Source organism: Mixophyes fleayi, chromosome 2, assembly GCF_038048845.1.
Source record: "Mixophyes fleayi isolate aMixFle1 chromosome 2, aMixFle1.hap1, whole genome shotgun sequence".
NCBI classification, from domain to species: domain Eukaryota; kingdom Metazoa; phylum Chordata; class Amphibia; order Anura; family Limnodynastidae; genus Mixophyes; species Mixophyes fleayi.
This window is the reverse complement of record NC_134403.1, coordinates 209,132,534-209,204,622: the sequence shown is the minus strand read 5'-3', so window position 1 is coordinate 209,204,622 and position 72,089 is coordinate 209,132,534.

Here is a 72,089-nt window from a genome sequence, read left to right as displayed (position 1 = left end):
TCTCTGGTAGGGATTCTTAATTCATGGCGTCAGGTATCACATAGCAATCATTTTTAATTGCTGCCATTTACCACCCATTGAAAAACTCACATATACACATGTTAAATATGATTTTTTTGTTAAGGCCTCATAAAGCCTTTGTTAAGCCATTTATTGTAACTTGCATAGAAATATTATTTGCTAAAAGAGATTATTAATTTTTCTGCTGATATGCAGTTCTACAAGATGTAAGCCCATGGCCTTGAGGTTAAGCTGACATAGAGAACATAGAGAACTCCTGAAGTTATGTATCAAGATATGAGAACAATAAGTAGCTTCATTTTTAGTTTGTAGTGTGGGAGCTGTGCCCATGATGTTTGGACATGGCACAGGCACAGGAGATAAACCTCCAACTCCCCTAGAGATAAGAACAATAGACTCATCTGTCCTTAGAAGGGGGAGAACGTAAACACCGCAAGAATACGTGAGAAAGTTAATCAGCAGCGCATCCCATAGACTAATGTATATGTAGGATTTATTTATTTAGTAGGCTATAAAACTTGTATCTTTGTATCAATAAATCAGAGAATATTCCTTGAATACAGAACTTGGTCTGTGTCAATTCTCTCCAGCTGATTGAAACGCTTCCAGATATACTTGACACCACCGGCATACTTGGATCAGAATTTTATATCTTACACACAGGAGATTTGAAAGTGAAGGTAGCTCCCTCAGCTGTGGTCCGCCTCTGCATGGTGTCATGAGTCATCAAAAGATCTAAGGTGGGCCAACATGATCCTAACAAACATTCTTTTTGGTCATTGAACAATAGTAGTTTTAAACCACTCATGCTTTGCAATGGTAAACAGAGGAGAGATGAGGGCTGACACCAGATATAATGGATGTGTATGAGAAAAACACCACTGTGCATAAGAATGATTTGATTATCTGGGAGTATTTTATTATTTTATAACAGATTGCACTACAAACACAAGATGTCATGGGATCGGTATAATGATTTCTCTGCAGTGCTTGCTCTATTGGGAAAATGTTATTCAGTTTAATAGGTATTCATTATTTGTTGCTAGCAGATGCAAATAATGAAATACTATACATAAATTGATAGCATTATGTACACATAAACATATTTGGATAAAGCAGGATAAATGTGGATGCAGAAGAAAAGTTCTTCTTTGTATCCTCTTCAGCCCTGAATTATGCAATAATGCTTGTGTGCATAGAGGTACATTTTCTTCTAGGGATTAATGCACCATTATCTTTTGTAAATTAAAAGAAAAATGTGGCATTACAAGGATCTATTAAGACAACAGTAGTGCACATAGCCTTAATGTTATTATTTTGTCCATAGTCCCTAGTTTCCTGTTCATCACATGTAAAAATAAATTTAGGCAAACTGTTGATTATAACCAAGTCACAAAAGTATTTCTGTGGCATGGCTCTGTGCTATACATGTTAAATACAAGCATCATTTTGTTTTCTCCATTTCTCAGGCAAATTTATGCAGGTTTATGTTTATTTTTGTATTATTTACTTTTTCATGATAAACATTATGGAGGAGGAGGGGTGTTGGATATTGAGGTATAATCATGTGGGTTCACGTTTGAGTGAATTCCATTGCAGTGTGGCAGCAATCCCTGTAAATACAGTCTTGTTTCTATTTATAAAAAAATGGTTATGCACCCAAAACATATATTTAAAAAAGCCTATTTTAAAGTGCATTTGTTTTCCTTTCACACTTACACAACAGAAGTATACATTTCATGTTTGCTTTCTTACAAAAATGAAAACTGTAAGTATGAAAGCAAAAAGTAAAGGCAATATTATTAAACTAGAGTTATTGATGAAGATATATAGCTCCATATCTCAATTTAATGAAATTCCAGATATAGATCTTGCAATATTGCATAGAGACTAACAGTTTAGCCAGGGAGTTTATACCATCAATAAAACAGAAAAAATAAACTTTATTCAACAACTGTATACATTGAAATGTTGTAGCTTTGTCTCTTAAGAAATATTGATAATTGTGCGGAATAGTCATTTATAGAAAGTCAGGTTTATTTATAAACCAAAGAATATTTATTTATTCACAAATGAGCATATTTGTCCAACAAACTTATACTTCAATTGCACTTTTTGGAACTGTCCTACGTAATCATTTTTTGTGCAACCTTGGCAGGATTACTGGTCCACATGGAGATACGCATGGTGAAAAGAGTAATAACTTCACTTAAAAGTTCTGCCTAAAATAACTTTAGTACTGTACCTTCATTTTGCTCCAAAAATAGATTCATAATGGCTAACCAGAACTGTCTATTGCATGCATCTCTTTAGTATATATGAATGCTTTTGTCATTTTGGTAAGAATGCACCTACAAATGTGCTTTCCTGTATAAAGTGCAAAAGGCTTCCTATTAAAATAAACTGAAACACAATCTCCCTGCAATGTCAACATGTTAGTGAGGAAGGGGCTCTCCTAAAACGCCCTTGTAAATGTGCTCCAACCCATGAGGATCATTTTTATCTCTAGTACTACAAAATTAAATTACAGTTTTGTATGTTGGAGCATCATGAAGTGCACAAATGCATTTAGTCCATCCAAATCATCCCAGTTTTAACCATCTAGTCTCACCAGAATTTGGAAAGTTTTGCAACCCGCAAAATCCACTATTTTGACATGCTAATCCAAGCACCTGCCATACAAATTGATGCATTTACACAGAGGAAAGTGCATGATGTCACCAAACATTATTATTTGTGCTGTGGTCCACATTTCTGCAAATTTCTAAATAAGCTTAGTATTATACTTCACCATTCGTGAGCAGATGAAACACATAGGTAAGTGGATAGAATGAGCCAAGATGAGGGTATAAAATCGAGAACGATAAGTGATTTTTCATCTTCTGTTTACTTTAATGTATTGGTTATAAGTGGCTTCTTGCAACTTTTACTAAGCACATGACATCGCTTTATCTATCTGGCTTCCTACTGTTTTTTATTTTTACCAAGGTCTTTATATCAATGAAGCAGACTCTTGGAAATGTCATATACAGACCCCTGCTGACTGTTGGGTAGTATGGTTTCATGTCTCATTGGCATTAACTTTTACATTACCCTTGGAATTGCTAGTCACTGCTACCTCAGTCTCCTTTCCTGCACATGGAGATTTCGTAACAATACAGTTCAAGTGTGACAGATATAAGAAATGTAGCACGGACTAATAATGGGCGCCAGACCAACTCTCTCTTTGATTAAATAAACACAGTGCGCCTGATTCATTAAGAAACATAAATCCTGTCGCATGCCGTAATTGAAATTGCTCTGCACATGCTCAGATACAGACTTTACGCCAATGAATGCAAATGCATGCAATTCAAGTTCAAACGCAAATGACGCTTCCAACAGCTTACAATTTCAAGGGCTGAATAGGGGAGGGAAGGAGCATATGCAGGTAGGCAATGTACAGTAAGGGCGTGCCAAGATCGAACACATGCACATTCATCCGATTCATACTCTCAGGAATGTGATTTTTAACAACTGAAAAAATGCATTTATATACAGTAGGCATTAAGAACATCCTGACATGTATTTCATGCTAAAAAAAAAAAATACAAAAATAAGCACAATTTTTAAATGTATTTTTATTAAGCATTACACTATTAAAAGGTGTTATTGTGGGGGCGTGGCCTAGCAGCCAACATGGCCGGACGTGGATTTCACCAGCTCCTGTTAACGTGAACGGAGATAGAGGTTTAAACATCCCTTACCTAGGTAATAATGCTTGGGCAGTGCACATCTAGACGGTGGAACCCACCCGCGATTGGACCAAGGCATAGCTTGAAGTTTTAAAGCGAGCTCTGGCAGCGCTGGAGGATCCTGAAGGTATTGGCGCGAAAGCAGCAGCAGTGACTGACCAGCCACATGTGGGACACAGCCTGATTATAGAGCCCAGTACCCCGCGGAGGAGAAGTGCGGGCGACAGAGCACTATTTATCTGAAAACACGCAGCCCGGCACCCAGAGTGATGCTAATGTGGGACAGAACTGTTATTTCTACAAATTCTAAAGGCGACGGAGATATCGGAGAGCCTGCTACCTACAATGTAAATTTGCAATAATAGTCTGCAATTTCAATATACACCAGACGCAAATAGAGATTCAAATTGGTGACTCAGTTGCTGCCTCCACGGCACTGGAGACTTGCAGAACTGTGAGTACTATACAGTAAATGTCGGGTTGTAGGTTCTACACCTATAAGGAAATCATCATAGAAAGCAGCAGTTGTGCCTTTATCTTTGAATAAACCACTGGGGCTCCAATTTGTGGGCTTGACCACAAGAATATATTGAAAGGAAAACATGTAACCTGTATATTGGGGTGAAGATATCCTGTTTGACATAAGCCTTGCTGCCTTATCTTACTGATTGTGCTGTGTTTCAGTGAGTGGAGGGTTAATACCATTTATTTTACACACAATAAGCTGACCATCCATCAAGACTCTAGCAAATAATACCGTCTAATCAGCGACTTTGCCTCAAACTCCTCAATGGATGATAAGACCTTATAAGTGAAAAGCTTTTTCAATTATGTAGGAGACTGAGGGGAATGGTCTCTGTTCACTCACCACAACTATATTCAACAGTGCAGCATTGCGTACCTTAATGGTACTAAAGATGGAAAAATATGTAAATACCCCTTCTTCTTCGGCTAAGCCGCAGCGATCTAAGCCTGAAAAGAAAAAGGGTTTAAACACTACCACTATGTCAGGACGAAGGAAAAATACAACCAATACTGAGACTAATTCTGAAAATGACATGCCGATAGCCAGTTTGCAGCAAACGTAGGTAACAATCCCGGGCACAGAGGGGTCACCTCTATGGTACGCTGAAGTGGTGAGGGATATACGTGAAACAATGGAACCCTTGCTACAATCACAAGCAAATAAATTTGCAGATGCCATCAAAGAATTATCGGATCAACTAGCGACCACTAAAAAGCAAGTGGTAGTCAATGAACAATGCATAGGAGAGCATATACAAGCCATCTCCACCTGACAACAAGAGGTCACCATGCTACGCAAGACACAAAGGCAAATGCTTAATAAGATCGATGATATGGAAAATAGATCACGCCTTGACTCAATTTCTAATGTCCGACTTACCATCTTTACTAAACATTTCAGAGGGCCTGAACGGTCTAGAAATTGAAAGGGCACATCGACTAGGTCCACTCAGAGAGAACCTAGATAAAAGACCTCGTGCAGTCATCTTCAAGTGTTTGAATTTTATTCACAAAGTCAAAATTTGGTCGGCAGCAAAACAAAAGGGAAAAATTCTGTGGCAAGGCAGACAATTATTGCTGTTTCAAAATTACTCTATGGAGGTGTCCAGAGCAAGGAAAGAAATGGCATCGGTTTGCACGTGCCTTATTAAAGAAGGACAGAAATTTGCGCTCTGGTCCTCAGCGAAATTACGTCTGTTTCAAGGAACAGATATACGAGACTGCTGAAGATGCACAGGCTTATCTGGACGAAGAGAACTCTGAAAGACTAGTCCAGACTGCGTAAAAGTAAAATGGACGCAGGTTCGTATATCACAGTCTTGGGGAGATGAATATATTGATTGTTTGGTACTTGTCTGAGTAATGTGATAGATATATAGGAGTGATCTGACCAAGAGTTACTGAAACTAGAGATAATAAAGACTCTAGTTGTTAGAAACTATAATCCTTAATAGCTAGAGCATAAGTTCTGACTAGCTTATTTTAGACCTAGTACTGAGTCTCTCTCATTATTTAGTATCTGTTAACTAACCTGAAGTTTAGATAAACGGTCTAAAACGAGATTTTCTAAGTGGGATTTCCAGGGGGTCTTGGTGTTCATAATCTAAGAAATATTTTGATTTCACCATTATGGGCCTGATTCATTAAGGTTCTTAAATGAAGAGGTATCTTATTTCAGTCTCCTGGACAAAACCATGTTACAATGCAAGGGGTGCAAACTAGTTTTCTGTTTTGCACATAAGTTAAATACCGACTGTTTTTTCATGTAGCCCACAAATATCAACTTTAAATTTCAGTGTACAAATAAGCTATCAAGTATTTGTGTTCATGCCCCTTAATGAATCATTCCCCATGCTCTTATTAAGGCTGTTGAGTTATAATTTGTTATGCAGTGTTGAATTGTATAAGTTAAGCGTACACCATATATGGTGTTATCATTTATAAGTTGTGGAGTAGCGGAGGCCATCGCTTGTTCTCATATTAGATGAGGATGAGGAGTTTCATAGTTCATGATGGAGTACGGTTGTGTAGATTACACTCCTTTCCCTATGTATCTGAATAATCCGAATAATGTTTCTTTTCTTATGTCTTTCTTTCCCCCACCTTTATACCATCTTTTTTCCTTTAACTTCTGAAGTTGGAAAGTTAACAATGAAGGACCAAAGGGTGAATAGTATTGGTGTGCTCATACTTATTTCTTATGTAATCTTGCAATTTATATATATATATATATATATATATATATATATATATATATATATATAGTAACAAAAGGAGGCATTTAGCTGGCAATATGCAGAGAAAGCAGGGAAATAGAGTAAAACATTTGTGCAGTAACGCACCTAGATTCAATGTAAAGACTTATGTATGAAAAGCAATAGTTTAAGTTTGGTTAACTTACATGATTTGAAATCCTTCCTCTCTGCAAACAGACAGGATGTGTCTGTCTGTTAGTGCAAACAGAGCCAGTGATGGGCGTTGCCTTTTAAAGAGAAGGTGGGTGTGTCACCTGTCCATCAAGCTAAGGCTGGGGGAGGAGTATCAGGTATAAAAGCTTGTTTGTATCACTTGTTCAGAGAGACCAACGCTGGGGTAGCTGGTTGGTCCTGAGAGAGAGCTGGTCTATGTATAGCTAGCGTTTAGGGTCTCCAAGTATTGCTGTGAAATCTGTACGGTGTCAAAACATTTACCATCCTGACAATAAAACTACATTAAAAGGAAGAAGTTGTTTGCGTGTGCTCCTGCAGTAGCGGGCTCTTGCCACAATATATATATATATATATATATATATATATATATATAAATATGCTATGAGATGCAGAGCATGTTAAAAATATGTTCAGGGAACTTTCATGGTATAAACTCTCCAAATAAGTGGAGAAGAATTTTGACATAAACCAACAAATTGAGTGCGGACATTACTTTTTTGCAGGAAGCACACCTTACAGATCTCGAACATGAAAAATTAAATATGTTAGGCCACAGGTTGTGGCATATGCTTCACACTCTTCCAAATCTTGAGGAGTAGTGATTCTGATGCGTAAGAATTTGCCCATCACGATTCACAGTAAACACATGGATGAGGATGTTCGCTTTTTATGTGTAGTGGCTTCTATAGTGGGCAATAAATGTTTTCTCTGTAACATATATGCACCAGCGATTTACCATAAACCATTTTATCTAAAAGTAATTAATAATCTTTACACCCATATAGATTCATGGGTAATATTAGGAGGAGATTTCAAAATAGTTTCTTCAGATACGCTAGATTGGCAGAGAGGATCTCAACATCAGACACGCAAATATAAAGTGAGGATAAAATACATAAAACAGCAATTACAGCTCACAGATATATGACGCTTGAGCCACTCGAGTACTCAGGATTATACTTTCCACTCAGCAGTGGATAGACATTCTCTAGGATAGATTATTTCTTGGTGTCAAAGGCCATTACCCAATGGGTTGTTGAGACAGATATAGAACCCATTTGTCTGTCAGACCATGCACCTATCTGGCTTAGCCTGGAGATTAACCCAAATGTGGGTTCACATAGGCAATGACGTTTCCCTTCAGGACTGGTCTCATCATAGCAATTCAGGAATATGTTGCATGCGGCATGGGCTATGTATGAGCAACACAATGTAGAACATATCTCTAACCCTTTACTGGCAAGCTGTGAAAGCGGTGATGAGAGGAGAGATAATGTCATATGTTAATAAAATCAAAAGAGATCACTCTGAATTGTACCTGCAATCTCATAAAGATCTCAAAATGGCTTTTAAGCGATGTAAATGTACGCCTAATCCAGCTAATAGAGCATATTATCAGGAGAAACAGATACATTTTAATAATGTAGTTACGCAAATAGGGAATAAGCATATTAAAAGTTGCCAATATCAATTTTATAGATATGGAAACAAAATGAACCATCTGCTCTCTAACTTATTGCTAGGAACCAAGCTCCCTACATATATTTCTTCTCTATGTGACATTTCTGGATCAGTAAGACATTCAGGAAAGATATTGTGTCTATATTACAAACATTTTACGAGTCACTTTATGCACAGGAAACACCTGATTTAGAGAATAAACATGGATTTTGGTTCCAGATTAATTTACCCAAGCTCACAGACTTACAGATTACCTCTCTAACTGCCCCAATCTCAGAAGAAGAAGTGATAGTAACAATTAAACACTTAAAATCTAATAAAGCACCAGGGCCGGATGGTCTCTCTGGCGAATTTTATAAACTACTCCTCCCTCGAATTTCTAAAATTTTGCAAACCTTTTACAATACTGTATTAACAGATAAACACCTCCCCACCTATTTCAACATGGCTATATTGAAAATATTACATAAACCATGTAGGGGATATGAATCTTCCCAGTTCATATAGGCCAATATTACTTCTGAATACTGATTATAAGATACTGACAAAGAATTTCGCAGAATGGGTTAAGGTAATTCTCCCTTCTATTATACACTCCGATCAAACTAGTTTTATATGGGGGCGATATTCAGTATCAAATCTCAGAAAGGTCATTGCGGTACTTCAGTCGGAATGGGAGGCCGAGGGAAAGGACCCCACATTATTGTTATCTTTAGACGCCGAAAAGGCCTTTGATATGGTGGGATGGGATCACCTGTACAAAACCCTAACCAGATTTGGATTTCAGAAGCAGTTTGTGGAAAACTTTAAGACAATTTATATGAACCCTCTAACGCAGATTGTGGTGAATGGTCATAATTCCTTCCCCATTTCTATATGTAGAGGGACACGCCAAGGTTGTCCGTTATCACCGCTTCTATTCGCGAAGGCATTGGAACCACTGTCTGTAGCTCATTCTCGGGAAACACAGTAAGAAAAATAGAACTGAAGCTGTCTTTAATTTCTGACGACATGCTTCTCTTCATTTCCAAGCCCGAGAATACTGATTCTTGATACCATAGAAAAGTTTAGTTGTTTCACAGGGTACAAAATTATCTTTCACAAATTGGAGATACTATACTTAGGTAACCCTCAGACGAATAAACGGGTCCAGCATGATTTTGGAGTGTTTCGGGTAGTGAAAACTACGCTTAAATATCTAGTAATACAGGTGACCCCCTCTCCCCTTCAACTGTATCAATATAATTAGACTCCCGTGATTAATAAGATCCAGACTCAGCTGGGTAATTGGAAACATCTATGAGTATCATTGATGGGGAGGGTAGTAATTACCAAAGTCATAATTTTTGCCAAACTTACTTAGCCTATGTTAATACTCCAAGCAGTGGTCAGCAAAAATGACATATAAAAATTTACTACACTTTTTAGCCAGTTTATATGGAAACACAAGAAGTCGAAAATAGCTAGGCGGAGATTGATATTGCCTAAGAGCAAAGGAGGATTGGGATTTCCCGATATACACTTTTAGTAGATCTGCCATGTTCAGGTATATTTCAGATTGGTTGTTAGGTATAGAACATTTCAGTAATAAATATTTGAAAGAGGATTGTTTTTATCCTTATGCACCAGCTGCATTACTTCATCTCCCCAGGGCGAAGACACCATCTACAAAATTATATAACATCTTGTTCAGGGACACATATACTGCCTGGTTAACAATAAACAAGAAGCTAAAGAGTGATTCAAAATATACAAAATACTTACCACTCTGGGTAACCCAGAATTTTCCATTTCACTCGAAAACCAGACATATAAATCTTGGAAAAAGAAGGATATTCTGGCAGTGAAGGATATTTTTGTTCTGGGAGGTATTATATATTCATTCCAACAGTTGCGGGAACTAAACGCATTCCCACACACTCACTTTTGTCTATATTTGCAAATCCGCCACTCTGTTTTAAACAAACAATGAATGTCGATGCAAAATAATGTGGAAAATGGGAATGATCTTGAGTCTATTCTGGGTTTTGTTAGACTACATAGATTTAGGATTATATATGTATATATATATATATATATATATATATATATATATATATATATATATATATATACACAAATTTGATAGATGCTGAGTTAGATATGTGTGGTCCAAGACTTAGGCATCTTGGAAACAGGATCTCCCTGATCTCCATCCTCCTGGAGGGATCTTACATTATATTGAGCGTACAATGAAGACCCTAAGCTCCGCAAGACTCCAAGAGGTACATGTTAGAGCGATTAATAAAGCATATGTCTCTCAGATGCAGAGAAGACACATAGTAGCAACTGATTCGGACATGTGTCCTAACTGTCCGAAATCTGAAGCTACATTGATACATAATTTGTGGTCATTCCCAAAAGTTTACAGATTTTGGAATAAACTTGTGACCTTTATAAGCTTTACGTTTGGGTTACAAATAAATCTTGGGTAAATGGACCTCAAATGTATCCATTGGTAGTAGAGTTAACATCGGAATTGATGGAGATTTTGTATTTTGAAAGGCGTGCTACTTTCTCTGATTTGGAGAAAGGGGTCATAAAATTCCACTCCAAATGGGGAACTTATATAGATACACTTGAAGAATCACCTCATCACTATATCATGCAAGATTTTGAAGGTACCAGGTGGTCTTTATTGAGACATTTATGAGGAGATGTGGTTTCTGTAAACCTGTGAATCATTGGATCTAGTGGCAATTAAACAACATCGATTTTTCATTAATTTAACTTGGTCTGAATCAAATTAGAGATTTGGAAGTTGAAATGTAGGCAATAGTGTGTTTTAGATAATGTTTTATTGTTGATCCTCTGACTTTGGTACCCACTCCCCCCTCCCCACTCCACCTTTTTCTCTACTTCCCCCCCTTATAAATTTATTTTGCTGTATAAAAATATTACATTTTTATTTGTACAGTTGATGGTCACGTCATAATTGTTTGTTATGCTGTAAAATCTTTTCTTTTGTACAATAAAACGTATTAAAAAAATAAAAGTGTTATTGTATTTCATATTTTTTTCTGCGTTCTGATGGGTCTTTATATTGTACATATGCATTGCATTGTGTGTATCCTGCAATGTGTTGTGTCTGTCTGCATACTATAAGTGCCGTATAGACAGTATGTACTTATACTCATATTCAACTGTAAAAGATTCATCAGATCCATTTGTGCTTTAATACAGGCATACATGCATGCAATTTCCATCCATTTAAATAAAGCAAACAAATTGTGCTAACTTTGCATTCCTTGATGAATCAGGCCCGTATTTTAATGCATCACAAATATTTTTCTCCACCACAGAATCTCAGCATTTAAAATGATGCTCCTCCCAAAGATGATGTATTTATTCTGCATGCTCCCATTCCAAATCCCAGTTTGCCTGATAAATAAACTTGTTAAGTTTATGAAGGCATATGTATGGGAGGTTAGGCCTCCACAGATGGCCCTACAACGTATGACAAAGGGAAAGCACAGGGGGGTCTGGCCCTCCCTGACCTAGGGAGGTACCATGAAGCATGTCTGCTTTTGCATATGTGTGATTGGTTCCTTCCAGTGGAAAGGAAGCCTTGGGTCGACCTTGAAAAGGCTTGTAATCCTGATTTTCCATTGGTTGATTTAGTGTGGGTTCCTCGTGACTGGAGACCTCAAGCCCATAACCTGCCTTCTCTTACTAGGAGTGCATTGATAGTGCAGGATCGACTGTGTGAGGGTCCTGAGAGTGGAGATATATTCAATGCTTTTTGGTCCTGTCCAATCCTGCAACCCCTGTGGTTAGATGTTTTTCATCTGTTGGAGATGGTCCTTGGATATATAACAAACCCTTTCCCAGAGCTTGCCCTACTACACCACTATCCCCCCTCAATTCCCTCCTGGGACAGATATGTGATAGATCAACTTTTATCGCAACGAGAGCTGCCATAGCACTGGCCTGAAAGCAACTGACTTCACCGACTTTGCCTAAGATTATAGCAAAAGTGAACTTCAGTTTCGTGATGGAGACTCAAGGAGTTCCGTATTCCTCGGCAGCCATCTCCTCACTAGTGAAATGGAGTTGGTGGCATATTTATGTTACGGAGGGAGAGGGAGTCTCACCTTGTTCCTCCAATTAGCTGGGCATGACTGGTCCTCCTGGGCCTTAACATTTTTCTTTTATCTTAGAAGTTCACAGTGCTTAGGTTGAAGTACATGGTTATAATGGTATGGTCTCCATACTGTATAAGAAGACGTAACTTATGTTTATGGTTTTGAAGTCTAACTCCATTAGCCAATTGGCTATACTAGTATTTGATTACTTCAGAGAAGTGACTGTGTAGATTGCCTGTGTTTTATGATATATTGTTGTGCTCCATACCCACTATGTACCCCTTTCCCTCTGATCTCTGTCTTCCCCTTCCCTTCCCCTGTTTTTTTTCTGTACCCCCAGCAAAATATTTTATAAAAGTCAACAAACTTATTTTCAGTTAAAAAAATAAAATAAAGAGAACAAAAAGAAAGAGGAAAAAGCAATAAGAAACTAACTCTGTCACCGTTACACCTATCATCTGTTTATCAGGAAATTTATGTTCTATTCATAGCTCTAGTTGCATCTGAAAATTTTATTACAACTATTCAGTCATCATTTTTATACTGTATTGAGTTTACTTTGCTATTATTGTTTTGTTGTCTTACTAGTGGCAACAATACATTTACAAATGAAATAGTAAACTGATAACATTGCATATATGTTTCCTGGAAAACTGAATAATGAACACAGCAGATATTGCAGAATATCCATATAAACAATGTGATAAGCTGAATTTCTTTTGGGACAACGATGGCTGTATCAGTGTGTTGCAAATGGTTCAACATAACAGAATAGTACAGAATGATGAGTTATTGCACTTCTATTTCAACTGTAATATTACATTTATTTCACTCGTGATATAGTTGAGGTAGGAATATTTTTTTATTTCAGCCATTACACAAGGTGGCAGAAAAACCTTCCCCAGTTTTCAAAGATGTGCCACTGAAGCATATAAAGATAAAATAACATCATAAGCCTGTGTTGTGTTTCTCATACATTTTTAGATAATAATAAATTGAACCTTTATATGAAAATTATTCATCTGGATTTTTTTTTATATAAATTTTCTTTTGCAGATACACAACTACTGTTTGTTAAAATGAAGGACATATATTGAGAAGCATTTTTCCAAAAAGAATCACCAATGGACAGTTGTATAGTAAATGTGTGATCTTTCCTTAGGACAGGAGAGTGTAATAGTGATTGCCTTTATATTACTCTCTCCATCACGCAGTGTACACTATTTGTGTGTCTGGTTTCTTCAATGTGACATACACAACTTAGAAAAATTTGTGAAAATGGAGGACACATCTGTCTCGTCATTTGACTACCCACACCTGATATCCAGCTGTGTTGTTCTAAACAACAACCGGCAGACTTTGGTGTAACATTGTCCAAAGTGTTTATATCACCAATACAGGTTTTTACCATCCGTATCCCACAGTGTATACAGTGTTTACTAGTGTATTCCTTTCACACTAGAAATATAAGGATCCATTAGCACCAGAATAACCATCCCCCTGCTCCAGATTTGGTACCCTGTAGAAGTGAAGTGTTAGTGTATGAAGGATAAACACAAGTCAGTTGGTACTTGCTATAGCGTGGCTTCTGGAATAGGATCTTGCTCCAGCACTCTGACTTTCTGGCTTCTTCACTTCCACCACATCACAGCAGAAAGGCAAGGATTCTCCCCACCAGAGAGATGTTATAATAAATAAGATGCACAAAGGTTAACTTGGTTATTTTGTAATCCTAGAAAAGTCCTTCTTCACTGAAAATTATCGAATGGGCTAAAATACTCAAGTCTCTTGTTAGAGATTGTAGACCTTTGGAGCTATGGAGTTGGTGCAAATTTTTAGAAGATCACAGAATCTGTTCATCTGTTTCTCAGGAACACATATGAGTCAAGTGGTATCCAAAATGTCTTTCTTCTTAAATTCAGCAGAGTTTGCTTATAGGGCTAAGAGGTATCACCCTCTAACAACACCAAATTATTGTTACAAGGTGATCCAATTTCACATTACACTATTCATTTTCATATTGTGCAATCACAGGCAGGCAGCTCAATACTTAAGATTTTCAATACGGCTGCATGAAGTTCTCCAAACACCTTAATTAATATAGTGAGGCCTAGTGAGATAGTACAATGTGTATATAGCACTGGCAACTAGTATCATCAGCATCATCAACAACAGTCACCTGTCCTTAACCTGTTGCATATTTCACCTCTGTGCATTGAATCACAATGACATTTAATAACGTAAATAACAAATGAGGAGAGGAATGACAGGTGAAAAAAACTGTACTCGGTATAGCCCTTCTGAGGATGATGTATGTGGGGTCTTTGTTGTACATTACTGTATTGATTGTTTCAATCTTCTGCTTTTTCAGAAAAATAAATTGCTTGCACTATTCCGACCACTTGGCAAAAAAATAGTAATGTTTCATAACAATAGATTAATAAAGAAGAAACACAGATGTACAGCAGTCATAGGTCATACTCTAGTGCAGGACCCATCTTCACAGCACTATCAAATAGAAATCCCTAGGTTCCATTAACAAATGAGATATATTACTACGAAAATGGCAAAAACTGACTTTCCAGGAATGGGAGTCAATAGAGACCCACAAAAAAATCTAAAAGGTGGTACCTTTTACTTTACAAATAAAACAACCATTTAATTACTATATTGAATTGTTTCAACAGTTGTGCCTGTTTCTAATGGACTGTACATGATTACCATGACAAGATGTTGATTTCATATATTTTCTCTAGATGATATGTATCACAGGCCAGACCTATATGGATCATTTCAAATGGAACTTAGGATATTTCACATAATACATAAGATTATGTGCAGATCAGGAGCCCCATTATTTAATTTTAAAGGATGACATTAAAACAGGCTGCAAGGGTTGCAGAGTATATTTTGAGGTATTTCGAATGTATGAGGACACCACAGAACTTTTTAGATATGCAACAGGGTCAAAGTAAAATGGCACTATTCGGTTACTGATACAGTAACTTTCAATGAGATGCATTTTCCTCGATCTGGGCATACACAAAGAGGAAAGATGTCCTTCCTGTGTGCTAAAACTTAATATAATACATCATTCTTAGTTCTGAGTCCCCCAACAACAACAAGGGGATCTCTGTTAGCGTGAGCCCTAATTCTAACCTGGACTCCAAGCTTGTTCAATGAGAAGTTATAATTAATTCAATGATAATTAGATCACATATTACATTTTTCTAAATATTCACTTTCTGTATTTTATAAAGGATACACAATTGAATTTGCAAATAATTAAAAAATTAACTATGTGAAATACTGATATATGAAATAATGGAAGCCTTACTTTCATGAGTTATACAGTGGATATATGAGGTTCAATTAAGCAGCAAATTGGTAGAAAGAATAAGGAAAAGTTAAAATTAATGAGGTTATGGAGTTCAAATGAAATGTGAAAGCTGGCAGCACTCAGAGGTGACTCTTTGTTTTGTAAATGATAGCACAAAGCACCTATATATATGAATATTATTTGTTAGAATGTGAAACGATACATTTGTAGTTTATTAAAACAGGTTCACTTGCACCATTACATTTATCTTGCATTGTAAATGATCTGCAACACGTATCAGTATTAGTCATAATCTACAATGCAATCTTCTTATGCATATAACCACCGCACTTAGTTGATTGTGTTGCTTATATAGTAAATTGGACGGAGCCAACAGCAGGAGAGTTTATTTTTTTGTCATTTATTAGATAAAGTTTACAACTTTATCATTGATCTTAGTTGAGACTAGGATTGTTCTACACTGGCAATATTAGTTAATGATGCACACTCTAGCAGCTCTGTATCCACTGTTTTGTGCCACTTCACTGAGAGAGGGAGAGCTTCTGACCTCAATGTAGAGACATGTAAGCCCCCAGACAGAGCACAGCCTAAGAAAGCAGGACAAGTTTACTTTCATTTTTCAAAATACTCAGTGTTAATTAAGTTAATATATAATTCTGCTGCAGCAGTATTCTCATTAATTCTGATACAATATTTCTATTATAACAAGGGAAATATATCTCTACAGTTCAGCTTTACAATGATAGGTTCAGTATTGAAGTTCTAATTGTAATTTATAAATCAGAAAAACTTTCTAAATAATGTGATGCAGCAATACATCAGTATTACTAATATGTAGTTTTCCTATCAAAAGTTAAGTGATTACTCTTACAATTCGACAGTGCAGAATAATTGAAGGTTCAATGGCTTAAATAGTTCTGCAGAAGACAGATATTAAGACATTTTAATATAGTCACTATGAAACTGCAGTACATCAATGAACATAACCATCAAACCCCAAGTTATTTAACCTTTTAGCAATATGTTCCACAGCTGCATGTGGATTTTAGTCAGTTTCCAGTTCCTGACCTTTGTAGGAAAGATGGTTTTGGTTGTCAGTGTATGAAGCACTTAGATGATACATGTTTTCATGCAGAAAGCAAATTACTTTCCACTTTTTATCCCTAGCACGCAACATTGTCTGATTCAAGCTTTGGGCATCTCAAAGGTACATGTTTTTCAGTCGTATGTCTTGCATCAGCTACAGGTCTGGTGTAAGTGCTGATTACTAGTGATGAAAGTCAAGCTAGAACATATGTTTGCTATCCAGAGCAACTGTAAAAATGCATTTTATGTACAGTATTCACTCATAACATCCTAATAAATGTAATGTATTATATTGAGAAAAAAATGTTTTTAAAATGTTTTACTATTAATGACTATATTAAGAGATGACATTAATTGATTTTTTTTCCTGTGCGTCCTTATATTTCACATATGTGTTGAATGTATCCTGTAGTGTATTATCTGTTAGAGCAGAGCAGACCTAGACCCATATTCTTCAACAAACAAATTTACATCTGCTCCTTTTTAAATACAGATGTGCGTATGCTTGATTTTCGTGCATTTTTAAAAAAATGCACAATACATTTGTTTTGCATGTCTTAATGAATCAGGCTCTAATGTCTAGGTAGACATAGCATTTTTCTGGGTTCAGTGTAGTCTCTAGATAGTTGGGTGCTGTTGACAGCATCCTTGATTTTTGTAGTCATCTGCAGCTGCTACTTAAATCAACTGCTCTGATGTCCCCTCTCACTTTCCCTTCTACTCTCTATTTCCTGCTGTGATTCTCTAACCTACTGCCTCTCTCTCTCCCCTTCCTTTCCTTCACTTCACTTCCCTTTAAACTCTATCGTTCTCCCTGCAGTACATGCCTCTGTATTTCTCTTCATGTCCTTCATTACCTCACTGTGTCACTGTCTGACTCTCTTCACTTACTGTGATCTTTCTCTACTGTTTTCACCTCCTGTCACTTAATTTTTACTGACGCTCCACTTTTGTTATAATCTCTCTCTCACATTTCTATCTCTCTTGTTACTTCTGGTTCACACACTCACCGCTGTTACTATGATTTTTCTTTCGTCACTCCTCTTTGACTGATTTTCCAATAATAAATGTATAAAACACAAACAAATTTCTCCATAAAACACTCTATTTTACTTCCTACCTAAAGGAACTGTAAACCCTATTTTTCTGGATGCCAGCTAGAGGTGACGGATTTATTCTATCTACCGTTAGCATTTTTGTCTGGAACTACAAGCAATCCACAAAAATCAACATAGAATTCATACACTTCATGCTAGAACTATTGTAATAGGATCCTGGGATCGGCCATAATAATGATACAATGCCTTTGATCTTATTAATATCCAATCAAATTAATTATTGGGATATAATGTAATTTGCGTCTTTTTCGCTATTTTAGTCACATCGAATAATACGCAACCGTGACATCTCAGATGTACTTTAGAGGCATTATTTCAGTCAACTTTTTGAGGTTTCGCCTAATACCATGCCAACCATAAACAAGGTACCCCAGTTGTTATGCTTGCGCATCCCAAACTAGAAATCCATAATAGCGACTTATGCGATCCCTGTGTTTGACAAGGCTATATATATACCACCCAAATATTACACACATTTATTGACCTCCATTATCAAAGAGCCCACCATTATGTGTTAATCATTAAATAAATACCAATCTATCATTTACCTCACTATACTGCATTATCTATATAAACATCCATTCATCCTATTCATTCCAGTTATCTAGACATACAAAGCAGGCATAAGGATACAAGTATTTTACTTTACAAAGATAATCAAACATACAGTACATAAATGCATACATACAATACAGATAATACATTATAGATTAAACAGACAATGCTAAAACTTCAGAAGTAAGTATATAATATCCTATTCTGTTGTGTGTGTGTGTATATATATTTACTAGTGTACATGCTGTAAGACAAAAAAGTATAGGAGTGAGTGTATGGTCAGTATTGCTCTTTCGTGTTCTGTGTGTATAGATGTAACAGGACAGAGAAAGAATGTGTTTTAAGAATGCATGTGTGTATGCCATGTGGTCTTGAAAGATGGGGTATGGGATTTAGAAGTTGCAGGCAGAATACATATAAGGTAAATAAACAGATATATGTTTAAGTGGTAGATAAAGAAAGATTAAATGAAAGAGAGAGAAAGATATAAGAAGATAAAAGGTACAGACAGATAATGTATAGCTTACTGTGGAGTGGTTATGTTCTCTGGGCTTCAGGTGTAAGTGAAGTCCCCAGCTTCCAAGTGTGTATGTGGTGTGATCAAAAGAGACCTATTACAGACTGAGTAGAAGCTTATAAACCTTTACCCATAATGCATTGCTTCAGGTGGGAGTGGTTGACCTCTGCCACACCCACGCAACTGGACACTGACTGCAATGATGACTCACTGCTCTGTGTTTCTTAGTAAGCACATGTTCTTTCCTTTGTTTGCACCTCTCTGCCAAATGCCACATGTAAGACAATATATTTGGTTGGAATGCTCTGGCTTTCAGCCAGTTCATATCTTAATCTGTGCATACGTTTGGCTCATGTAAACAGAGGTGGAATGTTAGCGGCCATTATGTGTGCTCAAGCTCCACCCACCGCAACTGCGTCATCAGTGGCGATATAGGAGCTCCTTCACAACTATACACTTAAGTGATGAATTAGTTTTTTTGACAGCTCCACTTATATTTATATTCTCCACAGACCAACAATCCTCTCAGCATCAACTGACATGATTGGCCAAATTAAGAAGAATCCACCAAGCCAAGAGAGGTACGGACACATAAAAAAAGCAAACTTGACAGATATCTCTGCTTCTCCAGTAGTATTCTAACAGTTGTCAGTGAATGAACACAGCATTTTCCAGCTAGAAATGTAAAATGTAAACATTGAATCTATGATTCCAGTAACAGGAAATTATTTGCAGATACAGCCATCTCTCATAAAAAAACAATGTGTAAAACCAGGCATTTCTCCAGATAAAACAATGTTCAGTTTTGCTCACGTACAGAGACACTGGTTCTAGAGAAGTACTGTTGCGTGATACTATACTTGACATCTCCAGTGCTTTCCCTAGTACTGTTGCAGTGAAAGAGCACCAACTAGTTTTTAGATGCAGTAGAGCTAAGTGTGGAAAAGAAGAGGGGAGAACATAAAAATTAATAGTATAAAAATGCATGCAAATGAAAATATAAATAAAATATAATAAAATATAAATACAAATGCTCCTTCCGTATCTTTAAGGCAATATACTTCAGCAATTTTGCATGAAATTGACAGTACACTTGCAGTATTATGATACTTTCTACAGAATGATTACCTAATGTATGCAGCCTGATATATATGTACATGCAAAAAAGATGCCTGGATAAATAAATATATACTTGATAAGAAAAGTATAGTGCTCTGGTTCAAATTTACGGTTGTGTGAATATTAGTGAATACAGGACAGACATTTTTCAGCACTCAAGGGGTTATAAATGTCATGAAAAGAAAATTAAAACCTATTAAAATTTACATATAAATCTGAAGATATAAGGCAGCATTTAAAGAGTTTGGATCTATTCCAGTGTTCTTCCTGCTAGAACCATTAACATGCAGATGCCTGAAGATTAATATGATTGGAACAAGATCTTTAGTTCATTGGCACTTACATTGATATATCGCAGCTGCATATGATGGATCACTAAAAATTATTTATGACACTTAAAAAATCCCTGTTCTCTTGGATATAACCTTTGTACCCTGTTTCCATTAAAATAAGCTATCAGTTCAGTGTTTTTTTAAGTTATAATAGAATTACACCTAGGACAGAAATCAGCATCAATATATAACTTACAATCATACAATTGATGGATGTTAAGTGGTATTGGACAGTCTAAGTAAATTACAGTGTTTTGGAAGACTCAATTGAATAAAAGTAAAGATGGGTGTACAACAAAAAGTATGAAAAGAGATTAAAAAAACTTTTTGCCACTGTGGTACTGTGGGAGGTGTCATGAGCCCACTGTGCTGCTAGCAATTTCTAGTAGAGCGTGCCTACTGAATGATATCCACAAGGAGGTAAAGTTCTTTACAGTGAGTCAACCACAGGATATAACCACCAGGTTTACCCCACTATGCAGCAGCTTTCTATGAACAGACCAGTCGGTATAATATAAGACATTACCATAAGCTGTATTAAGAATAAAAAAAAATATATTACAAACAATGACCTAGCACCAGAATGTTTTCTGAAAGGAAGATATATGGCAAAAACTTGAGGCCACTGGCACCCAACAAAGAGTCTCTGTACAAAGCAACACTTATTGTATAAACTACATAAGCAGCTCTATGCCACTGAACAGGAATAGAAGATACCAATGCCATTGTTTGTGACACAGCCATTTATGATTTGATGGTACAGTGTAAATATGGGCTCTTATTTGCTTTTTCGACAGTACAGAACATGTTTCCAATGCTCTACAGTCTAGTGTTGGTGTGCTTTACTCCACTCCATCCGATCCTTGGCATTGGTCTTGGTGATGTGAGGCTTGCATGCAGCTGCTCGTCCATGGAAACCCATTCCATTAAGCTCACGCCAGACAGTTTTTGTGCTTATATTAGAGATGAGCGCACTCGGATTTCGTGAATCCGAGCCCACCCGAACGTTTCCGATCCGAGCCGGATCCGAGACAGATCCGGGTATTGGCGCCAAATGAAAACCTGAAACCGAGGCTCGGAGTCATAATCCCACTGTCGGATCTCGCGATACTCGGATCCTATAAATTCCCCGCTAGTCGCCGCCATCTTCACTCGGGCATTGATCAGGGTAGAGGGAGGGTGTGTTAGGTGGTCCTCTGTCCTGGTAGATCTCGTGCTGTGCTGTTTAGTTCTGTGCTGTGCTGTGCTGTGCTGTGTTCTGCAGTATCAGTCCAGTGGTGCTGTGTGCTGTGCTCTGTCAATTTTGAGTTCAGTGGTGCTGCTGGGTCCTGTGCTGTGTCCTGTTCAGTCCAGTGGTGCTGTGTCCTGTGCTCTGTCCTTCTAAGGGCATAGTCATTTCCCCATTATTTCCCATTTTCAAAAAAATTTAAAAAAAGTTATAAAAAAAAATACAAAAAAATAATTTAAAAAAAAATTAATTACAACAAAATTTGCAAAACCAATCCTGCAGTATAAGTCCATTGGTACTGCAATATTACCAAGTTCACACATTCAGCAGTAAAATTCCAGTGGTACTGCAATATTACAAAGTTCACACATTCTGCAGTATCAGTCCAGTGGTGCTGTGTCCTGTGTTCTGTCCTTCTGAGCTCAGTGGTGCTGCTGGGTCCTGTGCTGTGTCCTGTTCAGTCCAGTGGTGCTGTGTCCTGTGCTCTGTGCTTCTAAGGGCATAGATATTTCCCCATTGTTCCCAAGTTTTTAAAAAATAAAAAAAAACTTATAAAAAAAAATACAAAAAAATAATAAAATTTTTTTTTAATTACAACAAAATTTGCAAAACCAATCCAGCAGTATAAGTCCATTGGTACTGCAATATTACCAAGTTCACACATTCTGCAGTATCTTGTGCTACTTATAATGGAGACCAAAAATTTGGAGGATAAAGTAGGGAAAGATCAAGACCCACTTCCTCCTAATGCTGAAGCTGCTGCCACTAGTCATGACATAGACGATGAAATGCCATCAACGTCGTCTTCCAAGCCCGATGCCCAATCTCCTAGTACAGGGCATATAAAATCCAAAAAGCCCAAGTTAAGTAAAAGTAGCAAAAAGAGAAACTTAAAATCATCTGCGGAGAAACGTAAAGTTGCCAATATGCCAATTAAGACATGCAGTGGCAAGGAACGGATTAGCCCCTGGCCCGTGTTCATGACTAGTGGTTCAGCTTCACCCAAGGAACTAAGCCCTCCTCCTCCCCCCCTACAAAAAATTTAAGAGAGTTATGCTGTCAGCAACAACACAGCAAACAACTCTGCCTTCTAAAGAGACATTATCACAAATCCCCAATGCGAGTCCAAGGGTGTTGGTGGTTGTCAAGCTTGACTTTCCCATCACTGTACGGGAAGAGGTGGCTCGGGAGGAGGCTATTGATGTAGCTGGCGGTGTGGAGGAACTTGATGATGATGATGCTGATGTGGTTATTGTAAATGAGGCAGCAGTGGGGGAAACAGCTGATGTCCATGGGATTAAAAAGCCCATTGTCATGCCGGGTCAGAAGACCAAAAAATGCAACTCTTCAGTCTGGAGTTATTTCTATCCCAATCCGGACAACAAATGTATGGCCATATGCAGCTTATGTAAAGCTCAAATAAGCAGGGGTAAGGATCTTGCCCACCTAGGGACATCCTCACTTATACGCCACCTGAATAACCTTCATAGTTCAGTGGTTAGTTCAGGAACTGGGGCTAGGACCGTCATCGGTACAGGGACACCTAAATCCCGTGGTCCAGTTGGATACACACCAGCAACACCCTCCTCGTCAACTTCCTCCACGATCTCCATCAGATTCAGTCCTGCAGCCCAAGTCAGCAGCCAGACTGAGTCCTCTTCAATACGGGATTCATCCAAGGAATCCTGCAGCGGTACGCCTACTACTGCCACTGCTGCTGTTGCTGCTGTTAGTCGGTCATCTTCCCAGAGGGGAAGTCATAAGACCGCTAAGTCTTTCACAAAACAATTGACCGTCCAACAGTCGTTTGCCATGACCACAAAATACGATAGTAGTCACCCTATTGCAAAGCGTATAACTGCGGATGTAACTGCTATGTTGGTGTTAGACGTGCGCCCGATGTCCGCCATCAGTGGAGTGGGATTTAGAGGGTTGATGGAGGTATTGTGTCCCTGGTACCAAATCCCATCGAGATTCCACTTCACTAGGCAGGTGATACCAAAAATGTACAGAGAAGTAGATGCATCCCCTTCCGCAGCAACAGCAACAGCTGCATCAGTAGCAGCAGCTACAAAACGGCTGCTCGTGCAAAGGCAGGCAACATTGTGTATTACAGGCTTTAATAAGAGGCACAATGCTGACAACATATTAGAGAAACTGAGGGAAATTATCTCCCAGTGGCTTACCCCACTTAGACTCTCATAGGGATTTGTCGTGTCAGACAATGCCAGTAACATTGTGCGGGCATTAAATATGGGCAATTTCCAGCACGTCCCATGTTTTTCCCACACCATTAATTTGGTGGTGCAGCATTACCTCAAGAGTGACAGGGGTGTGCAGGAGATGCTTGCGGTGGCGCGCAAAATTGCTGGACACTTTCGGCATTCAGCCAGAGCCTACCGCAGACTAGAGGCACATCAAAAAAGCATGAACCTGCCCTGCCATCACCTCAAACAAGAGGTTGTGACGCGCTGGAACTCCACCCTCTATATGCTGCAGAGGATGGAGAAGCAGCAAAAGGCCATTCAGGCCTACACAGCCACCTACGACATAGGCAAAGGAGTGGGGATGCGCCTGAGTCAAGTGCAGTGGAGACTGATTTCTGTGTTGTGCAAGGTTCTCCAGCCGTTTGAACTTGCCACACGAGAAGTCAGTTCCGACACTGCCAGCTTGAGTCAGGTCATTCGCTCTGATCAGGCTGTTGCAGAAGCAGCTGGAGAAAGTGAGGGAGGAGCTGGTAAACCATTGCGATTCCACCAAGCATGTAGCTCTTGTGGATGTAGCCCTTCATACGCTTTGCCAGGATCCGAGGGTGGTCACTCTTTTAAAGTCAGAGGAATACATTCTGGCCACCGTGCTCGATACTCGGTTTAAAGTATGTTGTGTCTCTGTTTCCGGTGGACACAAGTCTACAGCGGTGCAAAGACCTGCTGGTCGGGATATTGTCATCTGAAGAGGACCGTGACATGCCAACAGCTCCACCCTCATTTTCTTCCACATCTATGGCTGCGAGGAAAAAGCTCAGTTTTCCTAAAAGAGCCGCTGGCGGGGATGCTGATAACATCTGGTCCGGACTGAAGGACCTGCCAACCATTGCAGACATGTCTACTGTCGCTGCATTGGATGCTGTCACAATTGAAAAAATGGTGGAGGATTATTTTGCTGACACCATCCAAATAGACATGTCAGACAGTCCATATTGTTACTGGCAGGAAAAAAAGGCAGTTTGGAAGCCCCTGTACAAACTGGCTCTATTTTACCTGAGTTGTCCCCCCTCCAGTGTGTACTCGGAAAGAGTTTTTAGTGCAGCGGGGAACCTAGTCAGTAAGCGGCGAAGGAGGTTGCTTCCTCACAATGTTGAAAAAATGATGTTTATAAAATGAATAATCAATTCCTCAATGAAGTACAGCACTGCCCTCCAGATAGTACAGAGGGACCTGTGGTTGTGGAGTCCAGCGTGGAACGAATTGATAATGTGTGAGGAGGAGAAGTACACACTGTAGGGGGAGAGGAATCAGAGGTTGAGGATGAGGACAACATCTTGCCTCAGTAGAGCCTGTTTAGTTTGTACAGGGAGAGATGAATTGTTTTTTTGGTGTGGGGGCCCAAACAAACCAATCATTTCAGCCACAGTTGTTTGGTAGGCCCTGTCGCTGAAATGAGTGGTTTGTTAAAGTGTGCATGTCCTATTTCAACAACATAAGGGTGGGTGGGAGAGCCCAAGGACAATTCCATCTTGCAACTCTTTTTTTGGCATTATGTGACCATTCAACAGTCGTTTGCCATGTTCAAAAAGTAAAACAAAATGTCAACAAATTCAAAAAATTAAACCAAAAGTAAAATGCCCTGTCATAATTTAAAACAAGAGGTATTGACGTGCTAGAACTACTGTAGTGTTTATATGTTATAAACATTACACTTGGAAGTTGGAGGAGGTATTGTGGCCCCGATACCAAATTTAGTACCGGGGCCACTCCACTATGCAGTCCAGATAGAGGTGTATCAGATATTAAACAACGTTGACTGTTGCTGCAAACTTTTTAAATAATATTGTGGGGAACACTACACTATGCAGTCCATAAACCTTTTTGGTAGAATTCAGACCCGTGGAGGGTTTGTTAATTATATTGTGGCCCCGGTAAAAAATTGTGTACCGGGGCCACCCCACTACGCAGTCAAGAAACTTTTTTTTTGGAATTCAGACCCGTGGAGGGTTTTTAAATTATATTGTGGTGACCACTCCTCTACGCAGTCCAGGTACCGTTTTTGGTGTAATTAAGACCAGTTGATGGTTTTCTTATTATATTGTAGGGACCACTCCTCAACGCAGTCCAGATACAATTTTTGGTGTAATTAAGACCAGTTGATGCCAGTTTTCTTATTATATTGTGGGGACCGCTCCTCTACGCAGTCCAGGTACAATTTTTGGTGGGATTCAGACCATTTGAGGGGTTTTTTTATTTTATTGTGGGGACCACTCCTCTACGCAGTCCAGGTACAATTTTTGGTGGGATTCAGACCATTTGAGGGTTTTCAAATTATATTGTGGTGACCACTCCTCTACGCAGTCCAGATACAATTTTTGGTGTAATTAAGAGCAGTTGATGGTTTTCTTATTATATTGTGGTGACCACTCCTCTACGCAGTCCAGGTACAATTTTTGGTGTAATTAAGAGCAGTTGATGGTTTTCTTTTTATATTGTAGGGACCACTCCTCTACGCAGTCCAGATACAATTTTTGGTGTAATTAAGACCAGTTGATGCCGGTTTTCTTATTATATTGTGGGGACCACTCCTCTACGCAGTCCAGATACAATTTTTGGTGTAATTAAGACCAGTTGATGCCGGTTTTCTTATTATATTGTGGGGACCACTCCTCTACGCAGTCCAGATACAATTTTTGGTGTAATTAAGACCTGTTGATGCCGGTTTTCTTATTATATTGTGGGGACCACTCCTCTACGCAGTCCAGGTACAATTTTTGGTGTAATTAAGAGCAGTTGATGGTTTTCTTATTATATTGTTGGGACCACTCCACTACGCAGTCCAGAAAGATACCTCGTTGCAACGTTTTGGACTAATAACAATATTGTGAGGTGTTCAGAATACACTGTAAATTAGTGGAAATGATTGTTATTGAATGTTATTGAGGTTAATAATAGCGTAGGAGTGAAAATACGCCCAAAAACTTGATTTTTGAACTTTTTATGCTTTTTTCAAAAAAAATCCGAATCCAAAACCTTAAATCCGAACCAAAACCTTCCGGCAGGTGTTTTGCGAAACAAATCCAAACCCAAAACCTCAAGCAAATCCGAATCCAAAACAGAAAACACGAGACACCAAAAGTCGCCGGTGCACATCCCTAGCTTATATTAATGCCAGTGGGAGTTCAGAACTCTTCAGCTATGGAATCAGCAGTGCATTGGCGACTTTTACGCACCATGCGCCTTAGCAATAGTTGACCCCGCTGTCACGGGCACTAGGAGTTTTACCCAGAATTCACCAGGTGTAGCTACACTTACCAGAGGTGCGGACCTCTGGGTAGTGTGGTGAATCAGTGGAACCATACAATAGAATAGAGGAAAGGAATGTCAATAGTATAAATGCTGAGTCTTGGCACCGTGGAACTGTGATGGTACAGCAGATTAATAAGCAGGATACAATGAGTAAAGAGTCCAAGTGCCTTAGCACGCAGGTAGCATATAGCAGGCCAGTAATTGGTAACTGGATAACGTTAGGCAAAGACCAATCAACAATGCAGTAGAAGAGTCAGCGACTTGTAGCTATAATACAGAGGCACTTGTAGACTTTAGTCCAGCTCATAGGTACCATACTGAGTAGTAGCTATATCACAAGGAGACATGAGTGGTCTACAGCTGGTAGGTTTCACCACAGATGTGTAGAGAAGACTTGTCCAGCGCAGGTATGTAACGGAATAGCGTGAGTAGTCCGCAGTTGGCAGTTTACATCACTGATGAGAAGAGAAGACTTGTCCAGGTGCAGGCATATAACGGGGTAGCGTGAGTGGTCTGCGATTGGCAAGTTTTACCACTGATGTGTAGAGAAGCCTTGTCCTAGCGCAGGCATGTAACCGGATAACGTGAGTGGTCTGCAATTGGTAAGTTGTACCACTGATGTGAAGAGAGGACTTGTCCAGGTGCAGGCATGTAACGGAGTAACGTGAGTGGTCTGCAATTGGCAAGTTTTACCACTGAAGTATAGAGGAGACTTGTGCAGGTGCAGGCATATAACGGAGTAGTGAGAGTAGTCTGCAGCGGGTAAGTTCTACTACTGATGTGAAGAGGAGACTTGTCCAGGTGCAGGCAAGTAATGGAGGGAGCGAGAGTAGTCTGCAGCGGGTGAGTTCTACTACTGATGTGAAGAGGAGACTTGTCCACAGCAAACGGATATAATGAGCAGAAACAGGAAACACCTCAGAGTCTCAAGGGAATGAGAACCAAGAACAGGCAAAGGTAAAAGGGCAACAGGTGTCTTAAGTACTGAGAGGTGATTAATTAACCAATAAGACTAGAGGCAAGGTTTTAACAGTTCAGGGTTTCTGCACATGCGCAATCTTAGTCAAGATGGCGGACGGCCGCGGCTCAGGAGAGGCGCCGGCAGGAGCGAGAGAGACCCATGTCCCAAACTAGAGGCACTTACAGTCCGGTGAGTGACAGTACCCCTCCTTTTAAAGGTGGGCACAGAACACTTAGAACCAGGTTTGCCAGGATATTTTGAATAAAACCTTTTCAGAAGAGCTGGAGCATTAAGATCATCTTCACGGATCCAAGAGCGCTCCTCTGGACCAAAACCTTTACAATGCACTAAGAAGCGACGGACTCCCCTAGAGATTTTAGCATCAAGTATATAAGTAATCTCAAACTCCTCCTCTTGTTGAGCTTGAACTGGGCGAGATACTGAAGAAGGAACAGAAAATCGGTTGATGATGAGAGGTTTGAGTAATGAAACGTGGAAGGAATTGGAGATACGAAGGTTCTTAGGTAAAGACAACTTAAAACAAACAGGATTTATCACTTGAATGATTTTATAAGGACCAATAAAACGTGGAGCAAACTTCATGGAAGGAACCTTCAGTGGAATATTCTTGGTAGAAAGCCATACACGATCTCCAATTTTAAGTGCTGGAATTGCTCGCCTCTTTTAATCAGCAAAAAATTTATATCTTGAAGATGCCTTTTTCAAAGAGAATTTAACCTGAGCCCAAATGGATTTAAACTTTTGACATAAACCCTCCACAGCAGGAACTTGGGTGGAAGGGGGGGCAGGAAATTCTGGGAGAGACGGATGGTGACCGTATACAACAAAAAATGGTGTTTTAGAAGATGACTCGTGATACATATTATCATGGGCGAATTTGGCCCATGGAAGCAAGTCTACCCAATTGTCCTGGTTGGCTGAAGAAAAAATTCTTATGAAAGTCTCTAGATCTTGATTGACTCTCTCGGTCTGTCCATTTGATTGAGGATGGTATGACGATGATAGTGACAATTGGATACCCAAGGTTTTGCAAAGGGCTCGCCAAAATCTGGAGACAAACTGCACTCCTCTGTCCAAAACTATTTCAGATGGATATCCATGAATTCGAAATATTTCCTTGATGAAATGATCAGCCAACGTAGAAGAAGAAGGTAATCCTATCAAAGGGACGAAATGAGCCATCTTAGAGAACCTATCTACCACTACCCAAATGGTATTGCATTTCTTGCTGAGAGGAAGATCAGTAACAAAATCCATACTTATATGGGTCCATGGTTTGGAAGGAAAGGGTAGTGGTTGAAGTAGGCCCGCCGGTGTTCTACGGGAAACTTTAAATTGGGAACAAACATTACAAGCAGCCACAAACTCCTTGACATCTTTCCTAATAGAGGGCCACCAGTAACTTCGAGAGAAAATCTCTAATGTTTTTCGTTCTCCAGAATGCCCAGCAAAACGAGAGGAATGATACCATGACAAAATCTTTTTACGAAGAAGTGGTGGTACAAAGGTTTTCCCAAACGGTAGAACATTGGTGGAAGAAGCAGCTAAACTGACACATTTAGGATCCAGTATGGGATGATCAAAACAATCTTCAATATCAGAGGAAGGGGCCACCGCCCGAGGCAATGCATTCGCTTTTTTATTCTTAGAAGCCAGTTTGAAAGCTATAATTAAGTCAAAGTGAGAGAAAAAAAGAGACCATCTTGCTTGTCGGGGGTTCATACATTGAGCTGACTGTAGATAGAGAAGATTTTTATGGTCAGTAAAAATAGTCACGGGGTGACGGGCACCCTCTAGTTGGTATCTCCACTCCTCCAAAGCCACCTTTATGGCTAATAGCTCCTTATCTCCGATAGTATAATTCTTCTTAGCGGGTAATAAACTTTGAGAGTAGAAAGCACAAGGATGGAATTTCTTTTGTTCAGATTTCTGAGATAGAATGGCTCCTAGTCCAACATTAGAGACATCTACCTCAAGGAAAAAAGGAAGGGTAACATCAGGTTGTCGAAGAATAGGAGCAGTTGAAAACACCCTCTTGAGGAATTGAAATGCTTGAAGAGCCTCAGGAGACCATTGCTTGGTATTAGCACCCTTAAGGGTAAGAGCCACAATAGAAGAGACAATGGAGGAGAAACCTTGAATAAAACATCGATAATAGTTAGCAAATCCTAAAAGGCGTTGAATAACTCTGAGAGTAGTTGGCTGGGGCCAATGTAACACTGCATTCAGTTTCTCCGGATCCATCTCCAGACCTACTCCAGACACAATATATCCCAGGAAGGGAATCTGAGACAATTCAAAGGAGCATTTCTCCAGTTTACAGAATAGCAAATTTTTCCGGAGTCTAGAAAGGTCCACTGCCACATGTAATCGATGGGATGAAAGATCTTGAGAAAATATCAATATGTCGTCTAGATAGACAACGACACAAACATACAACAAGTCCCGGAAAATTTCATTCACAAACCCCTGGAAGACAGCTGGGGCGTTACACAACCCAAAGGGCATGACAAGATATTCATAGTGTCCATCCCTGGTGTTAAAAGTTGTCTTCCATTCATCTCCGGCCTTGATCCGAATTAAGTTATAAGCACCACGAAGATCCAGTTTAGTGAATATCCGAGCTCCCTTAATGCGATCAAAAAGTTCAGTAACTAACGGAATGGGGTAACGAATTTTGATGGTTATGGCATTAAGACCTCGATAATCTATACAAGGTCTCAAAGACCCGTCCTTCTTCTTAACAAAAAGAAACCCGCTCCAGCAGGAGAAATGGACGGTCGAATAAACCCACGATGGAGATTTTCCTTGACATAGTCAGACATCGCCTGGGTCTCTGGTAACGCAAGGGGGTAAACACGACCCCTAGGAGGATTTTTGCCAGGTTGTAAATCTATTGGACAATCCTAAGCCCGATGAGTTGGAAGACGTTCTGACTGGGCTTTATCAAATACATCAGCAAAGGAAGTATACTGTGGAGGAAGACCAGGTGGACAAGGTGTTATAGAGGATTTATTTATTTTCACTGGAACCACTTGAGTCAAACATCTATGATGACAATCCGAACCCCAGGAAATGACTTGCGGAACATTCCAGTCAATCTGTGGAGAATGGAGTTGAAGCCACGGAAAGCCAAGTACAATAGGACTAGTGGTAACCGGGAGAACTAAAAAAGAAATTTGCTCTTGATGTAAAGCCCCGATTTGAAGGGTTAAAGGAATGGTACGTTGAGTAATAGTTCCATTAATAATTCGTGAACCATCTATGGCCATAACAGCAATAGCTGTTTTTAAAGGAGTCACAGGTAGAGACCACTGACACACTAAGGAACTTGAAATAAAACTCCCAGCAGCTCCAGAGTCCAGAAGTGCTTGCAATGTAAAAGACTTAGTAGAAGTGGAAACAGTAACAGCAAACGAGCAAACTTTAGAATTCATAAGGTGTGGAGAGGATTCCAGGGACACCAACCTTACCTCTCCAGAACAGGTTAGGGCCTCGAGTTTCCCGACTTTCTAGGACATGAGTTCAGCAATTGATTAGGATCAGCACAATAAATACAGAGCTTATTCTTCAACCATCGCTCCCTCTCTTCTGAAGTCAATCTAGAACGTCCTACCTCCATGGGTTCCACTGACGGTGAGGGATGACGAAATCAAGAAGCCAGGCGACCCGATACTTTAGGTGTAGACTCCTTTTAGGAATTTATTTCTTGGAATCTCATGTCCACTCTGTTGCACAAAGATATCAAAGCATCCAAGGAAGATGGTAACTCTTGGGAGGCCAGCACGTCTTTAATCTTATCAGCAAGACCTTGCCAGAAGGCAGCTATCAACACCTCACTATTCCATTGGAGTTCAGAGGCAAGTGTGCGAAATTGAAATACGTACTGTGCTACTGAATGGGATCCTTGGCGTAATCGAAGAATACTAGAGGCAGCAGAAATAACACGACCAGGTTCATCAAAAATTCTTCGGAAAGTTGAAATGAACATGGCACTATCCTCCAGTAGGGGGTCATTTCTTTCCCACAAAGGAGAGGCCCATGCCAGAGCCTGTCCGGAAAACAGAGAGATTAAATAGGCCACTTTAGAGCGATGAGTAGGGAAATTTTGAGGTTGGAGCTCAAAATGAATAGAGCACTGATTGAGAAAGCCCCTACAAGCTTTTGAATCTCCATCAAATTTTGAAGGAATAGGCAGGTGTAGAGTAGAAGCAATAGACACCTGGGATGGCACTGGGAGAGAAGAGGACTCCGGGGGATTATTAGTAGAAGATTCATTTTGCACAGGATCTCCCCGAGAGACTAGAGACTGCAAACATTGAAATAATTGTTGCTGACAAACATCTTGTTGTTCAACCCGAGTAACCAGGTACTGCAGCATATCCTTAGCTGTTGGTTCCGATCCTGGGTCTGTCATGGCCTGTTCTTACTGTCACGGGCACTAGGAGTTTTACCCAGAATTCACCAGGTGTAGCTACACTTACCAGAGGTGTGGACCTCTGGGTAGTGTGGTGAATCAGTGGAACCATACAATAGAATAGAGGAAAGGAATGTCAATAGTATAAATGCTGAGTCTTGGCACCATGGAACTGTGATGGTACAGCAGATTAATAAGCAGGATACAATGAGGAAAAAGTCCAAGTGCCTGCGCATGCAGGTAGCATATAGCAGGCCAGTACTTGATAACTGGATAACGTTAGGCAAAGACCAATCAACAATGCAGTAGAAGAATCAGCGACTTGCAGCTATAATACAGAGGCACTTGTAGACTTTAGTCCAGCTCATAGGTACCATACTGAGTAGTAGCTATATCACAAGGAGACATAAGTGGTCTACAGCTGGTAGGTTTTACCACTGATGTGTAGAGAAGCCTTGTCCTAGCGCAGGCATGTAACCGGATAACGTGAGTGGTCTGCAATTGGCAAGTTGTACCACTGATGTATAGAAGAGACTTGTCCAGGTGCAGGCATGTAACGGAGTAGCGTGAGTGGTCTGCAATTGGCAAGTTTTACCACTGAAGTATAGAGGAGACTTGTGCAGGTGCAGGCATATAACGGAGTAGTGAGAGTAGTCTGCAGCAGGCAAGTTCTACTACTGATGTGAAGATGAGACTTGTCCAGGTGCAGGAATGTAACGGAGTAGCGAGAGTAGTCTGCAGCGGGTAAGTTCTACTACTGATGTGAAAAGGAGACTTGTCCAGGTGTAGGCATGTAACGGAGGGAGCGAGAGTAGTCTGCAGCGGGTAAGTTCTACTACTGATGTGAAGAGGAGACTTGTCCACAGCAAACGGATAACACGAGCAGAAACAGGAAACACCTCAGAGTCTCAAGGGAATGAGAACCAAGAACAGGCAAAGGTAATAGGGCAACAGGTGCCTTAAGTACTGAGAGGTGATTAATTAACCAATGAGACTAGAGGCGAGGTTTTAACATTTCAGGGTTTCTGCACATGCGCAATCTTAGTCAAGATGGCGGACGGCCGCGGCTCAGGAGAGGCGCCGGCAGGAGCGAGAGAGACCCATGTCCCAAACTAGAGGCACTAACAGTCCGGTGAGTGACACCCGCTCTGTGATTTTACGTGGTCTTCTTCTTCATGGCTGAGTTGCTGTCATCTTATTGCAAAGGTGGTATCCTATCACAGTACCACGATTGAAGTCACTGATCTCTTTAGAATGACCCATTTTGTATCACAAATCATTGCAAATAAGACTGCATGGCCAGGTGATTGATTTTATACACCTCTGTCAACGGGTCTCATTGAAATACCACAATTCAATAATTAACAGGTGTGGTAAATACTTTTTTCCATACAGTATTTTAGAAGAGCTGTGAGATGATTGACAGTATAGTTGCAGATAGGGTATAATCAACAAGGATTAAAAAATTGGCAGATGCCTTTTAGAATATAACACGCATCAGCAGATGTGAGGAGGGAGGTTAATCTACACGTTGCTACTTAGTCAGAACGTTGGCTTATTGAATACCGGATACACAGGTTAAAGATATAAGAAAAGGTTTGTGGCATAAGATAGATTCTCAAGGAGCTAAGTACTGCACGTCCTTGCTGCACTATGACACTCAATCCCAGTAAGTAATCTAGCATTACACATGCTCAGTAAACATCTTAGGTAGACAAAGAGACATGGGGGTAAATGTATTATAGTGTGATTTTTTCAACTCGCCGGAAATCAGCGACTTGGCAGCTAAATTTTAAAGCGATGATGGCTTGTAAAGGCAGGTTTGCCTTTACAAGCCATCGCCGCTTTAAATTTTAGCTGCCAAGTCGCCCTTTTCCGGCGAGTTGAAACAAATCGCACTACAATACATTTACCCTATGTTGTGTCTGTTATCTGACATCTGCCCAGAGAGACAGCAGGCAGTGCCTACCTCTCTCAACAGAAAAACCCTATATGCAACTTTGGTACTACTGTTTCCAGCAGCAGGTATGTAATGTGACAACACTGAGATCTGCTAAAGAACTGTGCTGGAGGAGTTTAGTAGTAATAAACTGTGAGTGTAAACGTTACTAGCTGTGCAGGAGAAGATTGGTGTTTGTATACTTGTATTCTATTGCAACCATTGGGATATCTGCTGGAGAAGAAGATGTTGTGTAAATAAAGAAATTTCTTTGCATCATGAGATAGTCTGACACCCAAGTTTCTAATAACTTTGCACTGAACCACTGATTCAGAGTGGAAAGCAAACATAGGCATAACTTTGAAAAATTTTCACATAAGTGTATGTATATATGCTGAATTCAGAGTTGACAATGCGTCCAGGTCTGAATAGGCAGAAGATGTGTCTGCTTGACAACAGATACACCCCTCAGACACTTATGTCCAACTTGCTGATATGTAGAAAAATCTTTTTTTTTATAGTTATGCATACAATTGCTAGGTAGTATAATTTAAACAACAATAACCAAGCTAATAGAAGAGTAACAACTTCACATCAGTCGTACAAAAAAAACCTAACATTTTTATCTTTGCTACAACATGCTTGGCAAATACTTATGTTTGGCAAAGTGACTACCAAAGTCTCTGTAAGCATCTGCAAACCTCCAATTACAAAGTTGTTCCCTAGTTCGGGTATTTATCATCATCATCATCATCCGCTACCTACACCTGCCGATGACCACCCGCAAATAAAACCACTTTTTCACCATTTCCCAGTCTGTATCCATATGCAATTTCTCGTACATGTCCTTACTGTACATGGTTAAAAAAGAGAGGTCGGGATAGGTCGCGCTTCCTTCATATATGGGATGCAGGCAAAGAGGTGAACCTGGGGGTGTGTGGAAGGGAATCCCTACCCTCCCAAAATGGGAACTAAATACAAGCAGGCTCTGGGCGCTGAGAGATGTAAGATAAAAGTAAAAATGTATTATTTTAATACAAACTGGTATGTAACACGTTCCGGCCGGAACATAGAATAAATACAAATATCTAAACATCTCAAATACAAATGTACACAGATGCGTGGCAAACAATAGGTGCACATAAGGTATAGCAATTGCTGTATTGTTGTCGGCAAAAAGTAGCCTTGAGGCACGAGAAACTTTGATCTATAACTTTTCTACAACCATTTATTGTCGTAATCAGCGGCACATCGAAATCCCCTTACAACCACTGATTGCTCTGATTTATACACATCAGCTGCTCACCAGATTAGTCATAGACACCATTGGTCTACTAAGCATCAGCTGAGCATCTGTCTTATCAACTAATTATCACCATCTGACAAAGAATCCTGGATGCCATAAATACTGGCAAGGATGACTAGTATGGCCACACTAATCCCTGAGGAAGCCCATCGGCATTAACCACGGGCGAAAAGCGTTGGATAATTGCTGCCTAACATCTATCATACAACCGCCAGGATTTATTTATTTGAACTTCTTCAAACTCTCTAGCATGCTAGAACATTTCCCTTTCATTTCAACACTACGGCAGCACCAAGGGACGTCCTGTCCATGATCAGAAGTTTACAGCGCGCACGCGCCACCTCCATAACAGAAACAGGCTGCGGAATCACCAGTTATCATCCACCTACACTTGGGGAGGCAAAAGGAGTTCCCGTATCCCAGGAGGGACCATCATTTTGGACTGGACCACCATGCCATCATCTGCAATGTAAGTTACTTTTGAACTTTTCATCTATTTTACATATCATTCGGACTTTGCCAATATCGGAACCTAAATTGGATATAGCTGCATCTCCACCAACTAACACTGCTATTTCCTGCTACACCAATATATGGACCTTACAGCACCCATATAGCGGGTTGGACTGTTTCTATCGTGCCTCGAGACTACTTTTTGCCGACAACAATACTGCAATAGCTAAACCTTATGTGCACCTATTGTTTGCCACGCATCTGTGTACATTTGTATTTTACATGTCATTTATTCTATATTCCGGCCGGAACATGTTACATACCAGATTGTATTAAAATAAAAAAATTTACTTTTATCTTACATCTCTCAGCGCCCAGAACCTGCTTGTATTTAGTTCCCCTTACTGTACATGGCCTACATTAGAACACCTCTTCCCTCCCCCCGTCATGCCACTTCAGCATAAGAAGTCTTAAGCGCCAAAGTTACATGTCTGAATTGCCACAGTTGTGTACATTCAATTTCTGAGCATGTGCAGTGCGAAAAAACACAATGATACGTTGCGCAAATGGGCATGTATCCCACTCTGAATCAGGCCCAATGTGTTATGGAGCCTCTGGTTCCTTATTGCCCATACCTATTAGCTAGCCATGGATATGGACTGCACACAAGAGTTACCAGACAGCTAGAGAGTTCACAGCAGCATGAGAGGGAATTGACATTTTTTCTGTCTCAATTACCAAAAGGTGCAAAGCTGCAGTATTTAAATTGGTCTTTAGAACTATAGACCTAGTAAATGCAGAAGTTGAGTGTTACAAATTTAGACTAGTTGTCAAAGGATACTTGCAAAAGCTTGGTGAAGTCTATGATAAACATTTGCTGTAGTGACAAAGCATATAAACAGAAGAACATGCTTAAAACATCAAAACAATGTAAGTACAACACCAAGGGGGAAATGTATCAAGCTGCTTTTTGTGCAGTTTTAAAACCACTGATGTATAGTCAGATGGGACGTGTCAATGAGATGTGTGTCTGACATAAATCGGGCACATATGCTACTTACGCCGAAATGCATGGATTTTAAGATGCATACAGCTCAGCCTCAGTCATACATTGGAACTCTGAAGAGCGTGACATATGTCAGATCTGTCGGATTCTCTGAATGGACTATCAATAAGGAAATTGAAATTTGAACCAATGCCTATGAGAAAGATGAGCAATTATGTAAATAAAACAAAAAGAAAGTTGTCAGCGCTAATCCTTTAAACTGCATATCTGTGTGTGTCTAGCAGAATGAAAACATGAAGTATTAGTTCATATTTTGATCAAAAGACTTAAGCCTGCATCCCAACATCAAGGGTACCTCATTATATGCAGGTCCTACACTGACCTATATGCTTTAAACACTATTAAAATGCAGTTAAAATCAGATGCACTCACCTCCCAGGTATAGGGGTTTACATCTAGCAAATACCAAGCGCGGGCTTATTTTTCTCTGGTTTTGTTTCAAAATATTGCCTTTTTGTCATAGCAGCTGTCCATCAAGCCTATTTAAGGCACATTTGGGTATGGCTCACAAGCCAGCCTTTGCTAGATGTAAACCCCTATACCTGTGGTTTTGGCTTTAAAACGTGTTTGTGTTTTGATTTTGTAACTGGTTTTGCCCAAAAACTGTAAAAGGTTTTGGTTTCGTTTTTGGATCTGAATTTAATTAAAAACTGTGAAAGCTAGGTAAAATAATGTCATTTTAAGCTGTTTCGGCTACTATATTACTGTTTATAGCATTAATATTCTTTTTCAGTCATTTTCAGTCTATTTTCCAATGATCCCTTCACAACTATCCAAATTCTCACCAATTCTGGGCAAAGTCTGCAGCTTGTTCTCTTAATGAAGTATTTTGTAATTTGGACATCTTTGCATTTGCTTTCTCCCATTCAATTCAAAAATAATTAAACTGCATAGTGTTGATATCTCCCTTTCATTGCATCCTAACCTCCTTCGCTTGTTCAGATTTTCTATTACTGTAATTGAAAAAAATAAATAACCGCATTCACACAATGCAAATTTGGCAAAAGGTCACAGTTTTTATTTAAACAAAAATGATGGCGGAGAGAGCAATGCAAATCAGCTAGCAACTAAGAACAAAATCAGTGGAACATCAAATTGCCATTACACCACTGGTCCCAGGACATAATACTTTACGATTGGCTGGTGCTATATCTGACGTCAGAGTGACTACACCCCACTTGGGCTCATAATGATGTGTCCACACAAAGCAGGTCAAGAGATCCTCCACACAAAAGGACCAAGAGTGAGATTACTTTAAAAGGGGCAGTGACCTATGGACAATCAGCAGTAGCGTCATATTAATTAGTTGTTGACTGCAAAGCACTCCTGACTACTGTGGCTCCCCTGTGATAGGAAAGAAGCAAAATTGGTTAACATAAACAGTAATGCAATAAAACAGGTACATTTGCAGGGCTGGAAAGAGGTAGAAAACTAAGAGGCCCAGCATCCACTGGGGGAAAAACATATAGAAAAGTCTAACCACCCTGTGGAGCTTATTGCCTGAGAATGCAGGAGACTTACCCTGAATGGGTAAGTGAGTGACACATGAGTTTATGTGCATTTGACTTACGACCTCTCCTGTCATAATTAGTCTATACGGTTCTCTAACTCCATCACTTAGCATAAATTGTCAACCATTATATCTCCATCTCAATATGTATTCTTTGCCAGGGTCAAAATCTGTCTTCTTAATATCTTAGCATGTGGACTTTCAATTGCATTGTCAAGACATGTTTTGGGCAACCAAATCTGCGTCAATGTGAGTATTATACATTTTTACTTCACTAACAGAACATATAAATATTATTTATATACCTTACATATTTATATAAAAAGGTCTTGGGGACCACCTCTGCTGCAAGTCTCGGGCAGTCCCCTTTACCCTTGGAAACCAGCCCCACCACCACTGCATTTTCAGTTAACCTACAGACCCTGTCCCCTAGAGGCACACGCACCTTGGGCTCCAAACACCACCAGCCTTCCTGCATCAGACCAAGTGGACCGTCCATTTAGGGAATCCTGAACCAACCTTACTAAGTCAGAAACTACACTTTAGCTTAGCCAGAAGGATGAATCGAGATTGACATTTTAATCTCAAACTGAACATGGTAAATGAATGTAGATATACATTGTATACAAATATTAGTGCAGGCCACCTTCATCTATTTACTTTTATAAATGTCTAACTCTATTCATTTATACCAATGTCCATCCAATGAACTCTGCCTGTTACTGTAGCTGCTGTCTATGGTGAATGTGTAATGCCTGCGGGGAACAGGACAGACGCACACAGAAGAACTTACTTTATAAACGATGGTCACCTCCTGTCTGCTTCCGATGCTGTCCTATCCCAGCAGATCAGCAACCGCAACCCTTGTCACCTCCAACCACGTCCCTCTAAGAAAGAGACGGAAATTACTTCCGGTCCTGTTCTCCTGCTTCTCCCTGACACCTGCGGATGACAAGGAATACACAGCCTCCCTCTGCGATATCAGTGAGACTAAGGTGTACACCCACAACACTAAACTTATTACAACAAGCTACCCGACCCTACCAACTCTCTAATGGCCGGCAACGCAACTAGAATACACAACTATAACACTAACTGGGTGTGGTGTACTAACGTACTAACGGGAACTATTCACTGTACTCTACGGGGAACACACTAGCCAGTTTTCACGGACTATTCCGGAGGGCGGTTCCTAACCCTCTCACCCAGGTCGTACGAAGAAGACTGCCTTCTTGCTATGGGGTCACCCACAGAATCCTAAGGACCGGCTGCACAAGAACAGGCGATCGTCACCACATTGAATCGCCCGACTGCCTCCACCCAGGCCGGAACACGTGTCCCACTGTGGAACCGCCAGAGAACCTGCACGGAACTTAGGACTGGGACACTCAACCAAAAAACAACGGGCCGCCCCTGGAACTGAATTGAGCTGTGCCACACTGCCACTGACTCACTCAATTATCCCCTCTGGAAACCAGCGTAACCCCAGGGACATATGGGACAGAAAAACTATGTGTGTTTTTCCCTGGCTTGTGTACAAGCTGGTAACTACACTTATCCCCACAGTACGGGTTAGTACAGGAAAACAACAGGAAACAAGAGCCTATCTTTAATGGGGGCCTGACGTCTTGAACCTGGAAACAAATATGTAGCACACCAAAAATACAGTATACAAAGCAATACTCACCGCACAGACAGAATAAAACAATATACAGTATATGGCAAGCTACTGCATGAGTACACAGCTGCTAGCTAACCAGCCGGTTACCACAGCATCAACAGGAGCCTTCTGCTCCACTGTTACCTTCTACTCTAAGTGTACTCACCTCACACACTCGGGACCGCGCCCTACTCTCACAGGGCTCTCAGGCCTCTGATTACACCACCAGGGCCTAATGCCCACACCATGGGTCTCTCTGCCCAGTTACCTACAGAGCCTTGTGCTCTGGCTATGGGCCTTGGCCCCTATCTACCTTGGGCTCTGAGCCCACTCACTAGGGCCTTGTGCCCTTCTACTCAGGCCTCTAGGCCCTGTCTCCCAGGGGCACTAGCCCCTGCCTAACTATGGGCTTTGAGCCCCCTGTCTAGGCCCTGTGGCCTCTCCTAACTATGGCCTTCAGGCCACTAACTAACTCTAAGGGCCTTGTGCCCTTGTATTCCTTGGGCTATCAGCCCACTACCTCATAGGGGCCTAGTGCCCGGTTTCCTAGGCCTTGTGCCCCTATCAAGTGCCCCCTGGCCTAGCGCTCAACAGTAGCTATGGGCTTATTACCCGACCGAACACTGAGTATACTTACCTGCTCTGCTCAGGATACTCAGCTTGACTCGCAGCCATCTTTCTTCGGGTCTTCCAGACCCTCCAGCTGGCGGCGCCTCTTCTCCGCTTCGGCACGGGGTCCCCGACAGTCTTCTTGGCGGGGGCGCTCTAAGCCCAGACAAGGGCTCCCCGCTGACGTCTCCGGTGTTGAGTGACAGTGGCAGGGTAGCTCCTTGCCCTGACAAGGGCACCCTGCCACTTCCGGCGTCTTCTTTTCTTGATCAGCCGCTCCGGGCGTCCCACGACGCCCTCACTCCTCTCCTCCGACGGACTTCTGACTAAGATGGCGCCGGCCGGCGGTTTTTATACTCGCCGGCGCGGCGTCATCACTAGGCACCACCGCGAGCGCTGATTGGCTTGTCGCAGCGCCAGTCTTTCAAACGTCCGGAGGTGAGCCGCGATTGGCTCACCTAGCCGGCCGCTGATTGGCCAGCGGAGAAAGATGAGCTCTGATTGGCTCATCCTTCCTCCGTTGCCCAGACCTGCGGAAAATAAGCCATACTCACCGCTGGATCGCTGGATCGGTGAGTAGAATTTCTTCCCCTCTTTCTTCACCCACTTGATGGGCACAGCCACCAGGATCATCTTCAGCCCCTCCAGGAGCACAGCGGCAGCCTCCGGATCCGTCTTCACCCTCTTCACGGGCACCGGATCTGGAGACAGGGGGGAACACATCTCTACAAATGTCCTGTAACATTCAAAATGTATTGTGTAGTTTTTGAAGTTTTTAGTATGGTTGCAGGCCACCTTTGTCTATCATATCCACATTTACTAACTTAACTGTCACTGTTACTGTAACATTTTAAAATAAATCTATTCTTTTTTTTTTAAATTCTGCTGCTAATAGTTATACAGTAAAAGCATTGTTTTTTCCACTAAATACACTACTTAGTTCAGAATGATATCTAACTCAGTCTATATACTAGTACTATTATATATGTATTAATAACAACCAGTAGCCACTGCTCCGGCTAAACTCTCTGACAGATTGAAATTAAAACCAATTGATCAGAAAACTATTCCTGCTAACTGATCTCTACAGAATGGCTTTCCAATAATCACAACTTTACTATTGTTTTCTCTTCCCCTCTTTCAATCTGGACATTTTCAGAGCAGAGCACTACAGCTTACATTCTCCCTACACGCTGCCTGTTCTAAAATGGTGGGTTAGAGAACGAGGGAGGGCTAGATATAGTAGACTCTTGTTAGTTTTGGATCAATATTTTCCTGGAAATTATGTTTTGCCTCGTTTTGAGATCCAAAAGTGGCATGCGAAACTGAGGCATGACTCAAGTTCACATGGAACCCCAGGCCACTTGGGTTTCCTCCGAGTCCTCCGGTTTCCTCCCACACTCCAAAAACATACTAGTAGGTTAATTGGCTGCTACTAAATTGCCCTTAGTCTCTCTTGGTCTCTGTGTGTGTGTGTGTGTGTGTGTGTGTATGTTAGGGGATTTAGATTGTAAGCTCCAATGGGGCAGGGACTGATGGGAATGAGTTCTCTTTACAGCGCTGCGGAATTAGTGGCGCTATAAAAATAAATAGATGAACTGCTCTTCTCTAATTAATATTTTGAGTCTCATAATCTGTGTGTACTTTAAGGACTAGTGATTGGATAGCAACAGTTAAAACTTTATTGTAATTTTTATTAAAATCAAAGTGATTAAAAGTTAAATAATAAAGAATGTTGTGTTGTGTGTTGCAAATAAAAACACGTAACTATGGCATCTGAATATGAATTCTCTCTATCAAGTGTCTTAACCAATATAAATGTATAACCTTAGAGAATCAATTTAGGTCTCCTGTTCAATACATTGCTGGATAGTTCACTGCAGCTCAAGAGTTTCAATTAGAGATGCTCACTGACTCGCGTGTTTTGGTTTTGGTTTTGGCTTTGGATCTGGATTTCTGTCGTGTTTTGGTTTTGGTTTTGGTTTTGCCAAACCGTCATTGCGTGTTTTGGTTTTGGTTTTGTTTGGTTTTGTTTTGCTATTTTGTTCAAAAATCAATGTTTTTGGTCATAAAAGAACCAAATTTAGTGCTCCACCTGTTTCTTGAATAAGTAATGTAGTTGTAAAGCTAATAAACTATCAACAAAACAGTTTAATTCCTGGTAGGCCTTCATTAATTCGACACACAAACCAGATTGTCTTCCTCTCCATCTATGCATATTGGCAATGCAGCCATCGTCTTTGGATGTATATTACACCCTACACTTATAGTTAAATATGTAAAGAAATGGATAAAGGCAGTTTGGTTTCTGTCTCTATAAGCCCCCCTCCACTTGTATAAAATACCACAAAATTCAGCCGTTATAGACTGTACAATATTAATAGAAATGGACAAAGGCAGTTTGGTTTCTGTCTCTATAGGCCTCCCTCCACTTGTATAAAATACCAAAAAATTCAGCCGTTATAGACTGTACAATATTAATTGAAATGGACAAAGGCAGTTTGGTTTCTGTCTCTATTGGCCCCCCTCCACTTGTAGAAAATGCAAAAAAATTCAGCCGTTATAGACTGTACAATATTAATTGAAATGGACAAAGGCAGTTTGGTTTCTGTCTCTATAGGCCCCCCTCCACTTGTCGAAAATACCAAAAAATTCAGCCATTATAGACTGTACAATATTAATTGAAATGGAGAAAGCCAGTTTGGTTTCTGTCTCTGTAGGCCCCCCTTCCATTTGTATAAAATACCAAAAAATTCAGCCGTTATAGACTGTACAATATTAATAGAAATGGACAAAGCCATTTTGGGGTCACTGTATGTATGACACCCTACCCTTAAGGATAAATTGCCAAAACAGAAGCCTTTCAAGACGGTACGTGATATGGAAATGCCCAAAGTCCCTTTCCTCTTTGGGGGTAGATTGCACCCTACACTTACATATAAAGTTTTAAAAAGATGTTATCGTCATCATCTTTAGCTTCATCCTCACCCTCATAAGTGTGTACGTCATCATCACAGACTATCAATTCATCGCCGCTTGAATCCGCCATTAGAGAACAGTCAGTGCTTGCATGTCTTGGATGGTGAAGGCCTTCCTCGTGGAAGATGTAGTTCATTTTTATAAACATCATTTTCTCCACATTTTTGGGATTGCCTCTACGGCAATCACTGACTAAGTTCCCTGCTGTGCTGAACACTCGTTCAGAGTACACACTGGAGGATGGGCAGCTTAAGTATTGTAAAGCAAGTTTGTACATGGGTTTCCAAATTGCCTGCTTTTCTTCCCAGTAAGGAAAGGGACTGTCTGACATTTCCATATCAATTACCTTTTGAAAATAATCCTCCACCATCCTTTGCATGTTAATACTCATATTGGATGGAGTTATGGGCAAGGTCACACATTTTTTAGAAAAATCCTTCAAACCAGCCCAGATGTTAAACTGTTCTGGTCTGCCCTCTGCGTCTTCCCTGCTTCTTTTTTGAAAATCAATTTTTTACGAGCAGCAGCTGCTTGAGAAACTGAAGGAGGACAAGTCGGCAAGCCAAGGCCCAGTTCAGCATACAACTTGCTGAGCAATAGCTCCTTGCAAAAGTTCACATCTCGTTCATTTTGAAGCAAAGACTCAATGTAGGTCTTAAACCTTGGATCAAGCACACTGGCCAAAATGTACTGATCCAAGTTCAAGATCTTAATAACTCGAGGATCATTGTTAAGCGAATTAGGTACTTGATCTACATGGCCAACATACTTTGCGGAATTGCTTGCTTTCATCTCCTCCTTCAGTTTCTCAAGCTGCTTTTCCAATAGTCTAATTAAAGGAATGACTTGGCTCAAACTAGCAGAATCTGCACTCACTTCACACTTCACAACTGCAAATGGTTTCTGCACCTTGCACAGCACTGAAAGGATTCCCCACTGTGCTAGAGTGAAATACATGCCCCCTCCTTTCCCAATGTCATGGCTTGTGCAATACGCTTGGATGGCTTTGCGCTGTTCCTCCATCATCTGAAGATGTACAGGGCGGAATTCCACGTAGTTACCAACTCTTGCTTAAGTTGGTGGCAGGGCAAGTTAAACTGCTCTTGGAGCTGCTGCAATCTCCTACATGCTGTGGCAGAAAGCCTGAAATGGCCTGAAATCTTACGGGCCACGAAAAGCATCTCCTGCACCTCACGGTTATTTTGTAGGAAGCTCTGCACCACCAAGTTGATGGTGTGAGCAAAACTGGGAATGTGCTGGAAATCACCCAGCTGTAATGCTCGCACTATATTGTTGGCGTTATCAGAAATGACATATCCTGGGGAGAGTCCAAGTAGTATAAGCCATGTATCAATCACATCTCTTAGTTTGCGTAACAAATTGTCAGCTGTATTCCTGTTAGTGAAGCCGGTCATACAAAGAGTGGCCTGCCTGTGACAAATGTTACGTAGTGGTGTACATGCTGCTGCTGTTCCTGCTGATGAAGGTGAATGACCAACCCAGTGGGCTGTCACAGTCATATAGTCTTTGTTTTGCCCACTTCCACTTGTCTACATATCTGTGGTTAAGTGGATAGTGGGCAGAATGCCATTTTTCAGCGCAATCTCTACATTTGTACACACTTTTTGGTATAGTTGTGGAATAGCTTTATGGGAAAAATTGTGTCGCGATGGAATTCTTTACTGCAGACACAAAACCTCAATTAACTGTGAAGAACCAGCTGCGTTTATTGTGGATATTGGACGCAGATCTAACACTAACATGGCAGCCATGGCGTCTGTGATTCGCTTGGCGACTGGGTGACTGCTGTCATATTTGCTTCCCCTAGCAAATGATTGTTTCACAGTTAATTGTTGAAATGTAGGACTGCTCTTTTTCTTGGCTTTCCTCTGGGCTGACGATTCACCCCTAGCAGTACCAACAGCAGCAGCAGTGGGACTAACGCTTTCTTCAGAGGAATCAAATATAGTGCAGGAGTCATCCAGCCTTAATAAGTGGTATGAAGGGCTAACTCCGAGTGCTACTGAGGATATTGATGAGGATGGTGTGGTGGGTGTATTTTGTAGCTGTTGGGATGTCGGTGACCGGAGTGTCCTAGCTGATGATGGAGTGCTTATAATTTTTTTGGAAGAACTTTCAGCTTTTCCCAACACTTTGCCATGAACTCTCATCAAATGGCGTAACGTAGACGAGGTTCCAAGATGGTTAAGGTCCCTCCCTCAACTGACTGTGGCTTGACATACACTACAAATAGCTATACAATTGTTGTCTGGATTGGGGTAGAAATAATTCCACACATAAGAGGTGGGGTTTTTTTGTTTTATGGCTAGGCATGACAATGGCCTTTTTCTTGTCACATGCCAGAACTGCTGCCACTGGTGCAGGACTTACACAAATAACCTCATCCTCATCAACATCCTCATTAGTGCCCTCATCGCCTACACAAATCTCCTCCTCATCCTCTTCTATTTCCAAAGTGGCATCCTCAATTTGTGTATCACCTGCTACACTTGGGCTGTTCAGGCATACATCAGCAGAACTGCTGAAAGGGCTCCTCTTTATGGGTACACTAACAGAATGCTCACGATTAGACATCCCAGTGTTGGATGGACTCTCCACAGGGATTGGTGTCATTTCTGATTCAGAGCAAACATTAACCTCTAATGCCTTGGTGTTATCTTGCAGCTCGGCTTTGACGCGCAACAGTAGTTGAGCACCACTTGTAGGCTTGGTAACATTTTTGGATCTGCCACTAATAGAGAAAGGCGAATGCCTCATTCTCTCTTTGCCACTGCGTGTGTAGAATGGCATGTTGGCAATTTTTTTTTATCGCCAGTTAACTTTTCCTCAGTTAAACTTCTTTTTCGCTTCATCTCCGTAAAACAATTTTTAGTGTGTGTTTTTTTTCCTGATTTCAAAAGACTGTAGTTTCACATCGCCTTTCCCAGATGAAGTACTGGGAACACTACCACCAGGACTGGTGACAGAACCTGGTTGCTGATTCTGCTCATATGTGGACTGCTTTGAATCCATTATAATGAGGCCAAAGCACTTGTAGTGCTACAAATTGTTTTAGATACTGCTGACAAATATGACTTTTGACAGCCAGAAAAGTTAATGCAAAAGAATGGGGAACACCCCAAAAGCACTTGGAGTGCTAAATATTATTTTTTAGACTGCTGACAAATAGGACTTTTGACAGCCAGAAAAATTAATGCAAAAGAATGTGGAACACCCCAAAAGCACTTGGGGCTAGATTCATTAAGCTGCGGGTTTGAAAAAGTGGAGATGTTGCCTTTAGCGACCAATCAGATTCTAGCTGTCATTTTGTAGAATGTACTAAATAAATGAAAGCTTGAATCTGATTGGCTGCTATAGGCAACATCCCCACTTTTTCAAACCCGCAGCTTAGTAAATCTAGCCCTTGGAGTGCTAAATATTATTTTTTTAGACTGCTGACAAATAGGACTTTTGACAGCCAGAAAAATTAATGCAAAAGAATGGGGAACACCCCAAAAGCACTTGGAGTACCAGAAATTGAACAAAAACCCTCCTCTATCCTTCTCTTACTGCTGTAACAACTGGTATTAAGATTAGAATGGTATTGAATAGAAACAATAATGTGTCCAATTACTGCTCTGTCCCTGCGCTGATATAGCCAGTGTGACCTAACCCTGCTTTCTCCCTCTGTCAAATGGCGATGGATTGCTGTGGAGGCTGGTATTTATGCTTTTCAAATCTCGCGAGAACCGAGCTCAGAAATACGAATACGTCACGATGACGTTTTGCCTCGATTTCGATTCTGAACGGGCGGGAGAGTACCGAGCGTGCTTGGCTCGGTTCTCGGATAGGCTGAATTCGGATGAATTCGGATCTCGGGGAACCGAGCCCACCCATCTCTAGTTTCAATAGTAATTCTGATTACATCAACTGCTGATGAATTTGGGAATGGACCTGCACAAACCAATCCCTGTCCTGGAAGACAATCAAGGGTGTATAAAGTTATCTCACACAAGAAAATAAAGCCATGTACTAAAGATATTTATGTGAAATATCACCTATTGAGAGACTTGCGAGCTCAAGCCTTACTGAATTACAATATTGTTCAACTGGAACTGTAAATAGGGATGTCACTACTTAGAGTGCACCATGAACTTATTGAAAAGTTGAAATTTGTGGAATAATACTCATAATGCTAAGAGGGGCTGTTAGAGTTACAGCAAGATCTAAAGGACCTAATGTGTTAGCAATTACTTACAACTCATTACTGCAGGGTGGGAAATGTTTCTAAACAATGCCAGTTACTATGTTACTTGTGACCCTGTATTTTCGACTTTCTGCTCCTATATTATGTTTCTTTTTGTTCTCATGTTTTCATGTCTTATAGAGAAGTCATGTTGTTATATTTATTTAGCATACTGTAACTACATCTGAATTTTTGTTCCACAAGTGCTTCCAGCTATCCTCATTTAAAAATAACAGTCAGTATTCTAAAATGGGTTACAGAATATTTTTTGTCTACACCATGTTAATATAGGAGTTTAAATTTCAATATTTCTGCGGTATGACCTTGTTACAACGTTCTCTTTACCCCTTCAATGTGCAAAACGTATCGACTTCATGAAAATATAAACTTTTTGTTTATCTTTTGATTCTCATTTTTCTGAGGTCGTTTTTCTTATGAAATTATTACAGAAAAAAAGTATGCCAGAATTGTGGCGCTTTATTAAGAACACCTGTGCTTTATGAGGAAATAACGGCAGGCCTCTGAAGGATCCATTAGTTTTAGTGACAGTGTTATTGATTGTCTATTGCAATGTATATTTCATCAGGCCTGAAAGCAGTAGCACCTTGTAATTGGTTTAGGTAAATGAGATTCTTTTCTTGTGTGTCTGCAAGAGCTTATCTGGTTTGATATTACTATTACAGTCACTGCTGAGAATCCATCCTCCAATGTGTATGTATGTGCATTCTTATTCAATGACTTTGTGCTAATTGCATCTTTAATGCCAGCAAAAAAAAAAAAAAAAGAGTTAATCTTAAATGTTCAGCATGGACTTCACAATCGTGCACAAATAGACAATAGACACGGACTGCCAAAATAGACAAAGAAACAGTCCTCCAAAGAAATTCAAATACAAATTAACATAAAGTATGGATTTACTATGCACAAATAATAGTCAAAATAATACACAAAGCAGATGATGATGAATTTTCAGGAGACAGACGAGATATAGGGTCCTTTTAGCTCGGAATTTGAATCAAACATCAGAATTCTACTAAATATCATTATTTTCCATGCTCAAATATCATCATTTATTAGAGTAAAACAACTGTTTAAAGAATGAGTGTGAGAAGGGATGTGTAATGCACAATGAATGATGAGCATGAGAGTTCAGTGACGAGTGATCAGGAAAAAGTTGAGTGATTTATTTATATTAAGAGTGGTTTAAAACAGTGCCAGATTAATAGCCACCTGACCTGGAGATGAAAATGATGAATGACTTATTGTCAGCAACATTGTACTGTTGGAGGTTGTGTGGCCAGCAAAATGGAGGGCATGGGTAGTGCTTCCTTTCAACCAACTACATCTCCTCTTCCCTTACATAATGCGTGCATCACAAACTGGTTTAATGCAGCAATTAAGGAAAGTAAAGAATGGCAAATACCTCCTAACTGTTCCTCAAGTTCCTGTCTGAGCAGGAGAGCAGGACAGTATTCCAAAATCAAGCCAATTAATATATCTCAACTACAATTACTTACCACTACTTGCCTTCACTTCAATCCAGTATCTTTACGAAGGTACAAAGGTTTGATAGATTGAGGTATAGGTATATAGGTACTATCTATATATTTGGCTTATCTGAACTGTGTTGCGGAATCATTATATATATATATATATATATATATATATATATATATATATATATATATATAAACAAGTTAACCCGTGCATGATACTCATGCATTTTAGTCAAATCAAGCTACTTAAGGTGTTAAAAAGGTTCTTGTCATGCCTTTGGGGCTAGGCCAGGCCCCCTCAGGGGAAGAGCATTACATCCCGACAAAAGAGCCCTTTTTTAACGTGGTTTTGTCCACATGTTACCACCTGATCATTCTTCTCCATCACCACATCCTTAATCTCCATCGTCTTACTGTTCTAAAACCTCTCGATACACAACGTTTCTGCTAAACACCTTATCGCTGTGCTCAATCAGTCTTCCTTGAAGGGCAGTATTCATAACCTGCACTTTCACATCACTGCTTCTCTGTACTCGTGAAAATGCGACATACAATTGTCCATGACCAAAGACAGGCTCTGATAAATAAATACCCACACGGTCAAGTGTTTGACCCTGTGACTTGTTAATGGTCATAGCAAATGCCGCCTTCAAAGGGAACTGCCGCCGTCTTAGCTTAAACGGCAGTCCTGTTTCGGATGGACATAAGTCAATCCGAGGTATCATCACCTTCTCTCTTTCAGCAGAGCCAGTCAAAACTTCTGCTTGTATCACATTCATTTTCAGTGCTGTCACTACTAATCGAGTGCCATTGCACAGTCCTCTCTTAACATTCAGATTTCTCAATAGCATAATAATGCTTCCAACTTTCTATCTTAATCTGTGCCTTGGCATTCCGGAAGGAGTCAAGGTATTCAAAAACTCAACTGGGAAATTTTCTTTCTCAGTGTCATCGTTTGCTTGTACTGCATCATCACTCAAATAAATCTTAAATTCACCTTCCATTATCTCCATCAAGGGGGGATGTTGGAAGTTAACTGACTTCACTATTATAATTTTTTTGTCAAATAATGTCAGTATACCAAACTTCAGGTCAATTGGATGAGCCCTTTCTGAGAAAATAGTTTTTTCCACACACGCTAACACACGCCGCTAGGCTTATATATATTATATATTTATTTATTCTATTTAACATATAAGTATTAATATATATCTATATAGATATATCTTATAAGTCTGCAGATATATTATAGCAGGCTTGCGATTGGTTGGCTCATAAACTTGAAAGGGCGAAATTACTTCTAGTCCAATCATACATTATATAACACATATATCACGTATGTGCATATGATTGGCTCATGTGTTTTGAACAGGGAAGAAATATACTCTATATCGCTACTGTCCAACAATTATATCTATGCAATAATAAATATACCATACACACAGATATGTTACCTTGGCTCATAGACTATGTGGAATTTTGTCCAAACCTATGCAATCTGATAGAAACATATTTGTATGCAAATATATATATATAATTTTAATAATTCCAAAAATAATAATTCGACATTAAAACTCCCTATTTTACAAATATTTATTTACGGTTGTACAAGATACAAGGTGTTGAAACATAATGATAATAAGTCTTCTAATTGCTTATGCTTCCTTAACTACATAACAAGGCAAGACTATGTAACAAAACACTAAACATTAATATATATGTTATATCCTTGCAAGAATATAAATAGTTATAGCTACCTGTTGGTTGATATCATAGGAATCCCCCTCTCTTTTTTCAACTCCAACTGACTCTCATCTCCTCCTGCCCTTCACTTATTGTACTCCATAAGCAACTGCTTCTTCCTGTTTCCTTAACTTCCTTACTTAACTCTTCCTTCTGCTGAACTTATATTTATACTTATAACTCCTCCATCCTAAGCCAGGGATTTTCCCACAATGTGTTTCTATATTTTTTTTCATTTCCCACAATACAATCTCCCTGAGCTATTTTTTCAGAGTGATGTAAAACAATCCTGCCCAAGGGAAGGAAGAGGGATGTCGTAAATAAAGGTATCTTTGATAAAAGTTCCAGTATAATGATTGTCCAGCTGTCCTTAAAATAATTTGTCCCGATGTAACAAAGAGGAATACACATGACTATATCAGTTCAAAATAATTTGGCCTAAATATTTGTTCAATTTGTCCTCAAAGCAATTTCATCTTCAGGTGACACAGAAGGAGGCCAAAAACATAGGATTTCTCTTCCTCACTGACTATCTTTTGGGACCGACTTTTGATGTAAAGGGCATTTTTTTTTGTTTGGGAATCCAGAGTCAAACTTGTTCCATTATCACAGTTATTCAAAGCTTCTAACTAATCCATTGTGTAGCCTGTTTTTTTGGCCTAATCTCAATAGCTACTCTATATGTAAGGACTCTGACAAGGAGTCTGACAATTATAACTCTCCTTGCAAACATATACAAGTTAATCTACATTTAAACTATTTCAATAACAACTTATATATACATATACACACACATACATACATACATACATACATACATACATACATATATATAAATATATACATACTGTGGCAAGAGCCCGCTACTTCTGAAGCACACGCGAACAACTTCTTCCTTTTTATGTAGTTTTATTGTCAGGATGGTAAATGTTTTGACACCGTACAGATTTCACAGCAATACTTGTAGACCCTAAACGCTAGCTAGACATAGCTCAGTTCTCTCAAGACCAGCCAGCTTCCCCAGCGTTGATCTCAGAGCACAAATGATACAAACAAGCTTTTATACCTGATACTCCTCCCCCAGCCTTAGCTTGATGGACAGGTGACACACCCACCTTCTCTTTAAAAGGAAACGTCCCATCACTGGCTCTGTTTGCACTAAAGAAACCCACCCTGTCTGTTTGCTGAGAGGAAGGATTTCTCTGCATGTAAGTTAACCAAACTTAAACTATTGTTTGTTACACATAGGTCTTTACATTCAATCTAGGTGCATTGCTGCACAAATGTTTTACTTTACTTCCCTGCTTTCTATGCATATTGCCATCTAAATGCTTCCTTTTGTTACATATCCCTCCCCCGAGCATCTCCAAGTAGGGGGACGCGGACTTCGCGAGGAGCGCATATTTTCGTGACAACGCATCTGCATTTTTGTGTAGAATTCCAGGTCTATGTTCTACTGAGAACTTGAAAGGTTGCAGTGCCAAGAACCAGCAGGTTACCTTGGCATTTACCACCCGGTTGTTCTGCATCCATCTCAATGGTGCATGGTCTGTTATTAAGGTGAACTCTCTGCCTAGGAGATAATAGCGCAGAGCTTCTGTAGCCCATTTTATGACGAGACATTCTTTCTCCACAGTGGCATATTTTTGTTCCCTTGGCAGCAACTTACGACTTAGGTACAGGACAGGATTTTCTACTCCATTCTTCTCCTGTGACAAGACTGCACCTAAACCAACACCAGAAGCATCAGTTTGGAGGAAGAACCTCCGGGTAAAATCCGGTGCTTGTAGAACTGGGGAGGAACAAAGAGCTAACCGAAGATCAGACCAGGCGGTTTCTGCAGAGTCAGACCAGTTTAATCTATCTGGACAACATTTTTTTAACATGTCCGTTAGTGGAGCAGCTCTAGTGGCGAAGTGGCTTACAAACCGCCTGTAGTAACCGACTAAGCCTAAAAAGGTTCTTAACTGCGACTTTTTTTCTGGTCTTGCCCAATTTTTGACTGCCGCCACTTTATCTAGCTGGGGTTTTACACGCCCTCGACCAACAACGTACCCCAAATATTTGGCTTCTCTCATGGCTATGGCACATTTCTCTGGGTTAGCTGGTAACCCTGCTGACATTAATGAAGCTAAGACCGTCTCAACTTTGGCTAAATGTGATCCCCAGTCTGGGGTATAAATCACTATATCGTCCAGGTAATTGGCTGCATAAGCTGTGTGAGGTCGAGGCAATTTATTCATGGCCCTTTGGAAGGTGGCAGGTGCCCCATGCAACCCAAAGGGTAGGACTTTATATTGACAGAGACCATCAGGGGTGGAAAATGCAGTCTTTGGCTTGGCTGTGGAAGTCAGGGGAACTTGTCAATAACCTTTTGTTAGATCAAGGGTTGTCAAATAATTGCTACCAGCAAGATTTTCCACTAGTTCATCCACACGTGGCATCGGATAGGCATCAAACTGCGACATACTGTTTAGGCGCCTAAAGTCATTGCAGAACCTAATTGTCCCATTGGGTTTCGGGACAAGCCCAATGGGACTATTCCACTCACTATTGGACTCTTCAATCACATCTAACTGGAGCATCTTCTCGACCTCCTTTCTCATGTCCAGGGCCTGATCAGCCAATAGGCTGACCAGGCTGCAGCCTGGGGCGCTGGAGCCTGGGGGGCGCAGCATCGAGAGATTCATTTTTTTTCACTGCATTTTTTTTTTTAAATTTAGGCAGCGCCGGGCCTGCATCATCGGGATCGCCCCTGGTGTAAAGGGGGTGGCCCGACTGTCACTACTACATGACAGGCAATCTGGCAGCGATCGCTGCTAGCAGCCTGTCAGGACGGCAGCTGGAGCTTCTTACTGTGGTCACGTGAGATCAGGACTTCCGCATCTCACGTGACCACAGTAAGAAGAGCCCGTGGCCGTCCTGACAGGCAGCTAGCAGCGATCGCTGCCAGACTGCCTGTCATGTATAGCGCTAGAGAGAAGACTGCTGTGCAGGAAGAACAGGTAAGTCCTTATGTCTGGTGGCGGAGGGGCTGGTAACAATGCTAAAGGGGGCAGGTGAAGAGGCTAATGGGGCAGATAACAATGCTAAGGGGGCAGGTGAATATGCTAATGGGGGCAAATGACAATGCTAAGGGGGGCAGGTGAAAAGGCTAATGGGGGCATATAACAATGCTAAAGGGGGCAGCTGAAGAGGCTAATGGGGCAGATAACAATACTAAGGGGGCAGGTGAAGAGGCTAATGGGGCAGATAACAATGCTAAGGGGGCAGATGAAGAGGCTAATGGGGCAGATAACAATGCAAAGGGGGCAGGTGAAGAGACTAATGGGGGCAGATAACAATGCTAAGGGGGCAGGTGAAGAGGCTAATGAGGCAGATAACAATGCTAAGGGGGCAGATGAAGAGGCTAATTGGGCAGATAACAATGCAAAGGGGGCAGGTGAAGAGACTAATGGGGCAGATAACAATGCTAAGGGGCAGATGAAGAGGCTAATGGGGCAGATAACAATGCTAAGGGGGCAGATGAAGAGGCTAATGGGGCAGATAACAATGCTAAGGGGGCTGATGAAGAGGCTAATGGGGCAGTTAACAATGCAAAGGGGGCAGGTGAAGAGACTAATGGGGGCAGATAACAATGCTAAGGGGGCAGGTGAAGAGGCTAATGGGGCAGATAACAATGCTAAGGGGGCAGATGAAGAGGCTAATGGGGGCAGATAGCAATGCAAAGGGGGCAGGTGAAGAGACTAATGGGGGCAGATAACAATGCTAAGGGGGCATGTGAAGAGGCTAATGGGGCAGATAACACTGCTAAATGGGCAGATGAAGAGGCTAAGGGGGCAGATAACAATGCTAAGGGGGCAGATGAAGAGGCTAATGGGGCAGATAGTGCTAAAGGGGCAGGTGAAGAGGCTAATGGGGCAGATAACAATGCTAAGGGGGCAGGTGAAGAGGCTAATGGGGGCAGATAGTGCTAAAGGGGCAGGTGAAGAGGCTAATGGGGCAGATAACAATGCTAAGGGGGCAGGTGAAGAGGCTAATGGGGCAGATAACAATGCTAAGGGGGCAGGTGAAGGAGCTAATGGGGGCAGATAGTGCTAAAGGGGCAGGTGATGAGGCTGATCGGGGCTGATGAAATGGTTAAGAGGACTATTTAAAAAACTAGAGCCGTTTTTGGGTGGGTTAATCTTTGTATTATGTGGCGATTATGAGGATGGTCTCTGTGGTTCTAGGGTCATTAGAATGCTAAATATTAGTCAGGTGGGGCTTATAGAGGTTTATATTTTATTATAGCTCTTTGACAACAATTTTCATATGTTTTAATGCCTACATATGCCTGTGCTATGGGGTAGTTTTATCTGGCCACAATGGACTGTTGTGTTTCGGAGCCTAATCATTCAGGATTTGTTGACATTTAGCATTGTAATACAATTGCTGCATATTTTCAAAACAGGACCCAGACTTTCCAGAAGCAAGCTAGAAGACAACAAAGCTGCAAGAACAGGGAACAGAGAAGAGCAAGAACAGGTAAGAGAGAATGTACTGTCTAAATTTGAATGCTGGCGAATTCTCCTGAATATACATATTCAGGAGTATTCCTATACGCTTATATTGGGGAGGGGGGGCGCTGCGGCGGTAATAGCCTAGCGCAGAGCTTCTGTAGCCCATCTGAGCTTGCTGCTGTGGAGGGTTTTCAGTACTTCCTCCATGTTGACGTCTGCGCGGGTTGGGTAGCGGAAACTTGCTTCCCGGAGTATCCCACTCCTGACACCACTTGTGGCAAGAGCCCGCTACTTCTGAAGCACACGCGAACAACTTCTTCCTTTTTATGTAGTTTTATTGTCAGGATGGTAAATGTTTTGACACCGTACAGATTTCACAGCAATACTTGGAGACCCTAAACGCTAGCTAGACATAGCTCAGTTCTCTCAAGACCAGCCAGCTTCCCCAGCATTGATCTCAGTGCACAAATGATACAAACAAGCTTTTATACCTGATACTCCTCCTCCAGCCTTAGCTTGATGGACAGGTGACACACCCACCTTCTCTTTAAAAGGAAACGCCCCATCACTGGCTCTGTTTGCACTAAAGAGACTCACCCTGTCTGTTTGCTGAGAGGAAGGATTTCTCTGCATATAAGTTAACAAAACTTAAACTATTGTTTGTTACAGATAGGTCTTTACATTCAATCTAGGTGCATTGCTGCACAAATGTTTTACTTTACTTTCCTGCTTTCTCTGCATTCTGCCATCTAAATGCCTCCTTTTGTTACAACACACATACATATACATACACTATTATCTATATTATTTTATTTTAAACAGTTTCAAATTACTTCTACTAACTAATCAATTATATTTATTAAAACAATTACCTATATGGTAACAACTGTTTTAGAAATGTCTTTCACTTCACTACACAATCAATTGTCTCAATAATTTGGGCACCAGAGGGGGCAGATGAAGAGGCTAATGGGGCAGATAACAATGCTAAGGGGGCAGGTGAAGAGGCTAATGGGGGCAGACAGTGCTAAAGGGGCAGGTGAAGAGGCTAATGGGGCAGATAACAATGCTAAGGGGGCAGGTGAAGAGGCTAATGGGGGAAGATAGTGCTAAAGGGGCAGGTGAAGAGGCTAATGGGGCAGATAACAATGCTAAGGGGGCAGGTGAAGAGGCTAATGGGGGCAGATAGTGCTAAAGGGGCAGGTGAAGAGGCTAATGGGGCAGATAACAATGCTAAGGGGGCAGGTGTAGAGGCTAAAGGGGGCAGATAGTGCTAAAGGGGCAGGTGAAGAGGCTAATGGGGCAGATAACAATGCTAAGGGGGCAGGTGAAGAGGCTAATGGGGCAGATAACAATGCTAAGGAAGGAAAACGTCCCATCACTGGCTCTGTTTGCACTAAAGAAACCCACCCTGTCTGTTTGCTGAGAGGAAGGATTTCTCTGCATGTAAGTTAACCAAACTTAAACTATTGTTTGTTACACATAGGTCTTTACATTCAATCTAGGTGCATTGCTGCACAAACATATTGCCATCTAAATGCTTCCTTTTGTTACATATCCCTCCCCCGAGCATCTCCAAGTAGGGGGACGCGGACTTCGCGAGGAGCGCATATTTTCGTGACAACGCATCTGCATTTTTGTGTAGAATTCCAGGTCTATGTTCTACTGAGAACTTGAAAGGTTGCAGTGCCAAGAACCAGCAGGTTACCTTGGCATTTACCACCCGGTTGTTCTGCATCCATCTCAATGGTGCATGGTCTGTTATTAAGGTGAACTCTCTGCCTAGGAGATAATAGCGCAGAGCTTCTGTAGCCCATTTTATGACGAGACATTCTTTCTCCACAGTGGCATATTTTTGTTCCCTTGGCAGCAACTTACGACTTAGGTACAGGACAGGATTTTCTACTCCATTCTTCTCCTGTGACAAGACTGCACCTAAACCAACACCAGAAGCATCAGTTTGGAGGAAGAACCTCCGGGTAAAATCCGGTGCTTGTAGAACTGGGGAGGAACAAAGAGCTAACCGAAGATCAGACCAGGCGGTTTCTGCAGAGTCAGACCAGTTTAATCTATCTGGACAACATTTTTTTAACATGTCCGTTAGTGGAGCAGCTCTAGTGGCGAAGTGGCTTACAAACCGCCTGTAGTAACCGACTAAGCCTAAAAAGGTTCTTAACTGCGACTTTTTTTCTGGTCTTGCCCAATTTTTGACTGCCGCCACTTTATCTAGCTGGGGTTTTACACGCCCTCGACCAACAACGTACCCCAAATATTTGGCTTCTCTCATGGCTATGGCACATTTCTCTGGGTTAGCTGGTAACCCTGCTGACATTAATGAAGCTAAGACCGTCTCAACTTTGGCTAAATGTGATCCCCAGTCTGGGGTATAAATCACTATATCGTCCAGGTAATTGGCTGCATAAGCTGTGTGAGGTCGAGGCAATTTATTCATGGCCCTTTGGAAGGTGGCAGGTGCCCCATGCAACCCAAAGGGTAGGACTTTATATTGACAGAGACCATCAGGGGTGGAAAATGCAGTCTTTGGCTTGGCTGTGGAAGTCAGGGGAACTTGTCAATAACCTTTTGTTAGATCAAGGGTTGTCAAATAATTGCTACCAGCAAGATTTTCCACTAGTTCATCCACACGTGGCATCGGATAGGCATCAAACTGCGACATACTGTTTAGGCGCCTAAAGTCATTGCAGAACCTAATTGTCCCATTGGGTTTCGGGACAAGCCCAATGGGACTATTCCACTCACTATTGGACTCTTCAATCACATCTAACTGGAGCATCTTCTCGACCTCCTTTCTCATGTCCAGGGCCTGATCAGCCAATAGGCTGACCAGGCTGCAGCCTGGGGCGCTGGAGCCTGGGGGGCGCAGCATCGAGAGATTCATTTTTTTTCACTGCATTTTTTTTTTAAAATTTAGGCAGCGCCGGGCCTGCATCATCGGGATCGCCCCTGGTGTAAAGGGGGCGGCCCGACTGTCACTACTACATGACAGGCAATCTGGCAGCGATCGCTGCTAGCAGCCTGTCAGGACGGCCGCTGGAGCTTCTTACTGTGGTCACGTGAGATCAGGACTTCCGCATCTCACGTGACCACAGTAAGAAGAGCCCGTGGCCGTCCTGACAGGCAGCTAGCAGCGATCGCTGCCAGACTGCCTGTCATGTATAGCGCTAGAGAGAAGACTGCTGTGCAGGAAGAACAGGTAAGTCCTTATGTCTGGTGGCGGAGGGGCTGGTAACAATGCTAAAGGGGGCAGGTGAAGAGGCTAATGGGGCAGATAACAATGCTAAGGGGGCAGGTGAATATGCTAATGGGGCAAATGACAATGCTAAGGGGGGCAGGTGAAAAGGCTAATGGGGGCATATAACAATGCTAAAGGGGGCAGCTGAAGAGGCTAATGGGGCAGATAACAATACTAAGGGGGCAGGTGAAGAGGCTAATGGGGCAGATAACAATGCTAAGGGGGCAGATGAAGAGGCTAATGGGGCAGATAACAATGCAAAGGGGGCAGGTGAAGAGACTAATGGGGGCAGATAACAATGCTAAGGGGGCAGGTGAAGAGGCTAATGAGGCAGATAACAATGCTAAGGGGGCAGATGAAGAGGCTAATTGGGCAGATAACAATGCAAAGGGGGCAGGTGAAGAGACTAATGGGGCAGATAACAATGCTAAGGGGCAGATGAAGAGGCTAATGGGGCAGATAACAATGCTAAGGGGGCAGATGAAGAGGCTAATGGGGCAGATAACAATGCTAAGGGGGCTGATGAAGAGGCTAATGGGGCAGTTAACAATGCAAAGGGGGCAGGTGAAGAGACTAATGGGGGCAGATAACAATGCTAAGGGGGCAGGTGAAGAGGCTAATGGGGCAGATAACAATGCTAAGGGGGCAGATGAAGAGGCTAATGGGGGCAGATAGCAATGCAAAGGGGGCAGGTGAAGAGACTAATGGGGGCAGATAACAATGCTAAGGGGGCATGTGAAGAGGCTAATGGGGCAGATAACACTGCTAAGTGGGCAGATGAAGAGGCTAAGGGGGCAGATAACAATGCTAAGGGGGCAGATGAAGAGGCTAATGGGGCAGATAGTGCTAAAGGGGCAGGTGAAGAGGCTAATGGGGCAGATAACAATGCTAAGGGGGCAGGTGAAGAGGCTAATGGGGGCAGATAGTGCTAAAGGGGCAGGTGAAGAGGCTAATGGGGCAGATAACAATGCTAAGGGGGCAGGTGAAGAGGCTAATGGGGCAGATAACAATGCTAAGGGGGCAGGTGAAGGAGCTAATGGGGGCAGATAGTGCTAAAGGGGCAGGTGATGAGGCTGATCGGGGCTGATGAAATGGTTAAGAGGACTATTTAAAAAACTAGAGCCGTTTTTGGGTGGGTTAATCTTTGTATTATGTGGCGATTATGAGGATGGTCTCTGTGGTTCTAGGGTCATTAGAATGCTAAATATTAGTCAGGTGGGGCTTATAGAGGTTTATATTTGATTATAGCTCTTTGACAACAATTTTCATATGTTTTAATGCCTACATATGCCTGTGCTATGGGGTAGTTTTATCTGGCCACAATGGACTGTTGTGTTTCGGAGCCTAATCATTCAGGATTTGTTGACATTTAGCATTGTAATACAATTGCTGCATATTTTCAAAACAGGACCCAGACTTTCCAGAAGCAAGCTAGAAGACAACAAAGCTGCAAGAACAGGGAACAGAGAAGAGCAAGAACAGGTAAGAGAGAATGTACTGTCTAAATTTGAATGCTGGCGAATTCTCCTGAATATACATATTCAGGAGTATTCCTATACGCTTATATTGGGGAGGGGGGGCGCTGCGGCGGTAATAGCCTAGCGCAGAGCTTCTGTAGCCCATCTGAGCTTGCTGCTGTGGAGGGTTTTCAGTACTTCCTCCATGTTGACGTCTGCGCGGGTTGGGTAGCGGAAACTTGCTTCCCGGAGTATCCCACTCCTGACACCACTTGTGGCAAGAGCCCGCTACTTCTGAAGCACACGCGAACAACTTCTTCCTTTTTATGTAGTTTTATTGTCAGGATGGTAAATGTTTTGACACCGTACAGATTTCACAGCAATACTTGGAGACCCTAAACGCTAGCTAGACATAGCTCAGTTCTCTCAAGACCAGCCAGCTTCCCCAGCATTGATCTCAGTGCACAAATGATACAAACAAGCTTTTATACCTGATACTCCTCCTCCAGCCTTAGCTTGATGGACAGGTGACACACCCACCTTCTCTTTAAAAGGAAACGCCCCATCACTGGCTCTGTTTGCACTAAAGAGACTCACCCTGTCTGTTTGCTGAGAGGAAGGATTTCTCTGCATATAAGTTAACAAAACTTAAACTATTGTTTGTTACAGATAGGTCTTTACATTCAATCTAGGTGCATTGCTGCACAAATGTTTTACTTTACTTTCCTGCTTTCTCTGCATTCTGCCATCTAAATGCCTCCTTTTGTTACAACACACATACATATACATACACTATTATCTATATTATTTTATTTTAAACAGTTTCAAATTACTTCTACTAACTAATCAATTATATTTATTAAAACAATTACCTATATGGTAACAACTGTTTTAGAAATGTCTTTCACTTCACTACACAATCAATTGTCTCAATAATTTGGGCACCAGAGGGGGCAGATGAAGAGGCTAATGGGGCAGATAACAATGCTAAGGGGGCAGGTGAAGAGGCTAATGGGGGCAGACAGTGCTAAAGGGGCAGGTGAAGAGGCTAATGGGGCAGATAACAATGCTAAGGGGGCAGGTGAAGAGGCTAATGGGGGAAGATAGTGCTAAAGGGGCAGGTGAAGAGGCTAATGGGGCAGATAACAATGCTAAGGGGGCAGGTGAAGAGGCTAATGGGGGCAGATAGTGCTAAAGGGGCAGGTGAAGAGGCTAATGGGGCAGATAACAATGCTAAGGGGGCAGGTGTAGAGGCTAAAGGGGGCAGATAGTGCTAAAGGGGCAGGTGAAGAGGCTAATGGGGCAGATAACAATGCTAAGGGGGCAGGTGAAGAGGCTAATGGGGCAGATAACAATGCTAAGGGGGCAGGTGAAGAGGCTAATGGGGCAGATAACAATGCTAAGGGGGCAGGTGAAGAGGCTAATGGGGCAGATAACAATGCTAAGGGGGCAGATGAAGAGGCTAATGGGGGCAGATAACAATGCAAAGGGGGCAGGTGAAGAGACTAATGGGGGCAGATAACAATGCTAAGGGGGCATGTGAAGAGGCTAATGGGGCAGATAACACTGCTAAGTGGGCAGATGAAGAGGCTAAGGGGGCAGGTGAATAGACTAATGGGGGCAGATAACAATGCTAAGGGGGCAGATGAAGAGGCTAATGGGGGCAGATAGCAATGCTAAGGGAGCAGGTAAAGAGGCTACTGGGACAGATAACAATGCTAAGGGGGCAGATGAAGAGGCTAATGGGGCAGATAACAATGCTAAGGGGGCAGGTGAAAAGGCTGATGGGGCAGATAGTGCTAAAGGGGCAGGTGAAGAGGCTAATGGGGCAGATAACAATGCTAAGGGGGCAGGTGAAGAGGCTAATGGGGGAAGATAGTGCTAAAGGGGCAGGTGAAGAGGCTAATGGGGCAGATAACAATGCTAAGGGGGCAGGTGAAGAGGCTAATGGGGGCAGATAGTGCTAAAGGGGCAGGTGAAGAGGCTAATGGGGCAGATAACAATACTAAGGGGGCAGGTGAAGAGGCTAATGGGGCAGATAACAATGCAAAGGGGGCAGGTGAAGAGGCTAATGGGGGCAGATAGTGCTAAAGAGGCAGGTGATGAGGCTGATCGGGGCTGATGAAATGGTTAAGAGGACTATTTAAAAAACTAGAGCAGTTTTGGGGGGGCATAATCTTTGTATTATGTGGCGATTATGAGGATGGTCTCTGTGGTTCTAGGGTCATTAGAGTGCTAAATATTAGTCTGGTGGGGCTGATAGAGGTTTATATTTGATTATAGCTCTTTGACAACAATTTTCATATGTTTTAATGCCTACATATACCTGTGCTATGGGGTAGTTTTATCTGGCCACAATGGACTGTTGTGTTTCGGAGCCTAATCATTCAGGATTTGTTGACATTTAGCATTGTAATACAATTGCTGCATATTTTCAAAACAGGACCCAGACTTTCCAGAAGCCAGCTAGAAGACAACAAAGCTGCAAGAACAGGGAACAGAGAAGAGCAAGAACAGGTAAGAGAGAATGTACTGTCTAAATTTGAATGCTGGCGAATTCTCCTGAATATACATATTCAGGAGTATTCCTATACGCTTATATTGGGGGGGGGGGGCGCTGCGGCGGTAATAGCCTAGCGCAGAGCTTCTGTAGCCCATCTGAGCTTGCTGCTGTGGCTGCGCAGCGGCCACATTCACGAGGGTTTTCAGTACTTCCTCCATGTTGACGCCTGCGCGGGTTGGGTAGCGGAAACTTGCTTCCCGGAGTATCCCACTCCTAACACCACTTGTGGCAAGAGCCCGCTACTTCTGAAGCACACGCGAACAACTTCTTCCTTTTTATGTAGTTTTATTGTCAGGATGGTAAATGTTTTGACACCGTACAGATTTCACAGCAATACTTGGAGACCCTAAACGCTAGCTAGACATAGCTCAGTTCTCTCAAGACCAGCCAGCTTCCCCAGCATTGATCTCAGTGCACAAATGATACAAACAAGCTTTTATACCTGATACTCCTCCTCCAGCCTTAGCTTGATGGACAGGTGACACACCCACCTTCTCTTTAAAAGGAAACGCCCCATCACTGGCTCTGTTTGCACTAAAGAGACTCACCCTGTCTGTTTGCTGAGAGGAAGGATTTCTCTGCATGTAAGTTAACAAAACTTAAACTATTGTTTGTTACAGATAGGTCTTTACATTCAATCTAGGTGCATTGCTGCACAAATGTTTTACTTTACTTTCCTGCTTTCTCTGCATTCTGCCATCTAAATGCCTCCTTTTGTTACAACACACATACATATACATACACTATTATCTATATTATTTTATTTTAAACAGTTTCAAATTACTTCTACTAACTAATCAATTATATTTATTAAAACAATTACCTATATGGTAACAACTGTTTTTGAAATGTCTTTCACTTCACTACACAATCAATTGTCTCAATAATTTGGGCACCAGAGTGGGCAGATGAAGAGGCTAATGGGGCAGATAACAATGCTAAGGGGGCAGGTGAAGAGGCTAATGGGGGCAGACAGTGCTAAAGGGGCAGGTGAAGAGGCTAATGGGGCAGATAACAATGCTAAGGGGGCAGGTGAAGAGGCTAATGGGGGAAGATAGTGCTAAAGGGGCAGGTGAAGAGGCTAATGGGGCAGATAACAATGCTAAGGGGGCAGGTGAAGAGGCTAATGGGGGCAGATAGTGCTAAAGGGGCAGGTGAAGAGGCTAATGGGGCAGATAACAATGCTAAGGGGGCAGGTGAAGAGGCTAAAGGGGGCAGATAGTGCTAAAGGGGCAGGTGAAGAGGCTAATGGGGCAGATAACAATGCTAAGGGGGCAGGTGAAGAGGCTAATGGGGCAGATAACAATGCTAAGGGGGCAGGTGAAGAGGCTAATAGGGCAGATAACAATGCTAAGGGGGCAGGTGAAGAGGCTAATGGGGCAGATAACAATGCTAAGGGGGCAGATGAAGAGGCTAATGGGGGCAGATAACAATGCAAAGGGGGCAGGTGAAGAGACTAATGGGGGCAGATAACAATGCTAAGGGGGCATGTGAAGAGGCTAATGGGGCAGATAACACTGCTAAGTGGGCAGATGAAGAGGCTAAGGGGGCAGGTGAATAGACTAATGGGGGCAGATAACAATGCTAAGGGGGCAGATGAAGAGGCTAATGGGGGCAGATAGCAATGCTAAGGGAGCAGGTGAAGAGGCTACTGGGACAGATAACAATGCTAAGGGGGCAGATGAAGAGGCTAATGGGGCAGATAACAATGCTAAGGGGGCAGGTGAAAAGGCTGATGGGGCAGATAGTGCTAAAGGGGCAGGTGAAGAGGCTAATGGGGCAGATAACAATGCTAAGGGGGCAGGTGAAGAGGCTAATGGGGGAAGATAGTGCTAAAGGGGCAGGTGAAGAGGCTAATGGGGCAGATAACAATGCTAAGGGGGCAGGTGAAGAGGCTAATGGGGCAGATAACAATGCAAAGGGGGCAGGTGAAGAGGCTAATGGGGGCAGATAGTGCTAAAGAGGCAGGTGATGAGGCTGATCGGGGCTGATGAAATGGTTAAGAGGATTATTTAAAAAACTAGAGCAGTTTTGGGGGGGCATAATCTTTGTATTATGTGGCGATTATGAGGATGGTCTCTGTGGTTCTAGGGTCATTAGAGTGCTAAATATTAGTCTGGTGGGGCTGATAGAGGTTTATATTTGATTATAGCTCTTTGACAACAATTTTCATATGTTTTAATGCCTACATATACCTGTGCTATGGGGTAGTTTTATCTGGCCACAATGGACTGTTGTGTTTCGGAGCCTAATCATTCAGGATTTGTTGACATTTAGCATTGTAATACAATTGCTGCATATTTTCAAAACAGGACCCAGACTTTCCAGAAGCCAGCTAGAAGACAACAAAGCTGCAAGAACAGGGAACAGAGAAGAGCAAGAACAGGTAAGAGAGAATGTACTGTCTAAATTTGAATGCTGGCGAATTCTCCTGAATATACATATTCAGGAGTATTCCTATACGCTTATATTGGGGGGGGGGCGCTGCGGCGGTAATAGCCTAGCGCAGAGCTTCTGTAGCCCATCTGAGCTTGCTGCTGTGGCTGCGCAGCGGCCACATTCACGAGGGTTTTCAGTACTTCCTCCATGTTGACGCCTGCGCGGGTTGGGTAGCGGAAACTTGCTTCCCGGAGTATCCCACTCCTAACACCACTTGTGGCAAGAGCCCGCTACTTCTGAAGCACACGCGAACAACTTCTTCCTTTTTATGTAGTTTTATTGTCAGGATGGTAAATGTTTTGACACCGTACAGATTTCACAGCAATACTTGGAGACCCTAAACGCTAGCTAGACATAGCTCAGTTCTCTCAAGACCAGCCAGCTTCCCCAGCATTGATCTCAGTGCATAAATGATACAAACAAGCTTTTATACCTGATACTCCTCCTCCAGCCTTAGCTTGATGGACAGGTGACACACCCACTTTCTCTTTAAAAGGAAAAGCCCCATCACTGGCTCTGTTTGCACTAAAGAGACTCACCCTGTCTGTTTGCTGAGAGGAAGGATTTCTCTAAATGTAAGTTAACAAAACTTAAACTATTGTTTGTTACAGATAGGTCTTTACATTCAATCTAGGTGCATTGCTGCACAAATGTTTTACTTTACTTTCCTGCTTTCTCTGCATTCTGCCATCTAAATGCCTCCTTTTGTTACAACACACATACATATACATACACTATTATCTATATTATTTTATTTCAAACAGTTTCAAATTACTTCTACTAACTAATCAATTATATTTATTAAAACAATTACCTATATGGTAACAACTGTTTTAGAAATGTCTTTCACTTCACTACACAATCAATTGTCTCAATAATTTGGGCACCAGAGGGGGCAGATGAAGAGGCTAATGGGGCAGATAACAATGCTAAGGGGGCAGGAGAAGAGGCTAATGGGGGCAGACAGTGCTAAAGGGGCAGGTGAAGAGGCTAATGGGGCAGATAACAATGCTAAGGGGGCAGGTGAAGAGGCTAAAGGGGGCAGATAGTGCTAAAGGGGCAGGTGAAGAGGCTAATGGGGCAGATAACAATGCTAAGGGGGCAGGTAAAGAGGCTAATGGGGCAGATAACAATGCTAAGGGGGCAGGTGAAGAGGCTAATGGGGCAGATAACAATGCTAAGGGGGCAGGTGAAGAGGCTAATGGGGCAGATAACAATGCTAAGGGGGCAGATGAAGAGGCTAATGGGGGCAGATAACAATGCAAAGGGGGCAGGTGAAGAGACTAATGGGGGCAGATAACAATGCTAAGGGTGCATGTGAAGAGGCTATTGGGGCAGATAACACTGCTAAGTGGGCAGATGAAGAGGCTAATGGGGCAAATAACAATGCTAAGGGGGCAGGTGAAAAGGCTAATGGGGGCAGATAACAATGCTAAGGGGGCAGATGAAGAGGCTAATGGGGGCAGATAGCAATGCTAAGGGAGCAGGTGCAGAGGCTACTGGGACAGATAACAATGCTAAGGGGGCAGATGAAGAGGCTAATGGGGCAGATAACAATGCTAAGGGGGCAGGTGAATAGACTAATGGGGGCAGATAACAATGCTAAGGGGGCAGATGAAGAGGCTAATGGGGGCAGATAGCAATGCTAAGGGAGCAGGTGAAGAGGCTACTGGGACAGATAACAATGCTAAGGGGCCAGATGAAGAGGCTAATGGGGCAGATAACAATGCTAAGGGGGCAGGTGAAAAGGCTAATGGGGGCAGATAGTGCTAAAGGGGCAGGTGAAGAGGCTAATGGGGCAGATAACAATGCTAAGGGGGCAGGTGAAGAGGCTAATGGGGGAAGATAGTGCTAAAGGGGCAGGTGAAGAGGCTAATGGGGCAGATAACAATGCTAAGGGGGCAGGTGAAGAGGCTAATGGGGCAGATAGTGCTAAAGGGGCAGGTGAAGAGGCTAATGGGGCAGATAACAATGCTAAGGGGGCAGGTGAAGAGGCTAATGGGGCAGATAACAATGCTAAGGGGGCAGGTGAAGAGGCTAATGGGGGCAGATAGTGCTAAAGAGGCAGGTGATGAGGCTGATCGGGGCTGATGAAATGGTTAAGAGGACTATTTAAAAAACTAGAGCAGTTTTGGGGGGGCATAATCTTTGTATTATGTGGCGATTATGAGGATGGTCTCTGTGGTTCTAGGGTCATTAGAGTGCTAAATATTAGTCTGGTGGGGCTGATAGAGGTTTATATTTGATTATAGCTCTTTGACAACAATTTTCATATGTTTTAATGCCTACATATGCCTGTGCTATGGGGTAGTTTTATCTGGCCACAATGGACTGTTGTGTTTCGGAGCCTAATCATTCAGGATTTGTTGACATTTAGCATTGTAATACAATTGCTGCATATTTTCAAAACAGGACCCAGACTTTCCAGAAGCCAGCTAGAAGACAACAAAGCTGCAAGAACAGGGAACAGAGAAGAGCAAGAACAGGTAAGAGAGAATGTACTGTCTAAATTTGAATGCTGGCGAATTCTCCTGAATATACATATTCAGGAGTATTCCTATACGCTTATATTGGGGGGGGGGGGGGGCGCTGCGGCGGTAATAGCCTAGCGCAGAGCTTCTGTAGCCCATCTGAGCTTGCTGCTGTGGCTGCGCAGCGGCCACATTCACGAGGGTTTTCAGTACTTCCTCCATGTTGACGCCTGCGCGGGTTGGGTAGCGGAAACTTACTTCCCGGAGTATCCCACTCCTAACACCACTTGTGGCAAGAGCCCGCTACTTCTGAAGCACACGCGAACAACTTCTTCCTTTTTATGTAGTTTTATTGTCAGGATGGTAAATGTTTTGACACCGTACAGATTTCACAGCAATACTTGGAGACCCTAAACGCTAGCTAGACATAGCTCAGTTCTCTCAAGACCAGCCAGCTTCCCCAGCATTGATCTCAGTGCATAAATGATACAAACAAGCTTTTATACCTGATACTCCTCCTCCAGCCTTAGCTTGATGGACAGGTGACACACCCACCTTCTCTTTAAAAGGAAAAGCCCCATTACTGGCTCTGTTTGCACTAAAGAGACTCACCCTGTCTGTTTGCTGAGAGGAAGGATTTCTCTGCATGTAAGTTAACAAAACTTAAACTATTGTTTGTTACAGATAGGTCTTTACATTCAATCTAGGTGCATTGCTGCACAAATGTTTTACTTTACTTTCCTGCTTTCTCTGCATTCTGCCATCTAAATGCCTCCTTTTGTTACAACACACATACATATACATACACTATTATCTATATTATTTTATTTTAAACAGTTTCAAATTACTTCTACTAACTAATCAATTATATTTATTTAAACAATTACCTATATGGTAACAACTGTTTTAGAAATGTCTTTCACTTCACTACACAATCAATTGTCTCAATAATTTGGGCACCAGAGGGGGCAGATGAAGAGGCTAATGGGGCAGATAACAATGCTAAGGGGGCAGGTGAAGAGGCTAATGGGGGCAGACAGTGCTAAAGGGGCAGGTGAAGAGGCTAATGGGGCAGATAACAATGCTAAGGGGGCAGGTGAAGAGGCTAATGGGGGAAGATAGTGCTAAAGGGGCAGGTGAAGAGGCTAATGGGGCAGATAACAATGCTAAGGGGGCAGGTGAAGAGGCTAATGGGGGCAGATAGTGCTAAAGGGGCAGGTGAAGAGGCTAATGGGGCAGATAACAATGCTAAGGGGGCAGGTGAAGAGGCTAAAGGGGGCAGATAGTGCTAAAGGGGCAGGTGAAGAGGCTAATGGGGCAGATAATAATGCTAAGGGGGCAGGTGAAGAGGCTAATGGGGCATATAACAATGCTAAGGGGGCAGGTAAAGAGGCTAATGGGGCAGATAACAATGCTAAGGGGGCAGATGAAGAGGCTAATGGGGGCAGATAACAATGCAAAGGGGGCAGGTGAAGAGACTAATGGGGGCAGGTAACAATGATAAGGGGGCAGGTGAAGAGGCTAATGGGGCAGATAACACTGCTAAGTGGGCAGATGAAGAGGCTAATGGGGCAGATAACAATGCTAAGGGGGCAGGTGAATAGACTAATGGGGGCAGATAACAATGCTAAGGGGGCAGATGAAGAGGCTAATGGGGGCAGATAGCAATGTTAAGGGAGCAGGTGAAGAGGCTAATGGGGCAGATAACAATGCTAAGGGGGCAGGTGAAAAGGCTAATGGGGGCAGATAGTGCTAAAGGGGCAGGTGAAGAGGCTAATGGGGCAGATAACAATGCTAAGGGTGCAGGTGAAAAGGCTAATGGGGGCAGATAGTGCTAAAGGGGCAGGTGAAGAGGCTAATGGGGCAGATAACAATGCTAAGGGGGCAGGTGAAGAGGCTAATGGGGGAAGATAGTGCTAAAGGAGCAGGTGAAGAGGCTAATGGGGCAGATAACAATGCTAAGGGGGCAGGTGAAGAGGCTAATGGGGGCAGATAGTGCTAAAGGGGCAGGTGAAGAGGCTAATGGGGCAGATAACAATGCTAAGGGGGCAGGTGAAGAGGCTAATGGGGGCAGATAACAATGCTAAGGGGGCAGGTGAAGAGGCTAATGGGGGCAGATAGTGCTAAAGAGGCAGGTGATGAGGCTGATCGGGGCTGATGAAATGGTTAAGAGGACTATTTAAAAAACTAGAGCAGTTTTGGGGGGGCATAATCTTTGTATTATGTGGCGATTATGAGGATGGTCTCTGTGGTTCTAGGGTCATTAGAGTGCTAATCATTAGTCAGGTGGGGCTGATAGAGGTTTATATTTGATTATAGCTCTTTGACAACAATTTTCATATGTTTTAATGCCTACATATGCCTGTGCTATGGGGTAGTTTTATCTGGCCACAATGGACTGTTGTGTTTCGGAGCCTAATCATTCAGGATTTGTTGACATTTAGCATTGTAATACAATTGCTGCATATTTTCAAAACAGGACCCAGACTTTCCAGAAGCCAGCTAGAAGACAACAAAGCTGCAAGAACAGGGAACAGAGAAGAGCAAGAACAGGTAAGAGAGAATGTACTGTCTAAATTTGAATGCTGGCGAATTCTCCTGAATATACATATTCAGGAGTATTCCTATACGCTTATATTGGGGGGGGGGCGCTGCGGCGGTAATAGCCTAGCGCAGAGCTTCTGTAGCCCATCTGAGCTTGCTGCTGTGGCTGCGCAGCGGCCACATTCACGAGGGTTTTTTGTACTTCCTCCATGTTGACGTCTGCGCGGGTTGGGTAGCGGAAACTTGCTTCCCGGAGTATCCCACTCCTGACACCACTTGTGGCAAGAGCCCGCTACTTCTGAAGCACACGCGAACAACTTCTTCCTTTTTTTGTAGTTTTATTGTCAGGATGGTAAATGTTTTGACACCGTACAGATTTCACAGCAATACTTGGAGACCCTAAACGCTAGCTAGACATAGCTCAGTTCTCTCAAGACCAGCCAGCTTCCCCAGCATTGATCTCAGTGCATAAATGATACAAACAAGCTTTTATACCTGATACTCCTCCTCCAGCCTTAGCTTGATGGACAGGTGACACACCCACCTTCTCTTTAAAAGGAAACGCCTCATCACTGGCTCTGTTTGCACTAAAGAGACTCACCCTGTCTGTTTGCTGAGAGGAAGGATTTCTCTGTATGTAAGTTAACAAAACTTAAACTATTGTTTGTTACAGATAGATCTTTACATTCAATCTAGGTGCATTGCTGCACAAATGTTTTACTTTACTTTCCTGCTTTCTCTGCATTCTGCCATCTAAATGCCTCCTTTTGTTACAACACACATACATATACATACACTATTATCGATATTATTTTATTTCAAACAGTTTCAAATTACTTCTACTAACTAATCAATTATATTTATTAAAACAATTACCTATATGGTAACAACTGTTTTAGAAATGTCTTTCACTTCACTACACAATCAATTGTCTCAATAATTTGGGCACCAGACTATCTCTATATTGCAACTCTTTATTTACACTCCTTCTTCACTCCAGCATATTGTTAAATGATTGCAGTGATAAAGTAATATGCACAGCTCCTATATACATCTCCTGTCTCCTCCTGCACAGTTCTTAAAGGCTACATGGACAGAATATCAATGGGCAGTCACATCCAAAATGGTGGTTTTTTAGCTCACCCTCATCTCTGTCTCTCACAGCAGTGTTCAATCACTCCTCCTCTGTTGGGGTATTATCTCTCAGCCTTCCTCACCAGGGGTAATATCTCTCTCCCATCCTCTGCTGGGTAATATCTCTCTCCCGTTCTCTGTGAGGGCACTATCTCTTTCCTGTCCTTTGAGGAGGTATTATCTCTCAACCCCTTCAATGTTTGCTGACTTTCCTT